The 72,089-nt window shown below is 40.7% G+C and overlaps 1 protein-coding gene and 1 long non-coding RNA gene across 2 annotated transcripts in view; both read left to right on the forward strand.

The window, feature by feature from the left end:
- CCDC34 (coiled-coil domain containing 34) overlaps nt 1-5,428 on the forward strand; it is a 20,774-nt gene extending 15,346 nt beyond the window's left edge. The window contains exons 4-6 of the mRNA XM_026850823.1: nt 1,407-1,565; nt 3,245-3,386; nt 4,936-5,428. Of these exons, the coding sequence (XP_026706624.1) occupies nt 1,407-1,565; nt 3,245-3,386; nt 4,936-5,150 (516 nt within the window). The 3' untranslated portion in view covers nt 5,151-5,428. The remainder of the gene's footprint in view (nt 1-1,406; nt 1,566-3,244; nt 3,387-4,935) is intronic.
- Nucleotides 5,429-28,418: 22,990 nt separating this feature from the next.
- Nucleotides 28,419-55,230, forward strand: LOC113481299. The gene is made up of 5 exons (XR_003398644.1): nt 28,419-29,773; nt 38,675-38,754; nt 38,871-39,036; nt 39,583-39,802; nt 55,158-55,230. It is a non-coding gene; the product is annotated as an uncharacterized LOC113481299 (long non-coding RNA).
- The last annotated feature ends 16,859 nt before the right edge of the window (nt 55,231-72,089 follow it).

The following is a 72,089-nucleotide window of genomic DNA, read 5'->3' on the forward strand; positions in this document are numbered from 1 at the left end:
ATTTTCCAAAAGTGCAATAAATCTGGAAGAAAGGTGTGAGAGGGGCCCACAGGGGGAGCAGGGTGGAGCTCTAGCTTTCTGCCACTTTGTGCTTATAAAAGGTAAAATGGGAAGGGACGTCGATTCCTGCTCTTCTTGTAAATGTGTTTTTCCTCTTTTCCACGAAGAAGACATGTTAAACCCAGTTTATTGTACTTTGCAGTTGCGGTTCTAGGCATTTGACATCCATATTGCCTACTATAATAATTCTGAGTTAGCATTAAGTTTCTGCTAAACTACACATCTCCTTTGTTCAAGAGGAGTATAGAGGGGAGCATACAAGAAAAAGACTTCTTAAAAAGAAACCCAACGTTTTTATTTAGCAGTTCTTTTCTATGAAGTGGAAACTGATTTCAAGTCTTCTGCCTCTCCTCCAGGTCATGTGCACTGCTTGTCTGGTAAGGATTTTTGCCTCTATGTGTGTGTATGCAGGTTCTTCTGAGCTAAGCAAGCTGATGAGAGGTAGTACTGAATCAGTAGAATCAGGCATTTCATAAAGGTTGCAGAAGAGGGAAGTGAAAGCTATTGTTAGTCTTCGGATGAAAATACCTCCCTCTCCAGATCAAGAAGCTGTCACTATGTGCTTGTTAGAGAATGGTCCCCTGAACTTTGCAGTGTACCGTTAAATTCATACACACTGAAAAGACGTAGCAGTGAATGACACCTCGGAGTATTCTATCTTCCAAATTATGCAGGTGGCAATTTCACTTCACACTCAATTACCACTTTTTGCCTACTTTAGAACGTGCTTTCTCATTTTCCCTTTATTTGAAGAGATGTGTAGATTGATTCATAGAAGTCTGTATACAAATAAAGTCAAGAATATAAAAACTGTAGAGAATGCCACAAAACATGAACTGGATTCTCATGTGAACTTCTTGTTTTCGCATCAGTTTATGCTTAAGTGTGGTGAACAATCTGCATATCTATCTCCATGACTGTTAGAAGGGGGCGGTTTGCCTGACTTCCATTTGGAATTGTAGTTTGCTCTAGATTCACTGAAAACACACACACCATTGTCAAGAATTACAACATATATTTCTTTCCCAGAAATTGAGAAGTGTCTGAACTGTTTTAAAAACAGGAGTGAATAAATAAAACAGAGTATTAAACATAAGAGCATAAGGAGTGCTGAAAGTAATTTTTATCATGTTTTCTGAGAAGTTTATATGTTTAAACCTATTTTATCTGGAACCTAGTGATGAATAGGTTTTGTCTTCAAAGAGCTTGCAATATGATATTTTTTTCAGGGTTACGATAATTTTATTTGTAATTATGTAATAAAATTAACTGTATCCCTCAAAAGAATTGCCCGTTGAAATATACTGAAAAGTTTCTATTTTGTTTCTTTGGTCTGTTTCATGCAGGAAAGAAGGGAAAGGGAACGAAAGCTGAGCAAAGAAATGTCAGAAAAAGCCACAAAGGAACTAGAAAAAATGCAGTTACAAGAAAAGGCCGAAGTAAAGTATAAAGAATGGTTAAAGAAGAAGAGAGCTGAAGAGGCAGAAAAAAAGAAGAAAGAGAAGGTACTAATCAACTACCCATTTATTTGGATGGCGTTGCCTAATCTGTAATTTATAATAAATGTATTGATTTATTGAATTGGTTAGAATTTATCGAATGGCAGTGTTGTACATAAAGAAAACTTTCAAAAGTTGCAGTGTTAGTGAACTGAAGACAGTGAGGTGTGGTCAGCAAAGCAAGGTGCATATTAATGCATTTTTGTTAATAGTCTTTGCAAACCCACTGCGAGTGTGATATGATAAGGGAAAGAAAAATGCCAACCACACAGTGTACCTTTATTACTCAGTCTGTTGCAGGGTGACCCAGACAGAAAATGGGCATTTTTCTCCCAGCACCACTATTACCATTATAGTTGCACATATTTCTAGTTAAAAGCATTTTTTTTCATATCTCTCTGTACCAATCTGATGCTGAGAGTTCTAATTTTAATGTTATTTCATATTAATTAATCACCTATATATTTTTATAGTGAGTTTCAGAACACCTCTTACTTGTTTTAAGCTCCCTAAAGTACGGGCTTTGAGGTCCTCTAGTTCACTAGAACAAATGCTTTCAGGACTCATCCTGAATTGCTGTGAACTATCACATATTGGTAATGATTATGCCTGAAAACGATGAAATATGTGACCAGATGTCCTATCTGTGAAGTTGATTGGTTTTATTTTAATGTAATTAACATTACAGTATAATTTTTCAGTAGAATATGACATATTCTAGTGCTACACTACCATTGTAGCTAAGTGTATGAGAGGATTGTGGTGAGAAGAGTTTACGTATATTCCCCTTGTAATTACAGCAGTTGTTCTTCAAGTGCAGAACACATTTGTAAGTATTTCACAAGTACATATAATAATTTATTTGGATTAACTTGAAAATACCGTCAGCTCTATCAGATCAATTTTCAGGCCTTAATGACCTTAATTTTGCAGTCTTTCAAAATTTGCCATTTAATTAAAACATGCTTAAATATTCCGTACTGATGATGTTGATTTCCTGTTTAACAAACTGATTCGGTGTCTCTGCCGAGCCTCCAAAATGCACAGCACAAAGACATTGAAACCCAAGAAGACAGAAGTCATCAGACAGATTTAAACCACGTGCATTCTTTTAGTTATGCCTTCATTACGTCCGTTCTTACAAGCCACGTTCACAGTATCAATTAAACTTAGTTTAAATCCAAATGCCGTGCCTAAACACACTGTTTTTACTCTTACTTCTGATTGATGGTTCCCTAAGCCTGCTCCAGGCTTGGAAGCAAGCCAGTCATTTGCTGATACAGGTGTATGAATAGGGGTATATGAGAAGAGGGGGTGGCTGTCCCAGATGCAGCCTCCTTAGGCTAACTGCAGCACAGTGGGCCTTGCTCATCTGCTCATTATATTCAGAGTATCTTCTACATGTAGTCTTCCAAAAGGTTTTGGAGAGTTTTTCTCAGATAAATACTGAATTAATGTGGAGGTTGATTTTTTTTATTATTTTATTTCCCCCCCCCCCAGACTTAAAGGAAAAAAAAAAAATCACCTTTTCTATTGTCAGGAAAGCATATTTGTGTTTGAAAACCTATTTGAAATATATTCAGCAGTCCAGGAATCTGCAAAAGATTTATTTGCCATTTTATGATGTATATTGTACAGGGCTTTGTGTATCAGTTTCTTAAATTATTTTTTAAAATTATTTTTAGGAAAAAGAAAAAGAAAGGGAAGCTGAGCTACAGGAGAAGAAAGAAAGAGCAGAGAAGATCTTTAAGGAATGGCTCCATGATGCTAGAAATAAACCACGTCCTGTTTTAAACGGTTATGGCTTTCCACGTGGGAAGTCTACAGGTTTGTACTTCTACTACACATAGGTAGTGACTTAGCTCTGTGGTTCCTTCCCGCTAATCTTTTAATGTAAAATGAGGCCTGTTAAAGATTTTAATCCAGTAGCTAATTTTGGCACACGGGAATGAATATCTCATATGGTATAAGTCAGAGAAGCTGTTACTCTGAGACCCTTTGTGCATTTTTTGTAGACCCTCATGTTATTTGGGAGGAAAACGATATAATTTGAGAGAATAATGTGGCATACCAAATAATAACTGATTTTGATCTCATTTTCCTTATCAGGCATAGGAATCACTGGCACCCATTACTGGTTCCTATGAAGCAAATGGGTTACGTTAGCATCCCTGTAAAGTTCGTGTTTGTGTTACAGAAGGTGTGTGCCACCTTACGGCACCTGAATCCCCCTTAGAAAAGAGATGGAGTTTTGAGAGGCAAAGATTAATAGGAGGCTGACAGAAGTTGTGTCTGAAAAAGGAGTTGTGGGAATCAACCTGTGTTCTGAGCTAAGATTTCTGTTTAGCTTCATACCTGCACTGCACCTTCTTGGGTTCTCTAATTCTATTCCTTTTTTATTTTAAAGAGAATGCTGTTGATAGTGCGGTGCTTTGTTTTTGTATTTTTTGTCATCCCACAAGGTACAAAAGCAGAAGAGCTTTAACAAATAGTATTACATTATATGCTTGAGTATTTAATTAAATTTTCTTTTAAAAAATATATACTTTTGCCTTTATTTTTTCATAGAATTAAAATAATTGTTATTATTTGAATTCACAACAGAAAATATTTTAGGACCTATATTCCAGGCTCTGACTGTTTAAGAAAATGTACAAAGCAAGTGAACAACCTTTTGCTTATGTCTGTTGCAAAAGATGGTGATACACTTTGCCTTCATGTTTTGTTTTGGAACTTCATTACTTCCCTACAGCTGCAATCACTTGTTTAAGTGATTTGTGAAAAATATTTCTGTACTTGCTTGTGTTCGTTCAGTACAATGTATTACAGATGTTGTTTCACCCATCTATGGGATGTATGCACTGAAATTTCACTACAGCCAGATGACTGATAGGGCAACATGTTCCTCCTGTTACATTTTAGGTTTTCTGATACTGCTTTATGGGCCTTAGATTATTAATTAGGTTATTAGTGGATATGTGGATAACTAGTGTATTTTTCTCCTCAATAAAATGAGTAACAAGCAAAAATGGAAAGAATATGTGAGCTTTGCATGCGTGGTGACAGGAAGTTTTATGCTTTGAAATAATGCAAAGTAGCCACTTCATAGACATTTAACAGCTTTTAAGTATACAACGCACTTGAGCATTCTGAATGATACACAGCATTCGACCTGCTTATTATTTTAAACAAAGATGAAAAAGGGGGGGGGGGGGAAGTGGAAGTCTTATTACTTTGAAACATTTAAATTATGTGATGTGCCCCTGCCATCTATGCCTCTGATAACACTGTTGTTCTGGATGATTATTAGAACTGCTTGCATTGTAAAGCTTGTAGTTACTCCTTTTTAGTTATCTGTATTTTCTAAATGTTTTAGGGTGTGCTGATGGAAGCTTGTATCCAGTTCCAGCATATTGTAACCCCATTCCTTGGAAACCTGTACATGTGCCTCCTCCAAAGGAAGACAATGTTCTTACCATGAAGAAGAGTAAGAGACCTGTATCTAGCAGGTCACATGTGTCTTCGCCTGTGGTAATTTATAAGCCCAAGAACAACCTTTGTATTGGATCCTTGTGCAGAAAGCAGTTCTAGTACAGAAAACAAAACCACTCACATGATCTTGAGTGAACTGGGCCATAAATATGAAGGTATATGTAGTTATATGTCCAAAACGGGATGCTACTTTTTAAAATTTTTGTGAAAAGGTTTTGTATTTACAACTAACTGACCAATGAGCTTTTTATATTTTTAGTTTTTTACTTTGCATTTTAGTAAAAGAGAAAAAAGGGAAAAAAAAAAGTCATATTTAGTCAATTGTAATGAGACTGTACCTCAATAAAACACACAGGTTTGTTTCTTCTTTTCCTCTTTTGTGTATGTGATTTATTCTTTTGGGCAACGGTATTACTGGGTTATTTTAAAGGTGCTAATTATAACAGACTTTAAAACAATTCTTGACTTAATGCAGAAGGAATTCAAGGCCTGTGTGCAGTTGCAGGGCTGTGATGACACTGGGATTGCAGAGGTGTAGATGGCTGGAGTGCTGCCATGGATGGATGCAGGCTCTTTGGGAAGCACAGGCTGGGGCAGAGAGGAGGAGAGAGCGGGAGGAACTCATAAAGTTTTGCCCAAGGATCAATGATTAGCCAGCTGAGACCTAATGAGTTAAGATTCAAAAGGGAGACCAAGGTGGGTGATGTGCTACAGAGCGCCTGATCAGGAAGAAGTGTGTGACTTCCTTCAGGCAGTTGGAAGAAGTGTTATGCTTGCAACCCCTGGTCTATAGGGTTACTTGAACCACCCTGAAATCTGCTGGGAGAGCAACACCTCAGGGCACAAGCAGTCAGGGGGGTTTCTGGAGAGCACTGATAATTTCTTGACACAGAAATTTTCCCCTGACACAGCTGGTACAGGAGCTGCCAAGGGGAGGCTCTTTGCTGGACCTGATATGGACAAACAAGGGAGAACTGGTCAGGGATGTGAAGGTTGGGGGCAGCTTTGCCTGCAGTGACCATGCAACAGTGGATAATCGACCTGAAACAGAATAATCGAACTGAATTCTCACTGGAATTCCAGTTTAGAGATTTTAGAAAATACTAATAAATATCTAAAGTAATTATTCTTTTTTTTTTTTCTGCCAACCAAAGATAGCATTATTTTTCTTCCACCAAATTTTCTGTGGAAAGGTTTATACTGTCTTCAGAATCAGAATGTTTCGTTCGGAGACCACCAACTTTAAGTGGATTTACAACCCCTAAAATAGCAACTTTAAGATGAGGCTGTTGCTGTAGCTTATCTATAACACTGTAAATGCAGTTCTGTTCTAACTAAATTACAAATAAGGTTAAGGCAAGATAGCTCATGAGTGTACATATTTGCTCTGATTCAATCAACATAATGGTTTTGCTGATCAACAAAGAGAAATATTGTTTGGATTTTTTCCAACAGGATTTCAACCACACAATAGAATGATCTCGCCTTGTCGCATAATTTAAGAATGTATGCTACAGAAAGCTATAATTTCATGCTGTTTGGGCCAAATAATTAATTTATACCATTCTTTCTCAGATGTTAGAAAGATAAAATCTTAACACTTTGTGGTAGCTTAAATAGCATTTTGTACTCTCTTACAAAGTTCTCTCCTGGATTTCTCTGCTCATGAAATTTCACAGTAGATCAAGTTGCAGAATCTCAAATTACTTACTAGAAACAATCCAAAATCTTGCATCCTGATGTCTATGTTGCTAAAATAATATGACTCAGCCTCATCTTATTTTCATCCCCTTGTTTTTGCAGAATTTCTGGTTGTAAGAATTCATAAACCACTTCAAAATCCTGGCTGCATCCTTCTAGGATTCACAACCTTTCCTCCTGTCCATTTGTCAGTCATAAACAGACTGCCACATTCACCCTCACTGTGAAGGATTACATCTTCTATGAGCTTTTACTGGTTTGGAAAATTGCTGTGTAGGTGCTCTGTAAAGTAGCATGACTTCCCAGTAATTGACGGTGGATATTCACACAGATGCTTCAAGGCTGAAAGTCTACAAGTAGTAAAGCGGATCAAAAGAAGTCATAGAAGAACATATGATGAGTAAGAGGTCGCTGTTACTGCAGGCAGCCTTACATTCTTAGGAAGTAGTCTGGTTGATGTAGCACAGTGCAGCTTCACTGTTGGAAGTTTTTGTTACTGGTTCTAGTGTGGGGCCAAGGTTTCACCTGAACCCAGTAATTGCATCAGATTCTAATAATGTTCTTGCCAGTGTAATGTTTAATTGTAAATTAATTTCTTAATTTATCCTTTTGAAGACCAGATTGAAGAGCGGTCAATAGTCCTGATACCACTTTCACTGGAAAATTTTTGTGAGTAAATATGAAAGATTTCACACTTTATTGCTGTGGTCAAAAGGTGAGTGTTCCAGACTGCTGTCCCCTGGGCAACATCGTAAGCTGTTTAAACTCAGTAATGAATAGGAAATCTGAGCACCCTGATCTAGTAAAGCGTATAAACACTTGATTAACTTGAAATATGTTAGGGAGATCACTGATAAAGCAGGGCTAAAGCAGTCATACTTTCCTGGATTAGAGGCCTAGCACCTAAAGCCTATTCAGTTAGCGTAGCCTTCATTTCATATATAATGTTTTGTCCATGTTTTTACATGTGTAACTCATTTTATAATGACCTATTAGGCAATTAAAACTGTAGTTAAGGGAGAGTAAATTTTTGCAAGACTTCTGCTTAATATATTAACTCAAACATTTGCTTGGTCTAATTTAGTGACTCAAGCAGGGATTGCAAATATTTAATTCACAGGAAAATTTGAATTTACAGAAAACTGGCGGAGTGGGTGATTTGAAAAGTGAGATATTTGAAGCTCTTAATATCAAAATCTGTTGAACCGTGCTATGGCCAGATGCAAGGTTGGATTCAATTATGTCAATGATAACGATATTTTTACAAAGGACTCAGACTTTGGTTTCTTTTACTGAAGTCAACTGCAATTATTTCAGTATTATTGACACTTAACAATGAGAAGTGGTTAACTCAGCTAGATAAATATCATAATAGGTGCTTTTGTGTATAGGCTCTGTGGAAGATGGGTCTTTGACTTTCACAGGTAATTTGTTCAAAAAATGCAAGGTGGTTTGTTTGGGGATTAAGGCAACAAGTTGTTAATAAGTAATCCAGCAACGCCAAAATGTTAATAGATGCTAGAATGTTTTCTCAGTAACTTGAGTCTGACTAAAACCAAAAAACCCCTACAAGTTTTATTATACAGTCTCACAGTATATGATCGTACACAGGTATGAAACCCATAAAGTATAAGTACTTTTTGTTAAGATGCTGATCAGGGTAAGAAGCAACTCTTCAGCTTCCCTTTTACATTGACACATGTGCATCCATCTTGAATTAACAGTTAGTGAAAGCTATGTAGAATATTTATCAGTATCCAGGAGGAAAGTGAGATGTCTGAGTTCAAAGAGCCCTTCAAAGCTACCGATATCAACCCACACTTCAGCCTTTGCTAACAAATTTGTGATCAAGTTATAGAGGATGGGTCCCAGGAATTCCTGTGTTGTTCTTGTTAAGCGAGTGTGCTAGTTTAAAGGGCTAACACCCATGGTTTTATTTCCCCTGTCCGACAGGGATTTCTCTCTCTGTTTGTTAGGATGTCTGTTCCAGTTGAGCATAGCTCACAGCAACGCTGAGTTAAGCACTGACAAATGTATAAAAGGACATGTGAAATTTGCAAAAACATTTTCCATCCCAGATGTTAACAGCCAAGGATGCAGGAAACAAAGATGAAAGACAGATGGCAACTGAGGCTGCAGCTGTGAACGGGCAGAATATGGTACCTGCGTTGCATTTATTTATTTCCCGTGACGTAGAAATGTATGCAGTGTTGAACAAGGGAGTTATTGTGCTTATCCAGCACTTTTTTCTGTGTCACCCTATGCACAGTTTATCAGAGGTGTATCAAAAATTCCCCAAACCAAGTGTGAATGACAAAAGCTTGAAGTACCCTCACCAGTAGAGTATGGACAATGTGATATTTATAAAGATAAGTGCCAAAGCTGCTGCATTGATGCAGGCTTGAACATGAAAGCTTTTGGCTAACACTTGTTTATAAAGTTCCAGGCTATTGCAGCTGACAAACTGTACAAAACTTACTTATTTCCTTGTGTGTACTTCAAGGTCAAATGGCTTTCCAGAACTTAGTGCTGTTTCATATCCAAATTCTTGTACTCCTCAGCAAAGAAAATGGGAGGGTAAGTCTGTTCAACTGTACTAAGATTCTTGGTGTAGGGGAAGTGGGTAATATGAGCCCAATGAATTTAGCAAGGAAAGTATTTTCATACTGATTTAATCTGCTAGTAATAGAAGAAATTACAGGCATTATAATTTGAAGAAACTCTAAGATCCAGGTGCTGCTGCTGGTTTTTTCTTTTTCCTCTTTTTTTTTTTTTCTTGTTTTTTAGGTGGAAGTTTTTAGTGAACTATTTGTAAAGTCAATGCCTAAATGTTGACCGTGGAACTATTTCCACTCCCATATTGGTTAAGCTGAATAGCTTTGAAAATTGGTAAGATTTTGTGTAATCTCCTGAATGTAGTGGATGTGCTGGTCATGTTTCATGGGATTCCAACACAAACAAATCTTTGAAAAAAACCTCCCTACTTATTTGTTATTTCAGGTGGTCTGGGTGTGTTGCTCATACATAAAATTGTTAGGGTTCTTCTAAGGCTGCTTCAGAGGTATAATATTTCAGGATTTAAATGCTTAAACAGGAGTAAGGCAACTAAGCTTCAACATTATGCCTTTTAAAACTATTGAAAAGTGTCATTTCACCTTTCAACTTACCCTTAAGCCTTTGATACTTTTAAAGCATAATCTTCTTGTAAAGCAGTTCAAATGTTTGGTCTAGTCACTTGAATTATTAATCTACTTCATGCCTCGTTCAGAGATTTGAGTGGTGATTTATCATTAATTTACTGTCCTTGCCAATAAATTTATAGAATTTGACCTCCCTCAGACATTGCTGTTGAAAATGTTGTGTTTTTTATAGAATAATTTACAAGTAATAATGATTCCAGAGCTTCTGGCCTAGAAAATAAGAGATGTGAGTTTCAGTCCATGATCCATGGACTTTTACTTACATATGCAAAGTAAAATACTTCCAGCAGAAGGGTTTAAACATCTCCACATAATATATTCTCATTTGGCCACTAGGTCACTCACCTGAATACCCATGGGAGAAACGAATGGGAATCACTGGTAAGTTCTGATTACTGGTAAATAAAGCGCTTTGATTTTTTTTTTTTACTGTAGTTCTGGGATAAATTTTTTTAAATCTTCTTCTATATTATTTATAGTAACAGATAAAAATTGGTTTATGTCAAAAGTCTAATGGTGAATGGACAATGCTTTAGGCTTTTGATCTTGATAAGGACAGTTTTAGCTTGGATGCAGTTTGAATGATGTTTTGAGGAAAGGATTGAGGTGAGAAAATGTAATTCCTCTATTGATGCTAAAATCTTAATTATTTTTACAACTGTGTCCCTTAGCATCTAAGTTACAGTGAAGGTTTTGCTGCATGCAGCTGGTTGGCAGGATACAAATGCACGGATGATGACTCATGTTTGTGCACTGCAACTTGTGTTTCCCTGTGTGGTCAGCAGAGAGGCTAGCTGGGAAGAGAAAGAGGATTAATTAGCATTTTGACTTTATTCGTAATACAGGTATTGCAATACTGTGCTACTCTTTCCTTTTAATTTTGCACATATTCAATTGTAAATTATGTTTAAGTCCTAGATAAAAAAGAGTTTGCAATCTAGACTTTCTAGACCAAATCACTGGTAAACAAAAGACACACCTCACAAGTTAATGATATGATCTACAAAGTGTATCCAGGGCTTGGTTTGTTTTCTCCTTCCTTCTAATACTATGAAGCATTTTTCTTCTGTTTTATCTCGGGACTTTTTTAAGAGTAGAAACATGTATGAAATTATATTTTTATTTGCATAAAGATTTCAAATGTACTTCTCTTGGAGTCTTAATATATATAATATGTGTATTTTTATATATATGAAAAACATTTGGCTAAGTTGTAGTGTTGCTTCAGTTTCTTAAGACAAAAGGGAAGCAAAATGAATAAGCATAAGCTTTTGAATCATGATCTCAAAAAATAATTCTTGTCTAGCTGTGTATAGTTTGTAGAATTACACAGTATACACTTTAATTAACATTGAGACAAAATATAGTGGGTAAAGAATGATGTCTTGTGATGAAATCAAAGAACTCGATTTAAAGCTCCCAAGTTAGATATCTGACTCTGCTTCTGACTTTGTTAGATCTAGGACAAGCTAAGTAACCTCTCACCAAAGTTAGAGCGTGTCTGAAAGCTACCAGCTTTCATAAATTAGCACTTTTGATTGCTAGGTAAAAACACATCTATGAAACAGGGTGTAGGAGGCTGGGTTACACTGAATAGCTGAGTGACAAGGGAGACTTTAAATTGTCTGGCTTTTTTTGTAATAGCCAACATGTACAGTATTACTTTTGACCGCACCGATGATCCATTGCTATAAGAGGCACTGTCTCAAAACAGATGCAATTAAATGTTATCTAGAAACCAGATCACTAAATGTTTTCCATGACTTCGCTTTAATTTTGTTTCTATCTTCGTTGCCACGTTGTTGTTCTTGATTATGAGTTAAAGGCATGCTCTGCTAGGCAACTAAATGCGCTTTGGCAATAAGAACATTTTAAAAAGCTAAAAAATATAATAAAAGCTTACTGGTAGAGCATAAACCAAGCTCAAAGAATGTCTGGAACTAACATTATAATCCAGAAGTGCTTGCCCTTTCAAAGGAAAAAAAAAAAATAAAATCTTTGGCAATAAAGGAAATTATAACCAATTGTAATACCCAACACTGCACAAATAAATACTATCTACAGAGCAGTTATTACTAAGTAAAAGTTTTCCACTCTTTTACCAGTTATAAAACATGGTAACTTTTCAACACTTTAAGCCTACCCCAAATCCCTTTGGTAGTTTTTTAGGGGAATAAAAACAAAAACCACAAGGCAAAAAAGAAACAACTGCTCAACCAATCCCATATGAAACCTTGACTCACTGCAGCCTGAGGCATAGTTTAGAATCCAGCTTTTTGGAAAGACGAGTTCTTCCTGTTGCTGGAGAAGGGAGGGGAGGGATGAAAGTCTGTGTCATGGATTTCAAACGCAACTTGATTTGCAACATCAAGAATTGGTCACAGTGTACTTTCAAGAGTGGTTTTAAGTGCTTTTTATTTTTTCCTTAGGTGAACCATTTTTGATATGCCTCAGTGTGGGTCAATTTTAAGAAATTGCTTGTAAGTTTAAATTAGATATACCTTTCCTAAAATTTCTCTCAAATAATTGGAGACAAAGGAAGAGCAAAACTCGCTTGAGTTCAGGTTCATCTCACCTAACTTTAGATAGCTACCTCGTACACTACTCCCGCTACGTTCTTTTATACCAGTGAATACATAAGGGTATGCTTAGGGTGCAACAATGGTCTTTGAGAAAGGCAAATTAAACTCTAGAAGTGTGTGTTTCTTTCCATTATATATAACTACTATCTTGGAGGGTATCAACCTTTCAGGTCTCTGCTGCTTGGTCAGGTTTGTCCTCTCTGTGCCACTTCAGTTGACAGCTTTTGTAGCATGAGCTGTATCTTGAGATAAACTGCCTCTATTATTATTGTCATGGTCACAGTTTTATTCTGAGTCTTGTATTTATTTTTTTCATTAAAATCCTGGATTGAATGATAATCTCATTAAAAACCCACCTCAAAAATACTATGAAAACAGAGAAAATTTAGCGTTGTGATTTGTAAGCTAATGCTCCAATAATGTACTGAGAATCAGCTCATGCTTTTTGCACTTTTTGGTGAGCAACCTTTCTAGTCAATCCAAACTAAATTTCTGCTTGTTTGGGTTCCAGTTCTTTCTGTACATAAATTGCACCTCGCTATCAGATTTTAGCTGTTACCGTGTCTCATAGCTAATTGAGAAATTTGCTTTGGGATGGAGAAAACTGAGAAGCAGGTCTTGGAAGTATAAAGACATAATTTGCCTGTATGGTTGTATAGGTTTCTGGTAGGACAGAAGAATTACTAGTAGCCTGTATTATCCTCAGTCCTTACGGAGTTTCCAGCATTGCTTTGAGCAGGACCCAAATGTATCATAAATAAGAGTATGGGTTGTGCATCGGGTGCCCAGCAGCACTTTATGTCACAAGAAAAACAACACAACAAAGAAAAGGAAAAAATAATGCTCCTATTTACTCCGTAAAATTGAACACCCTGCAAATTGTCTGTAAGGTGAGTCTGGGAGATTGTTTTGGTGAAGAAACCAGTATGAGACTTCTGAAGGTTGTGCAGTTGTGATGAGGTAGTTAGCTGGTGATATGCGTAAATTCCCAGCGTGCAGTTTAATAATGATATTGCCGTATTGAAAATTGTGATATGTGAAAAAATAGGGGTTTTATGAAACCTAATTAACCTACCTTCAAAAAAATTCTCTGAGAGCAGCAGTATATCACTAGGACTGTTCCTCTCCAATCCTTCTCGATTCCCTAACTACCCATTTCCTAGTGCTTTCCAGCAGGTGTGTGAACACCTTTAAAAATCCAGACATGCAGCAACTACTGAAATAATTGGAAATTTCTGAGAAACCCTGGTTTAGGAGCCTCTGGTTGGATTCTGATACAAGGTATCTGACAAAATTAATTTGATAGTTAACCATAGGTAATGAGTCAGTCCTAATCAATGTGAAGAAGAAACTCTCATAGATAGCTGAAGTCAGTCTGAACTCAAGATTTATGGGATTCCCTTTTCTTTCAATCCAAAATTTTCTCACAATGTCACAAAAACCAAAGTTCGCATAGCAAAAAATCTGGAAATACTGGGTCAAATATAAGCAATTAAACCTAAGCAATTAAAACCTAAGTAGTTTAGTAGGTCAAGGATGTCTGACCCAGCAAGAAGGCCGGCCAATGGGTAATACGTCTGGCTCGTCTCAGCAGACCGCTGCATAAAATGTAGGAGTGAAGACTGAGGGGTCTGTTTGCAAGGGGGTCTGACAAACAGAAATTCTCTCCGAGTTTTTCTTGCCCTACTAATATTGTCTCAAATAGAACGGAGATTGTAATAGTGTGGTTGGAAAATACTTTTTTTTTTTCCTTAAGTTCTTGAAGGGAAAAAGTAAAAAACATCCTCTTACTGCTCCTTTTTTAAAGAATATTTTTTCTTAATGGAAGATACATAGGGAAACAAATATAGCTGCAGTGTATACCCAATATATACTATTTATTATTTGTAAAGGTGAATAGGAATCTGTTTAGATTAAAAAAAAAAATGGTAAAGACAATAATGTAAATAAGAGAATTTGAGCTAATTTTCATTTTCATGGAATCTGAATGCTTCTCATCATTATCAACCCTTGCAATTATAGTAAACCTGTCAAAATACATAGATTTAAAAAAAAAATAAAAATAAAACCTCCATTTTTGGTTATGATTATTTGATAATTTGAACCTCGGTTTGGAAGAGTACATTTCTGTTTCTCAAATGTGATTCATGTGTTGGTGTTACATCTTTCCTACATATCCTTCCACACATGTTTTCCTGGCAGAATGTCAGGGGTTCTGCTCTCTGAACTAATTTGCTTGCTCTTTATTTTATGAGCCCCAAGAAGCAGTTCTGATGTATTTGAAGCCAATTGCTTGAACTGTGTTTGCCAGGCCCACAGGGATAATAATTAACTTGATCTTTTTATTGATTCAGGAGTTAAGTCATTCCAGGTTTTTGTCATACTACTTTATGTCAATACAGTTGTGGAAAACTTGTGTCCCCTTGAAACAGAAAGGAGGGGTCATACACCCTGTGCCATGTGCTTCATCACAGTTTCTAAATTTTAATTGAAATAAATGTGGTCGACAGTGATAAATATGCCAGGTATCTGTTCAATGGGTAGGATTTAATGCCAGACCTGCACTGTTGGCAAAACCAGTAAACGTTATTTCTCTGAGTTCTTACAGTTCCAGGTCTTCAGTAAAGCAAAAACCTGATAAAAGAGCAGAGCATTGCAATGCTGAAAGCCCCCAAGATAAGAAAAAATACTGAATAAAACTTTAAACAACACCCAGAGACACAGATTTGCCTCAGCCATTTTAGGGGAAGGGGGAAATGACAGTTGCAAAAGCACCGGCTGAGATATTCCTTTCCTGGTGGAACTTGGGTTTTTCTTTTCATTGCTGGGAGTGGAATGCCGTATATGAATGCAGTTGGGTATCAGAGATCCCACACAGGTAGGTTTTGATGGAACGTCTTTCTTTTCCTGGGAACTTTAAGAATCGTAAATGTACAGTGAAAAAAAATCATATGGTAATGATACTCCTCTAGCGGGGATCCCGTAGACTTCTTATCACTAAACCCAACACTTCAGCTTACATAATGTAACGTCATTTTACTTGCAGTATATTTTTCACTCACTAGATGTCTTGGTGCTCTGTAATATTCTGGACGTGGTATGATTCTTGGTAAACTGAGTCTTGAAAAAGTATCTGAGACGTAACTGGATTCTTGAATTTTTTGGAATCAAACTTGGTTAGCCCAAGTCCCATCTGAGAACCTTTTCTGGATTTTAGTATCTAGAATGTATGTTCATCCTTGCCTGCTACGTGATGAGGATGTGATTACACAATTATATAGCACTAATTTTGCTTTTCAAGAAGGAATGGGTACTTTGGGAATCTGAAAACAATTCTGTCAAACCAAACAGTCCTTGTATCAATGAAAGGTTTTCCAAGTTTGACCAGTTCTTAACCTGGTGGAAAATTAATATTACTGCTCCCATTAGCTTTAGGTTTTTTTTTTTTTATAATATGTAATCGTTCGACTTGATTTAAATAATAAAAAGATTGCAAAGCAAATAATTTAAAATATCAGTTAATCAGTGCATTAGGCAAATGGCGAGGCGTTTGACACCAAAGACACTTTCAATCTGTTCTGTTTAGATGGAAATGCTGATAGAAATGAGTGGGATTTTTCTTTCATGTAGTTGAACTCTACGTCCTAATGGATCTCTAGGTCCTCTTGTCCTTGTTAGAAGCTCATTCTCCTCAACTGCTTTGAAAAGCAAATGTTTCATCTGTAGGATGCGGCACACTGCATGCCTTCCAGGCCTTCTCTTGGGGAATTGACTTCTTAACCCCCTAATCGTATTTTCTTTATCTCTTATTTCTCCTCCTCCAAGTAAGTCTTGATAGCACAGGCAGGTTACAGGAAGGTAAGGGAATATGAGGACTTACCTTTTCTCCTTGTGCCAGTGTAAGGGAGGGGTGCAGCAATTAATGTACAGTCAGTCATGAGATATGAACTAGTTTGGCATGGTCTTAGCTACATATATAGCTAATACAGTTATGGGTTTCCTTTTGATTTATTCAGTAAGGTAGCATGCTTCTTGGAGATATTACGTATAAAGTTTTATGTTGGTATATGTGCTTTCAACAAAACTTTTCCAAACTTCTTCAGACTAAGGAGGCAACTCTTCCAACATTGCATGAAGTTCCTTCATCGCTTGCATAAACCTTAATCTGTGTGTTTTAATCTAACAAAAACAAATCGTTGATATTTAATTACTTTGTCCGGTGCTTGATTTTCACTAAATATTTCATAAAATCTTGTGGAAAGAGTAAACTGTTATGGAAAGCAAGAATTTGACCTCACTGTTCTTTATAGTTCTGAATATTTATGACTGGCTAAAGTATTTATAAAAGAGCTAATCAGCACATTTTAAAGAGGTTCCCAAAATTAAAAACAACTGAGGAGAGCAGTTCAATATCTGGCAAAGGATCTGTCTGTATTTTCCCAAGTATATCTCACATATATCATATACATGTGAAAAACAAGAACTTCTATACATTAGATCTATATGATGAAGATAAAAGGTCAAATTCCATGTCTAAATTTTTTACATTTGTCATTAGATTACAAATATTCAGGGCCCATCTTGTAAAAACTTGAACATGTTGATATAAGCATTAATTGTTCGTCCTGTTCAAAAAATGTACATCGTCATCTTACGCTGGCATCACTTGGGAAGATGCTCACTGTCTCTAAGAATGAAAACCGTGCTGTAGATTTAGGTATCTAACCCCTGGCACACACATTCAGGTGACAGAGGGCATGGGACTCTTACGCCTCTCATCATTTCAGGGTTAGCCAATGCCCTGTGGCATCCCCTCTTACTGTAGCTGTACGTTGTAGCTTCCTGGAAGAGCTCAACGGCTGCAAAGCTCAGAAAACCCAGCTTAATGGAAACTTTAACAAATGTTCTTTGGGTGCTCGTTTACTTGATAGAACAAGCAAGAGGAAGCTACAAACATGCAACCCTTTATTCTGCTCCCCAAATTCTTGGGACACTGTTAGCCATCAGCATTTCTTGACGCTTGCTTTGTGCATTTCTCACTCTGTTTTCCGGCTGCTGCCATGAACTTGCCACAAAAATCCATAAAAGAACATGCTATTACTAAAAAGATTAAGCGTCTCAATGAATGAAAGGAAGGCTTTTCAACTTTGACATCTATATTGTCAGCACATCTTTCTACATCTTTGTAGGAAGAAGTAACATGCATGTGACTTCTGGATTTCTGAGATCCAAGTCCCTCAGCAAAAGAGAAATTCATGTAAGAGTCTGCAGGAGTCTGTTTTGACATTTTACGTCTTAAGGTCACCAGATGCTCTGCAACAGGCTCTTTCACTGCAGTTCTGCATTGCAGGTTCCCACTTGGGCCCTTTCTTGACTAACTAAGAAGCTACAGGGAGAAAAAGCCTCCTTCCAGGTGATTTGGGCCTGAAAGTCCGACAGTTCTACCAAGCCACATAAAACCAGGCACGCTAGTAGGGCAAGAGAAAGGCAGCTGCGGAAGGAGAGGACTGAGATACTGTTGTACATATGAGACAATATTATTCCAGGATAGTTTCTGTAATCACAAAGCTGTCTTCAAATGCGGTTAACAAAGCCAAATGTTGACACAGTATCCTGCATTTCTGCTCTGAGGAGGGCTGTATCTATCAGGAAAAAGCATAACTGTGCCAAATTTCAGTACGAATTTCTTGACCAGGCTCAATCTGAGTTGTTTTTCCTCCCCTGACCCATCTTGTTTAGCTATGTCCCCTCCTGGACATGTGCAAAAGTGCCGTGTTTTGTTTGTTAATAGGGTACAACTCTGATCTGCATTATTGGTAGTTTTTAGTTCACAGGATACTGATATAATCAAAATTATGATGAAGAATGGCATTATTATTTGTTGCCCTCTAGCACTTATGAAGGTATCAGATGGATAGAGCAAAATTTTTCCAAATCATTCTCTTTCTGTGACTGAAGACAGACAGATTTGTAAGAGAGGAAACTAAGATTATTTTTAGGAGGAGAGCACAGTATACAGAACAACTAAAATATTTGACTGAAATCAGCAATTACAGCTTTTAAAATCTTGTGCAGATAACAATTCAAAGTTCTTAAGACCCCTTTGCTCAAGCTGGGAATTAAACCTGTTAAGAATTAAGGTTAATCAGAGCTTTTGTGTGGTGTTTTGTACTTCATCAGGACTCCAAAGGGAGGAAATAATAGAGCACAAGGGAGCTACCTCATTTCTGAAGATGAGGATGTTAGTATCGGTTCAGTTTCCTCTTCCTGTTTGTACAAGTGTTTGAGAATAGCTCGGTGGTTTGATGGGATGGGAGAGGAGGCAGATGAAGAAATGTTTTTAGAAAGATCAGGATCATCCCTCATGTCATAGGACTGAGTCAATGTCGGAGCTGCAGGATTTCTGTCCTGATCATATTAAATAATTGGACTTGCCATTTTAGTTACTGACTTTAGCAGCAAGACATTGCAACAACTGTTTGTTTTTTCGTTTTTGTTTTTTGTTTTCCCTACAGAGTCACATTTCTGCAAAATGACATTTTGCAGTGTTATACTGAACGCATTAGGAACTTTGCCAGCAGAAGATATAGTGCAAAATGGTGGAACAGTGTACTGGTACTAGCTGTCATCATCTATAGGGTCAGCTGCTCTAAGTCCTGCGCCTCGTGTGAGCCACTGTTTGCTCTGTGTATTCACCTTCTTTCTGAAGACTGTAACCAACAGGGAAGAAAGGAATCAGTGTGCGGGGTGGATGACACTAAAACCCAAACCCAAACCACAGATCTATCCCTATTAAGTCAGAAGCATCCAGTTTACTAACTTTCATGGATTTTAAATAAGGTCTTAAAAGAAGGTATGTTTTTATGGTGATCCTGTTTTCTAAGACCTGTAGGGAGTGATGGTTTTAACTTTTTAACCCCTTCTCTATGGTTCAGTTTGAATGGTCTCTGCTTTGTGCTCAGTGATTGTGGTCAGATGAAAGTTTGGATTCTGCCCAACAATATTTCTGGCAGGAGTTCACCTGAAGGAAGTTGTACAGTGAAGTATGCTTCTGTGCCAGAATCAACTGTTCTAACAGTTCATCCTCTGGCCACTCTACCCTATCTGTGTACAAGTGCTTCCACTTCTATGCTTGAATTCTTCATGCATTGAGACATTTTACTCCTCTTTCCTCTACCCCGTCTCACCTTTATCGTCAAAACTATTTCAGATAACTACCTATCAAGCAGAGCATGGCAGATTGCACACAGTTTCAGTATCTTTTACCTCTTGATTTGCCCACCTCTACCAGGATCTTTGGTAGCTTCTGCTGCAAGAGTCCTGCAAGCGTGGGTATGCAGATATGTGTATACCCAAGACCTAGAAGGAGGGAAGGACAAAACTGTGTTTCATAGTTCTTGTAATGCTTTTCATTCATACATAACTTTTTTTTATTTAATTAGTAAATGTATGCTTAAAAAGAAAATCCTGTCTGTGTTGCTGCCAGTAGTAGAAGGACTTTCAGCTAGGACAGGATCAGGGTGTCACTGTATGGGTGTAGCATAAAGGCTGTAGGTAGCACGAGTGGTGTTAGTTAGCAACAAAGTTTATTTTTCTGACTCTGTGCCTGTCTGGAAGGCCAAGGGCGTTGTAAGTTTTTTCTGCAGAGAAGAAAGCATGGCTGTGGATTGAGGAGTCTCTAAAAAGATCCTGTTCATTTACAAAGAAAGCAGGACAATTGGTTTCACTGAAAACAGGATAGGAGTAATAACAAAAGATTTCCCTCCTTTCAGCTAGACCCGCCAACTTGTTCAGTTTTTCCCCTTTTATTCACACCACTAAGACTTCAGCAACCACCTAGATGTCATCATCTTTAACACATCTGTCCTTTTCCCCCAATGCTTTGTCTTTCCTGGTGTCACAGTTGCAAATCCTATTAGAAATATTTCCCAGGAAACACCTCTATTAATTTGAGCCAACCAGAATAAGCTTGCTTTGGAGCGTAGGTGACACGTCTGCAGTTTGGGTTTGTGTCTGACCATCTCCAACGTTTGGGTTGGACAGAGGGTAGCCTTTACACTCACAGTTCTGTAGCTCAGTGCATAGCAGTAACAGCTACTGAGCATCCTGACCCACTGTATATACAATTTAGATAGCCGTGGCCCTTCTTGCCACACTGCCATAGCTTTGTTGCCTGAAGTTACTGGGTTTTGATGTATCATGGCTTCTTTGTTTATCTTAGTTAGTCTTTCTTGTCTGCGTGTGGAATATACGAACAGTGCTGGGCATCTTTGTCAGCAGCAACATAATCTACATTTTAGGTTACTGGGATTACATGTGCTCAGTTTCTACGGGGGTGATCTGAGTGTAATCGATAGACATTATCACCTGAGTTAAGGGCTGGGTGCAGACTCAAATACCATCTCTATGAGAAACTTCTTCTTGAAGTTGTGTTGCCTGTACACTTTAAATAAAAGCTTTTGAACTGCTAGTTTTAGGCCAGACAGAATAACTCTGTATTTCAAAGATATTTAGAACAGAAAATCTGCTAGAGCACCTTCCTTTTTGAGGTGGTAACATGATCGGAGAAAGAAGGAATGTCTGCAGCCATTGAAACTGCCTGCTGAACTGATTTTGACCATATAAGCTAATAAAGTTCAACTGTGACCTTGTTTAAGCTTATTCCAAAAGTGAAATCATTTCTGGCTTCTAAAGCAAGCCCTTGAAGCTTTAAAATCATGGCTCTGTAAACTGGGTTCTTCTGCATTACAAATAAACTATTAGTATGCACCATTTAAGACGTGAATATGGGCTGTTTTGCTTCAACCCATATGCACAGTTCAGAAGGTCAGGCATTACCACAGTATCTCTCCTGTTATTTTAGGGCTCTTATGTGTTATGGTTGGCCCTAATCACATGGCATTTGGTTTCAGTTATTTTTCCATGGTTTTGGCTTTTAAGAATAGACACATTTCAAGAAAAATCCAACAAGTTGTAAAGTTCACGAAGGCTGAGGACTCTGATCACTTTTAGACTGAAGCAGTTGAAAAGAGATAAGCATCTTGTTCTAAGGACTGTGACTGTTTAACGAAAATATAGTGTATCTAAGTTACGGGAAACGGAGAGAGCAAAACCTTGTGTGCGTTATGGAGTAGGGAAGAGGCAAAAAAGAAAATAGAGGCAGTTAGTGTTGTAGTAGCCCTTAGCAGCTTTCTTACTTAGACCAACTGTTGCTAAATTACTCCACATTTACAGGCAAACAGAGCCAAAAGTGGAGAAACAGTGCTCTTTGTTGAAGTAAGGTCCAGTAATTAGTTTGATAAATAAGACAAGGAGTGGAAGAGGGATTCCCTTCTGGTGAAAATGTTGACCCTTTGATCCCCAGCTGTGGCTCATCATTTGAACTGGTGTTTTTCTTGTTTCTGTGGTTTTTACTGTGAGAAGTTTTTCCTACCCTCGGTGTAAAGACCTGTACAGCAAATGTAGGCACCCTTTGTTTAAAGGGTGTCTGGGGAGTAGAGTAAAAGTTCCAAGGACCGCGTTTCAAAATGTATGTGGCTGTTTAAGCGATCAAATACTAGTAGTATTGAAAGGAGTGTGTGTCTCCTCTGTTGTCCCAGTACTGAAAATTTGCTTTTGGGCTTATAGACTGGCCGTTTAAACTATGTGGTCAGATTTTCAAAACCAGGGACTGCTTAATACTTTAGACAAGTTGTTTGCCTCAGACTCATTCCTAAACACGCTTTTGAAAATAGAACGAAATGCCAGCATGAAAGAAGTTTGTGTTGCTGCGGATTGGTAGAGATTCTGGCTGCTGATGTAGAAATGCTAGAAGGCGAGGGAGACCTGGAGGAATGTGTGCTTAGGTCTTTCAGTCATAAAGAACGGTGTTATATATACATAAATCCAGAGAACGCGCAATTGTGTAAGGAGCTGTGGATGTGGAGTCCTGAAAAGACTGGTGGATGAGGCAGGGTTTATTTAAGCTTTTCAGACTCTGCAAAAAAAAAAAAACACCCAACAGAAGCTTGTTGCTGCAGTCGTAACCCTAGTGGTTGGTTTGTATCTCACAGGAGTGCGCCCGAAGGTTGATGAAAGACTAAAACGCTTCATGAGAAGCTACAGAGTAAGACGATAGGAAGGATCTGTCTCTCCACTATCTCCTACACCTCCTAGCGTACTTGTTACTCATGCTACGGAAAAGGTGTGTTCTTAACTTACTTTGACTGTTTCGGCGTAATTAATTTTGCTTAAATACACGTGACAATGTCAAGAGCTGAGATTTGGGTTTGTGGCAAAGTTTGCCTCTTTTGTTACTGTTACTCTAATCCAAACTGAAACTTGATTCAAAGATTTAAACTTTATTCAAGAATGCACTATTTTGGTAACGTAGGTTTCTCATACTTGCAGGAGTTTGGATGTGTGAAGATTGCGGTTTGCGGTACTAATAACATAGGTTTTTGAAGACATCTGATGCCTTTGGTATTTTTTTTTTTTTCTATGCACTTGTCTTAAAATTACTAGAGTAGCCATAATTAAACATAACATAACTGCTGATCCAGAGAAGAGCGCAGCAGAGATAAAGCAATAGCGCTAGTGTAGTATCTCTGGCTTCTCTCATTGCAGCATCAGACTGAAATGAGAGATTAAAAAGTAGATGTTCTGGTGGAATACAAAGACATATTCTTACTTTCTTTTTCCATTGAAAACAACTTTGATGTTTTCCTTTCCAGTTCTCAGTTCTGACTGGTGCTCACTGGACTTGTGTCACCATCAGAGTGAATTGTTGAGTGAAAATCAGAACCGTGTTGAATACTTTAGTGGAGTAACAGGACCTCATCTGCTTTGGCACTGGAGAAGTACTGCCAGAAAACCAAACGCACCACTGTTTAATGAACAGCAGTGGCACTATTTGATTAATGCTGGTTAGCTCTACAGTGATGATTAAAACTGGGAGCGTAACTATTTCCTTGCTGTCTAAGGAAAGGAAAGTAAGAACCAAGACTCCAAAAAGAAACAAGAACGCCTTTTTCTAATTATTTTTTTATTTCTGCATCGTGTTGCCTAGTTCAACAAGGACTCAGTTGACTGATTTAACCGAGGCCCCATTAAAATGGATTTTACTCTGGGTCACCTAGAGTTTAAGAAGTTCAGGAAGAGAGCAGAAGAAATATTTTTCTGTGTGCTTTCAGTATGCCTCTGCAGGGGCTCTGCAGCTAGTGAGCTATTGTGTGCGAAGGGCCAGATCTCTTGGACAGACCCGGTTAACCTGGGAGGGGAGAGGGGAATCTTGTCATTAGTGGCAGGAAACCTATTATTTATTATCAGTCAAAACTAAAAAGTGCAAGTCTCCAGAGGGAACAGGGATGTAAAAGTAGCATCATGTTCATTAAAAAGTATCTATCCTCTGCTTCTTTCCTGCTTAACAGTATGAAAGTATTAAGACCCTTTCTCTTGTTTTCTCAAGTGTATTTTCCTAACCTGCACAGCTTCCAAATGGTTTTTATCCTCTCTCCTCATGATTCTTCTTCATCTCAAGAAAACTTCACCAAAAATTGAACGTAGAAAGACAAAAGGAGAAAAAACAATGCCATCCTATCTTCTCACAGCCTTCTTGAATTTCTGGAATAACACGTACCTGTGTAACTAGTTTCCCTAAATTGAAGGGAACTTTTATTTTTTTAGTGTATATTTGCAGTGGATGAGTATTCTGTGCCTGCTGGTCTCCAGAACGAAATATAAGGAATAAAAGCAACTTGAATTCATAGAAGTCACTGAGTTTTGGACTTTGTTCTTAACTGGGAATCACTTGGAATTTGTCCCTTTTGTAAAACTGTTGAGGCATGAGGGTTTTTTTTTGCTGGAGGTTTTATTTAATCCTCAGTAATGTAGTGAGTTTATTCAGGCTGAAATAAGCGTTCGTCACAAGTATACATCACCAGCTCTCACAGTGTGATCTTGGAAAATCTGGAATTTGGATAACTAATAGATATTCTCAAGTCTGGTCTCCTTCAAGATGGTGGTTGTACGTATTGCCATAGAGACAGAATGTTTGACATACCTGAATATCGGAGATTTTAAAGGTCAGTTGTGCCATAAGCATCAAATCTTTATCTAAAGATTCAGGTTTTTAAGTGTTTAAGTTTGTAGGTATTTTAAGATTTAGTGCGAAGTGTTCTGTAGACACAATCATCTTTTGAGTTGTTTTCAGAAAATAAGGGAATTTTTCCTTCTTTTTTCAGTACGAGAGAGAAAATACTAGGGCTAAATATAACTGACCAGATTTAGAACAGGTCTAAACTTCTGGTGTCTTGGGATTCTTGGATTAACAAGGGACCAAGCAGGCACCAGTGCATTTCAGAGCCGTCCTCAGATGCCTCTGAAATGTGCTGGAAAAAGTACAAATTCGGTGTTAAAATTCGAAATGATTCATTTAATTTGTAGAATTTGTGTTGTGCAGCTGCTCAGCCTGGGTAACTTTAAGGCTTCATCTAACATGGGAATCGGTGCTCAGAGCAAGTGCCTTCTGTGATTCGGGCTTTGTTTAGATCTGGTGTGGCAAGGGGTGTAGAAATGCGACCACAGTGCACGGTGCCTGCCATGCCAGGCCTGAACAGAGTCCTCTGTGCTAGAAATAGTCATGGGAATGGCACTGTTATTTTATTCTTTTGTCTTGTATGAACCACCAACTGTTGCTGGTCAGAAATTTTCTGACAAAATGAGTCAATTCACTGAACTGGAATTGTTGCCAAGAAAGATTCAGCTAGCTGAGTCTCCTGCTTAGAGGCTTTTGGGGTTAAAAAAAACACAACTAAGCCCTTTGACATTCCCATTCTGATATTTTCTCTTTTTTTTTCTTTTCTTTTTTTTTTTTTTTCCTATTCCAGTGTTGAAATGCTGCTTTTGCTCAGATAAAGGAGGTCAAAATCTGAAGGAAACGTTTCAGAAGTGTGGAAAGCGAAGCTGCTCTCTCCAGCCGTTCTGTTCTGCCTATGCTTAGTCTGTGGACATTTTTTCCCTCCAAATTTCCAACTCCTTTTGTGGTAAGGAAAAATGTTTGAGTTCTTAAACGCTGACAGGTTAGGAAAACTGTTTCCCTTGCTTCTCCCCAGTAACTGTGCAGCCCTTGTTCGAGGGCTGATAGCGCCGGGACCGCAGCCAGGGCTCAGCGATTCGGGGGGGCTCCGGCCCGCAGCAGCGCTGACAAAGGAGCTGCTCTGAGATGCCTTTGTTTTGCTGTCATCAATGTCCCATTGTTTGCCAGGATAATTGCCCAGTTAATCCTAACTGGTAGGATAATTATATAAAGCTCATGTCCAGTGTAAACAGGAAACAATATACTTCCCTTGTCTTTGCTAGGCATGAAGTTCCCTTGGCTCCTATCAGCCTTCCAGGATTGGCACTTAATTGTTTACTGCCAGGCAATATGGGGTGACAAATTAGCATCAGGGACATGGGATCAAAGCCTAATCTCCCTTATTATTCGGGTAAAATCCCTGGTTTTAGGGCTTAATTTTACTGGACCTAAGGATTACTCCTAGTTAGGTTGTATCCTATATCTATAGCCATCTATCTGTTTTTCTAACTTTGAAACAAATAGTTCCAAAAGTCCATGCTTTAATGAGCCTTTTCTCAGTTTGAATAGTAGTTCTGCTAGTGTGAAAAGGTAAAGTGTATTTTTTTTATACCCACAGTAAAGAGGACAGTTACTAAGTCTAAAAATCTTACTGTGGCAAATTCTTGAACACCTGGTTTAATAATGATTTTAAACCCAATCACTTAACCGTTTACGAGAACAAGTTCTAAAAGTGTCTCATAGTAACTGATCGTGTTTAGGTTTTCTCCTGTTTTAACAGTTGAGATTTAGGAACAGGTTTTGCTTTACATTCTCACGTTGAGTATCGGTGCCTTGCAGCATGAGTGGGGGCTGTTTGCTTCAGTGGGACTGTTTTGCACTGCTCAGCCTATCAACGTTTGGCTCATAACAACTGTTTCAATAGTTATTGTGTACAAACTGGTAAAATATTGGTGGAAAAATGGACTGGGAAGACAAAAAAAAAGTCTCACTTCTGATTTCAAAGTCACGAGTAGCACAGAACCGTGTGAATACATATTGTACGGTCAGGTATTGGCCTAAATCTCACGAGCTAAGGGGATGTGGTGAATGCTGCCTCTGTACCTTTCCTGCTGCCAGTTGCGTTGCTCAATAAGATCTCTTGTATTTCCTAGGCTTGCTAACCCCCAGGGAGCCATGCTGGAAGTACTAGTGATAAATCAGGCTCTGAATAATAACATTTCACCATTGAGCGCTCTAGCCGTGAGCAGCAGACCCATGCACGTTCTGGTTTAGGTGCTTGTAGTGTGTACAAAGTCACTGATGCTTTCTTTACTCCAGGTCTCCCACTACAGGTTTTGTGGTGGGTGGAGTTGAGCCAAGGGTGGAAGTGACAGGACCGTTCCCTGTGATAGCTCGAGGGGACTATTTTAATTTGCCTGCATTTCCCACTTATGCTAATGGGAAAGGCATGTCAAAAATTGCTGAAGAAAAGACATTTTAAAGGGTTATGTAAAACTCCCTAAATGACCTGGTATGTTAGGAAAGACTTTTTCAAGTGTCCTTTTGTCCTCAAACACCCTTTCCTTTCCCTTCCATGTAACATCTTGTAGGGCCACAGAGAGGACTCCCATATTTTAACATTTAGTTAAATTTTAAATAGATAAATCAATTTAACATTGATTTGTTAACTATGTTATCCCCTGTTCCATCTGAATTTCCAGCTGGAAGCTCTGTATGATGCTTCATACAGTGCAGCTTGTTTGTCCCTGTAAACCTTTCTGCCACCTTTTAATCATCAAAATTTTGGTTTTTCAAGTCACTTTGCAAAATTCCAGAAGCTCGTCCGGGAGAATCAGTGAATATATGTTCCTCTTGTCCATCTTTTTGAGGATTTTGCTTCACATGACAAACAGCTTTTGAAATCTGTAGTACCGGGCAGATCAACAAATCAGATCAACACCTTTTGTCATTCGACTCATTCCCAATCACTGTTGAGAATATGAGTGTAGACTGCTACCTGTTTGGTAACTTTCTGGAATAAGATGGATTTTGGAAGAATGAAGGGGTTTTTTAACCACCAGCGCAACTCCAGTGAAACACCACCTGTCAGGCAGGTTTCTAACGGACTGTGGCCTCGCTCTCTTTATCTGGCCAGCTTCTCCATCACCAGGCCACTCTGAGCGGTGACCTTCCCCAAGCTGTAGAAGATGCATCTCCAGGGATTTCCAGGAGACACGGAGCTCAAAAGCCCATGGCCTGTGCTGGGCCAAGGGTCCCAGCTGAAGCAGTGAGGGAATGGGGTGTCCAGAAACCTCTTAACAACCACTGAACAGCTCTGAAATGCCATTTTGTTAAAGCATCTGGGTTCCTAAGGCCGGCAGACAACAAAGCTGCGTGTGTAGTAACAATTTTGTTTCTGAAAACAAATGGTATTTCACCATTTGTATGTCCTTTATCAGGTTTCTGGAAAATTTTTTAAAAAGTGTAAATTGGAAGTCTTGAATTTCAGAGACAGGCAGTAATAACTACGTGGTGAAAAATAGTACAAGATGCAGTTTAACTTAAATTTCTGAAGCGGAATTTGCTACGCTAGTTTACAGTTAACACTGGGATTTGTTGTATTAGTCAGCCCACATTTTCGTATTCAAACCTGTGAATCAATGAAATTAAATGTTTCGCTACCATAACGTCTGAGAAGGATACACATTCAATTAAAGGCTATCAGTTTCACGATATCTGCTGCTATCAATTTCCTTGCTTTTCCCTTTCTGCTCTTTGTCTTTTCTGTTACTCTGCTTGTTCTGTGAACTGGCACCTTGCTCTGTACAAGCTCAACACCACTCAAAAGACATTAGCTCTGACAATGCTATAGCTGCAAACCTTCCCCCAGATGAATGTGACTGTCGTGGTGCTCTGGAGAAGAACAAGTAATTTTTGAAGACCTTATCTAGGGCTCCTCGATGAAAACAAAGATACTACATTGAACAGGCAACCGGTAGATATTGAACGTTAGCCTGAACTATGTCCAGCTCTTCCTGCCTGTAGGGATAGGTCTGAATTTGCATCCCTTGGCACCGTGGTCACGCCTACACAGCGCAATGATGCAACGATGCAGCAGGAAAACAAGCTTTTTTTGCCTCATGGCTTTCAAACTTGGCTCAGAAAGTTGCCTCCTAGAACATGCAGTGTGGAGCCTTATAAATAGAGTCGGGTTGCATCTGAATGCAGTCACTGGTGGAACAACTGCTCTCTCCTGATCTGCAGGCGTGGTTGGAATTTTCGACTGCTGATTGCTGATGGAGTTGCTTTATCGATGTGACTGTTAAAGGCTTGTTTTCCATCCTGATGGTCTTGGGTTCAAGCCTTCAGCTAGAAGTCAAACAACAAATGTCTGAGAGGAAGGAAGGACCTGTTGTGCTAGTGCTGTAATTGCATGCAGAAGATGTAGGTTCAAATTCTGGCTTTGCTACAGATTTCCTATGTGACCCTGCACAAACATCCCGGCGCATCTGTTGCCATAGCAAAACAGAGATAGCGTTTCCTTCCTTCCACTGCCTGTCTCCCATAGAAGCTTTTGAGGACAAACATTTTTACTTATGACTTTAGAGAACAACATTCGATGCAGTACAGCCCTGACTTTTGGCTGGGGCCACTAGCTGCCTTCATATTACCAGTAATAAATAAAAAACAAAGCAGCCTTGTTCTGCAACAATGACAGCCCTGGACTGCTGTCCAGGCAAGCCTGATCAGAAGCATATGCACTGTCTAAAAAGTATTTTATCTTTTACTACCAATTCCCTGGTTCATCTAGCCTCCCAGTTACTCTTGTGTAAAGAAACAGCCAGTGCCAAAAGTCAACAAATGAAGTTGTAGCTTCCTCCCTTCACTTCTTGAATGGGACATGGAGAAGTAGCAGCTGCTCCTCGCGTTCTGGCATCACATTAATGCCGAAGTCCCCCTGGTGAGAGCGGTCCCCAAGGGGTGGAAGTGGGACCAGCAGCCAGACTAGTGTCTCTTCCTTCAGCGTGTGCTAACAGACCTGACAGGAGCTTCGCCCTAACCTGTGTTTCTGGTGGAGGATGCACGGAATCAGCCACGTGCTGGGCAGTTATCTGCGAGGTGGGGACTACGAGCAGGATCATCCCTTGTGGCGCTGCCCTGAACGCTGCTTCGGGCGTCAGCTGCGGGTGCGTTTCCCATGAGGTAGGTGTCAGACTCTGTAATGTTTTAAACCGCTACAGAAAAACAGCCTTAAAAAGATGATCATACATTTATCCAGAAAAGAGCTTTAAAAAAAGGGTATCATGGCTAAGTCTTTCCAGCCACCAGCCTCTTAAGAGTGGAAAATGTCAGCTGTCTGCTTAGTCCACATAAGCAACTCTGGCCTGGAGGTGGATGAAAATGCCCTGCACTCTGAGGAGCCTATGTAGGAAAAACCTGGCTTAAGGAACACGTTAGCTACGCTGGACAAGGGTGCTCTTGTTAAACTGCTCGCTTCTATGGAAGATTACAGGGGTCTCTGGGACTTTTGTGGTGCATAATGCAAAGCAGTGAGAGATTTATAGTAGCTGGGGAGTAGAAAGGGAGTAGTTATGTTGGCGTGGTGATGCCTTAGCAAATATGCTTCGTTGTAAACAAGGCCTAGGACAGCTACCACTAGGATCTGAGTGGTGTCTCCTAATGGCATGGTGGGATGCTAACAGAACAGTAATTCACAGGGAGGAGTGCCCTCTCCAAAATTACAATGTCTCCCTTTCAAACTCCTGGTATGTTGCTGGAGGTTTTCATCAGCCAAACACTGGCACAACGTTGTTTATCCTAACTGAGGAGACCACAGCTTGAAGTGATTGTAGGCCGTTAGAGTTATAGCAAGGGGGGGAATATTTTAGGCACGTTTGGGGACTTTAAGATATATTGACTAAGGAGACAACACTTTGGTCAGGTTCTAAGAAGAGCATATAAAAACCCCTTTTTGATTAAAATGAATTTCAATTCTGCAGTAAGGTGAGAGAGGGAGGGAAAAATCCTTGCTAAAGTAATTCCTGTCAAATACCTCTGTTTCCTTTCTGACCTGCCCATTTCCTTGTGTTTTCCAGTGAGTAAAAGATCTCTTGTCCCTGCCGCCTGCCTGTGAACTCATCACACCAGTGATGTTCCCTCTCAACCTTCACCCATTTTCCTCCATTTTCAGTCCTTGTCCTCCTTTTTCTTTCTGGTTGCTCAGTTTGATGCCCCTTCCTTGCCTCACCCTCTGTATCTGTCATCACGGATTTTATTTTTAATTTTCCCTCCCCAAATGCAGGGGAATTCTTTCCACTTTGGTCATTTTGAATCTACCTATGAGTACTCTCATAAAAGAGTAGCATTCTGAAGTGTTTGCTGTGCTGTCATGTTCCTGTTAATTAGAGTTTCTGTAAAGGTTGTTGAAGGATCAGTTCAAGTGCTTGAACATTTGTGACTTATTTACAAAAGGTTCTCAACTGGTCAAGCTCATATGACGCTAAAAATCATGTTGTTAAAGGTCTTTGTAGGATCTGTGTGGACTCCATGCCGAATGCACACTTGCCATAGTCAGATCCTTTAGCTCTGTGGTTGTCAAAACTGTCGAAGAACTCAAGGCCAGGTTTCTCAAGGTCTATTTAGTTGACTAACCACCTCTGAACTGGGAGCTTGCCCTCGGTTCTTGCTGAGTTTGGTTAATTGGTTTTTCCAAGATCTATTGAGAACCTCTGCTTCTGTGTTTGTTGTAAAATCCAAGCTTCACTATGTATTAATGTGGAGGTCAGAAACTGCAGAAAAATAAGTATGTAGTCGCATGATAGCAAAGAAGAAAGGCAGTATATGCAACCACCTTCTTAGCCGATCTTGACAGTCAGCCAAACACATAGGTTTTCTGCGGCTATTCCTTCATCTTTCACAAGCAGAAGCTAAGTTTGTGTTTAAACGCTGGATAAATACTTATAGGAGGGTATGTGCCTTTGTTTGTGTTGACAAATATTAACCAGCTTCCTGGCGAAGAGTTCTTACTACCAAACAAACACCAAGGACAACTTTCCTTAGTTCCAAAAAGAGACATTTAACAATAAATTAATATTTACAAGATGGGAATCGCTCAGAAGTGAGAAGAATTAAATTTGTTGCCCATCCATGGGAGGATATTTTCCAACTTTTAATGTGTTTTTCTGTAAGATAAAAATATATGACTTTTGAATAAGGAAAATTGTCGGTTAACAGTGGATCACTGGTAATTTTATTAGCCTCAGAACCATCCAGTGTTACTTGGAAGAATCCGCTTCATTTTCTATCTGCACATCTGCGTAGCAGCTGCAGGCACATACTTCCCAGGGGCTCAGTCTAATTTGTAGAATTATAGGGGTTGTGCCTGGCTATAGAAAAGGTCTATTAGTGTTGCTCATGTTGAAAATTTAGGCTTGATGCCTTCCACATGTTTTGTTTTGTTTTGTTAGTCTGTTTCCGTGTCTGTAATTAACCCTTTGCAGAAATTTGTCTTAAAGCAAGGTTAACTATTGTGTTGTCTAATTCCGGATTAACTGTTTTCAGAAGGCCACAGTTTCATACCGCGTCCTCTCTGAGTTTCTAACAACAGATGAACCGTGAACTCAGTTGGATTTTTTTTTCTCTCTCCCTCTTTCTCTCTCTTTTAATTGCATACAGAAATCAAATTCTCCATTCCTGGAAAGCAGCCACTCTCACAGAAATAGCAGTTGACAGAAGTGTGTTATGATGCACACAGAGATGAATATATCAGCCAAATTAAACCCTGAAAATACTTTTGGATGGCAGAGTGACGTTGACCAGATTTAAATCTGGTCAAAACACCAAACACCAGGCTTCACTACAATATTTACCAGCCTCCAGCAGCAGCCTGCACCTCCTGCTGCAGCGAGGCACAAGGCTCTATTCTTTGACCACGGTAAATCAGGAGTGGCAGGGTCAGTCCTGCAGGCAGCTCTGTGCAGATGGACTTCTCGCCTGTCTTATTTTAGTCCAACTGAATCTACCATGTGTTTATGTTCTGCAAGTGAAAAGCATCAGAGAGGAAAAAAAAAAAACAACCAAAAAAACAACCAAAAAACCCAACCACCCAACATTTTTCCATTTCTGAACCTTTGGACAATATATCCGTTGTCTGGGGTCTGACTGACCAGGGCTTCTTGCCAGACTGGAACCTCATAGAGAAAAGTGCCACCTACTGAATAACCACTACCACATCCTGCCCTCTTCCCTTTCTGTCCGCTGTCTAAACACTGAGAGCTCGGCTCTTCCACTCCAACAAAAGCTGACAGCTTCATGTCAGACCCGTTCTGTGTTTGGAGGAGCCCTCAAGCTGAATTTTCAAGTGGGAAAAACATTGCCCTTTTGTGTGAGCTGGGGGGGTATTGCTCTGTCATCTTGTGGAAAGTGAAATGAGGTGTTTTAAAAAGTATTTGCTGAAGTTTTGGATTTGCTACTGGAAAAAAAAAAAATTGCAGCTGAGAAGAAAACAATTTTTGTCAAGCTAGCTCTAAAAACATCAGTTCGTAAACCGAAGCCAATTCTTTTCCTTTTAGATCTGCTTCTTATTAATCTGTGTTCATCCCTGTTGGATGATACCTTCACAGTGCCTTATTTCACTCCTGCTGCAGGTCCTGGGTTCACGGGAAGAGCCAGGTCTTTCATACCAGATCATGGCCGCACAACACACTTTGCATTGCAGAAATCCTATTGCAGTGGAAAGCGTGGTCCGCGGAGAAGTTTGGTACAAAGGACAGAAATGGGATTCGGGTGGACTTCATGAGATGCTGAGAAAGCTCAACAGAAAATAGTCCAATGAAAAGATGTTAACATTTCCCAGTATTTTGGGTGGTAAATGTCTTTGAGGGGGAATAAACCTCAGTATTTTAATTGTTCCTCCTTTATTTGAAAAGTTAAAAGAATTATATAGATCCATGAGATCAGATTTATAGCTTCTGAAGGCCATCTTTATGGACAGGTTTTTGAATGGAGCCTTGTAAGGAGACTATTTCAAAAGAAAGTACACTGTCCGTAGGTGTTATGCTGTTGAAGGGAGAGGTGTTAAGATATTATCTGTAGGACCAGCAGCTATGCATCATTGAACTTCTTACTACATGCAGACCTTCTGTGACCGTTCCCCATATAGAATCACCTCCTGTGAGGAATATAGAGAATTTTTGTATTTTGTAGTTAAAAGGGGCTTAATAATCTTTCTCTCTCTCCAACCTGACTATTGCGCCATATTTTCATAACCTCTTCATTACTTTCTGTTCCGTTCTTGAACCATATATATAAAAGAATTAACGTTTTAATTTTTATTTCATTGATATCGTGGCAAGAATTTGTAGAGGTAACTACTCAATCACAGCAATTGGTTTCTGGAATGGTCATCAAAACTTTTAATGAAAAAGGAGCGAATTATTTGATTTGTTTTCATCACAAAATTCATTATTATCCAGTCGGCTTTCTGCTCAGTGTGCTAGAGCTAGTGAATTGTTCAGAAGGTGTTTTGGTTTACCTACTTTTTTTTTTTTATGGGAACAGGGTTTATAATTTGATAATCTAAGCTATTTGGTAATTAATTTCAAGTACAAAGGCAGTTTCAAGAAAATATTGTTCATTAACTGTATGTGGACTAATGATACCTGACATTCCTCTGAAATATGTTGCACAAGATCCAAGTGCACTTTACCCACGATTGCCATACTGATCCTGCTGAAATAATTGATTAAACTTCCATAATCTTCAGCGGAGCCAAGAATTCATCCTCACTTGAGGTCTTTAAGCCCTCTTGCTCTTTCTCTCCTTAACATCTGCCCTCTGCCTTTCTCTCTCTCACCCCAAATTCCTCAATCTCTGTTTATGGGCTTACTACATCTATCATTAAAATGCAGCTATTCCTGTTCGGCAGCTTGCAGCAGTGTTACATAAACAAATGAAGCGAAACGTAGGGATGGGCTATCAAATATCACAGATGGCCTTAAAACTTTGGTTTTAACATTTAAAATATTATTGAACTGTATTTTGACATTTTAAATTACGCCACCTTGTCTTTGCATGTGCTCTTTCTTCAAACCCATAGGTTGTTTTTTTTTCTGACAGACCGTGCTAATTCTGTAAGAATTGCTCAAGTACTTGAAAGCACATCTTGGCAGGTGCAGCTAGAAGCTTGCCACAACATAAGCAGGCACATGCAATGGATTCAAGACTCTTTCACCTACAGTTAAGGGTAGTTTTATCATTGATTTAGGTAAAAAAAAAAAATCAGGCCCAGTGAAATAAATTAAAGATGACTAATCACATTTTCCTCTTCATGTGTCCTTTAACTATGAGCTCATTATTTTATATTCCTTCAGCTGAATTTGTGCAAAAGAAATACATTCTCGCATGCTGCGTAACCATCTGTTTGCTCTGGCAACGTATATATTTTTGCCTTTCAGGAGGCTGCCATGATATTATGCAAACATGTCTGTTCATTTGCTACACCATCTTGGTTGCCACTTCAGCCACGTTCTCTGTTCCAGCTTTCACATCTGTATTTCTAACTGTGTTATGAAAAAAAAAAAAAAAAAAAAAAAAAAAAAAAAGGAAAAGATTAATGGTCATTTAATAACCTGTGAGCAAAACTCTCTGCTTTGGTTGTCTTCATTGTTTAACATTAGTTGATGTATGTGCAAAAGTAAAAATGAAGTAATGGGAACAAACTCAACTAAGTCAGGAGATATTTGGAAGTCAGATGCATTTTTTGGTTTAGTGAGAGCCTGAAAAAGTAGCAGATCTGTGGGAAACATGAAAACATGTGCACGAAAGCAAAAGGAGTCACCGTTGGTCAGCTTTACTAAAACACACTGGTAGATGGTGCAGTACTGCTTTTGTGGTCTGAAAAACAAATAAACATTGGGTCACATTCTTGGTACACGCCTGTAAGCATAGGCCCTTGAAATCAATGAGGTTAGGCCAATAAATTTTAGCTAAAATCTGTCCCTGTATACAAATAAAAATGGTGATGATAGGCCGTTTTTTACGACTGCGTAGGTCAAATTCAGGTTTCTGAAACGCTCTGCTGTCACTAGTAAATACCCATTGCCATTCAACCAAATGAATAAAGGCATACAGGTTGCATATATTACGATGTTATGGATCTTTTTTCCTACTATCACACTAATTGCTTGGCTTTTACTTTCTTTTTGTTTTCCCCCTTTTTTTTTTTTTTTTTTTTTTTTTTTTTTTTTTGGTCTGCTAACAGCAAACTACACAAATGGATGGCTTCTGCTAAACCCACGCTTCTGCAAAACTCAGCTCCTGGAATGGACTGCCCCGACCCCTGTCCTGAGTGTGAGAACTGTTTCTAGGGAGCTCTCCAGTGATGGGTGCCTGTCAAATTGTTGGCTAGGAAAAGCGATACCGCTCTTAGGCACACAGCACAAATAGAAGAAAAGTTTGCTGTTCGGCTTTGTGCAGAGGCAGTGCTAAGTACTGTGGTGCTTCGAAACATTTTTTTAAAGAAGTGTCTTTTTCTAGGTGATTTTGAAAAATGGAGAACTTGAAGGAGCTTAAGACTTGTTGGGGCAAATTTTGATATTGGCCACGTGGTACAGTTTAAATCAGGGATAACTTGACTGAAGAAAATCGGGCTATAGTAGATGGTGCCTTGTGTTTTGTTTCTGCAGTATCGTATTTACTAAATTTTACAGTAGCTTTATTCCCGTTAAGAAGCATTGGAACATGAATTTTCCGGGTTTTATTTTTCGGTTTTTTGAGTACTTCACTGTGGGACAGTCCATAAAATTTCTCAAAGTGAAAAAGCACTCAGGGCATCCTAACAAGCCCCACTGGATAGTTACACCAAGGGGCAAGAAGCATTTGCGTTCGAGGTAAACATTTACGACATCAGGAAACATTAGTTCAAAATCCAGTCAAATATTTAAGCTGTATGGCCTCATGAACTAAAATTAGTTGAAGAAATGAAACGTTTAGGACTAAATAGGAGAATATAGCATTCTGGGGAAAATATGCGTTTGGTTTGTTCTAATATTGGATCGAGAGATTCCCTTTTTTTCTTGTCACTGCTGAGTCCAGATCTGGAATGCTGTTGTCACATCAGTGGGCTTCAGAAAAATGCTAGTAATTTGAAGGAAATACAGGCAGAAGCAACACATTTTGTTTAAAGGCAGGGAAGAGTCCTTCTTTTGTAAAGGCAATAGAAAGTCTGGATTCATAATTTGGCTAAAACACAGTTAATACTTTCCAGGTATCTGTGCACACAGATATATTTCAAGGAGTGACTATTTTTGTCTTGTAGTTAATTATTTCCCTCTATGCTTTCCCAGACAGAGGACAACTTTTGCAAACTGTCAAGAAATGAATATTAAAATTTCTTTCTTACCGTGATCTTTCTCTCCAAGGAGTTAGCTGTGGTCAGCCTTGTGCTCCTTGCAGTTGTATTGAGACCGTTGTCGGGCAAGTGTTGCCCTCCACTGGGAGAGGGATAGATGACTTCAGCAAAAGGCCCTCGAGTTCTCTGCTCTGCATGTCCTAAAGCGGTTCCTCTCTTCCAAGGAGTTTTTGGGAAGCAGATGGCTTTACACCCCTCAGAGGACATCTCCACGTTGTCCCTGGGAGGTTTTGTCCTCATTAGGTACAAAAGGGGCCATGGGTCTGCTCTTAAAAACAAAGCAGGCTCTCAATTGCTGCATGCCACATGTTGGCAAATTGCTAAGCCACCAGGACAAATTTGCTGGCATCGGTGTGCGAACGTCCACGGCAAATCTCCAGACTTACTGAAACTTTCCTTCTCGTGGAATTCACAGCAATTCTTGAAAGCTTCCCAACTTTTTTCCTATGTTACTATTTTTATTTTGAATGGGAAAGGGGGAAGGAGCATATGTACAGTACCAGATGTAGACACCTTTTATGTAAAATTATACCCTGCTCTTCTAATAGCACCCAGAGATGAATTCATGATATGCGTTGGCACCGATCTATGGTCCTCATTCACAAGCACATTGTGAAATTGATTCCAAACCAAACGTTAGTATTTCATCTGGGAGAAAATGCCTTGGTTAGCTGCCTATGTGCAGACTGCACTTTTAGAATAATGATGGCAATGCCTTGCCTGCCATCTTCACTTCCAAAACCCAACATCAGTTCCAATTTTTCCTAAGCCTGTTTTGAGAAACAGCAGTTCTTGGCTCTACGAGAATTCGCACTAGCGAGGAACTTAATTGGCTCATTAGAAAGACTAATTTGGCAAATCGTAATTTTTTTATCCAAGCTTTATAGTTTAATTTAATTTTGAGTAATTTTCAAGACATATGGGAAGCCAGCTGCGATCAAGGATGTTGTGAATGGCAGCTCCAGACGAGCTGGGTTCCTCCCCAGTGGAACAGCAAGTGGGATCCAAAGCGTAACCCCCAGCCCTCTCCAGTGGCTGATGGATAAGTTCTTCTCTAGAGAAAGACCTCTAAATGGCAAAAACCATATGGCAACTCCTTTGTGATATCTGGATACAAGGGCTCTCCAAATAGCACAACAACGCTTGAGACGAAGGCGATTTCTTGATAGTTTGTCGACAACAAATGCTTTCCTTTCCCTTTGACAGCTCGCCCTGAGTTGAGAGTGGGTGTTTTGTAATGCAAATTGCACCTATTTATTGACCATAACCACACTGTATTTTTGAGGAGTGTTCAGTGAACCCAACTGTCTCAGACATTTACAACTATCAGTTTCTAAAACACTTAAAGTCACTTGATTGAGACTTCACCATTTTTAATGGAGAGTAGAGTTGCGTTTAACGAATATGTCTGGTTTGAGTGGTTTCCAAATATGCCATTTAGCTTGATATATCACTGCATTCATCACTTCTCATCACTTTCTTAGATTGTAACTACCTTTGTACCTGTTACGTTTGTGCACACATATACACACTGTGTGAGCAGTTCTCTGGAGGGGATGTTACTGTGTAAGTCAAGAGCTTGCATGCTTCTATCTGTGACTCTTACGAGTCTAAAGCACTTTTTAGTTAAAAGATATGTAGAAATTCTTGGATCTCGGGAACGATGAGTCTTTCTCTCTCCCTGCACTTTCTAGGAGGGGTATTTCTACGTGACCTGTCATGTTGGCCTGTGAGTGCTCCGGTGATTGAAATGATCTGGGAAATCTGTTTCAAGGTAAATCTGTTATAGTTTAGTTAATATTGGAGTTTTAGTAACAGGCAAACTAATGAAAGAATGGTAGTCACACAGAGGAAAAGAAGTAATTTTTTTTTTTTCTTTTTTTACTTGAGGAAGAAGTTCCTAAACCAGAGCTGGCAGCTGAAGAGCAGGAGTTGCAAAGCACACGTGCCAGCTCCAGAAGACTATGCTGTGAATACTTGTTTCCGTCTGGGGATGATGGGAGGAGGGAGGCACACTCCACCTCAGCTTTACAAGGCACAGGAACACATGATGGAGGTCTGTGTCATTTTTCCACTCCCGATTTCTCACTCGATGGTGACAGTGCTATGCGACTATGGCCTCAAGACTTTTGCTGTATTTACCAAGTGTGAGGAGTCGTTCCCAAGACTAGACGGATATTTTAATTAGAAGAAATGTGTCCACATGCACGTGGCTTTTCAGCTAATTCCTGCTCAGTCATGCAGTTCTCAAGAGCTTTTCTTCACTTGCTGTGTGATATCTCCTATGTGAGCAGTCAGGCATGGTAGAGCATGGTATCGCAGTGACCCCGTTATATTGTCAAAACCAAACATAGGCAATGGCAATTATATTGCCACGGAATGAACAAAGGACCTATGCATACAAAAACACATCGTTCAGCTTTATGAGGAGCAGTGTCAGACATGGGGAACGCAGCAGACTCCGTTTACTGGCCATTGCAATGCGTCTAGCTCCTGATTGCACAAACTGTACAACTGACTTATTTGCTTTAATCAGCATAGGATTTTGTGGGAGTATAGATCTAAGTGCACTCAAGGCGTTCGGCATTCTTCTGTAAGCCAGATAACATGGCTGATGGGAGGGCTGCAGCAATAAAAGAAGCTATTTGAGATGCAAGGTCACTCAGACGGAGGGAGATGGAGTGCAGGTACTGCAGAGCTCTGGGCGAGTTTCATCAATCAGAAGAGTTTACCCCAACGCGCAGAAGGAGGCATTCATTCCTGAAGTTCTTCAGCCCATGCATTAGAAAGAACAACGCAGTAAGATCTAACTGAGGAAAACGGTGAGTGTTTTCCCTGAACATGGCAAGTTCATGGCCTGATACTGATTCCTGCCTAAGGTCAATATTTAATCCGATGAATGGAGCATTTGTATAAAGGCAGCTTCCTGAGCATCCCAAATGCTACATCTGTTTCTAAAGTGCTGGCAAAAGGCATTTAAAGTGCTGATAATTATTCAGTGATACAAGTCCCTGCAAATAAGTTATTTGCATCTACAATTACCATGTGGAGTTGAACCAAAGACTAAGCAAGGCTTTCCATGCCTGTAAAAGCTTATGATTGTACTTCTTTCTTATTTTAACAGAATTTTATATAGTAGATGATGTGTGCACTGTCTATTTTGGGAAATGAAAACAGTTACTGCTTTAATAAACATTTAGCAGAATGTGATTACTTCAGCCCACCTGCGGGTGACTTTTTTTAATCCATAATGCAAGCAGTTGCAAAGATACTCTAATCACCTGCAGGAAAAGCAAACCAAACAAAAACGCAGCAGGAAAAGCCTATTTCTGATTAAACCCGTGGAGCTGAGACTAGCCAAAGCAAGCTGTGTGACATAACAGGAATGGAAAGGCCTGATGCTAGTTAGCATCGGGAAAATTACTGAAGTTTGTAAGTGAATTTGGATCCAATATGCTCTTTGTTAACAATCCCTTTCAGGATTCTCAGAGCTAAGAAAAGTAACCTCCTAATTACAGATGGGATTAGATGCTGTGCTATCTGTTTTTTTACCCAGGTCTACAATGGTACCCACCATACTGCTAATGGTGGCGTTTACATTCAGGACTATGTGATTAACTTGTGTCATAAAATAGTATTGCTAGAACGACCTGAGTCATACTCATAGCTAACAAAAGCCTTATTTTACTCCTCCTTCGTGGTTTTGTTTCTTCTTTCAATTGTATGTTGCAATTCCTGTATCTTTCATTGTGATGTTGTCAAAGTTTAGAATAGGTATTTACGCACTGATTTAGTCTGTTCTCACAAAAGGTCTGCAATGAATTTTGACTCATCATTTGTTAGATTTTATGCAGGCTATTGTCTAAACACCACTGAAAGTTTAAATAATTGTAAAATAAAAAAAGAAGAATTTTCCAGAACATGCTCAGTTTATACAAAACAGGAGCTAGATTTGATCCACCTTTTCGTATTAAAAAAAAAACCCTAGTTTCAATGTGATTTTAAGTCATAAAACAAAGTTTATCAATCACATTCTGAGTGGTAGTTGCCTGCTCAAATGTCTGTGCTTGCTTGTAGTCAGCAGTCTCTCACCTGGAAACACAGGTTGCAGTTTCACTCACGATTATAGAGAGCAACTCCTCACGCTTTATGACCTAACTAGCAGTGTTGCTGTATTTTTCTTAGAGTATTTGTGATGTTTTGTTGTTCTGTTAAACATGTGGGAAGCTGTCATGCTTCTTCCTTTCCAGACTGCCCAAACATGCTGCGATGCAACCTCCCTTGCTGTAGCAGCAGCTCAGGGGTTCAGAAGACCTAGGGGTTTACATATTGCTACCCTGTTATTGTCTGTTAAGAACTCTGCTGTTCCTACATGCATTGTGTTCAATGATTTTTATGAGAAAAGAGAACGCAGCCCTTTTATCGGTGTTGTGAGGCGGGTTCATTCATGCTGCCTTTACTTCTCCTATCTCATGGAGACTGTAATTCAGCTGGAAGCCACCTCTGTGTATCTGCAGGCAGGGAGAGAATCTTCCCTTCCTCTGAGCAGGGAAAGCAGCCAGTGTTGGAGAGCAGTGCTGTTCAGGCAGGCACAGACCCAAGCTGTCCTGAGTGATAGGAGGCCCAATGACAGGCTCAGATGTTGTCGGACCAAAAACTTGGTTTTCCTGTTTTCCCTCACATGACTTTGCAAAATCCACCGCGCCAGCGTGTCCCATTCAAATATCGAAGTGCCAAGCCACTGCTCTCTAGATGGCAATATCACTTCGCACCTTTGTTCTAGCCACAGGCATAAAATTAAGACCCCTGGTAGATCCCAGTACCTGATCACCTGAATCTGTGAGCTGCCATAGCATGTGTGTAATCCATCAAACTTCTTTTCTGTGTCTCCCAGTGCCTCACACACCACAGAAATTTCACTGATCACTTGATCCCTAAAGCAAGGGTTGTAGCAAAAGACAGGAAGCCCTAACTGTGAAGAGTCACAAGAAGAGTGCAGGAGAGACTGAAAAGCATTTTTATTTTTTTTTTCTGAGACCAAGAGCATCTTAGGTCCATGGGTATTTATTTGGCAGGTCTGACAGTGGGAGTTGGAACTTGCCTTATGCCATCTCTGAGAGGAAAAATTTTACGTGAGCCCAGATTCAGTGCTCGGTAAAGCTTTGCACTCTTCAGTAAAACACACTAAAAACCATTTAAGTGCCCCAGGACGATACTGGCTGTGTGTGTTTTAAGCAAAGAAAAATTACTGAGCTTAGTTAACAAGCAAGAAGGGGTTAAAACTTAGTAGCACACATTCTTTGGAAAAAAAAGAAAAAAGTAAGGGTGGAGGGTTGTGGTACCTGATTTGTTTATTTTTGCAGCTGAGGTTTTTTCCTCTTAGGACGCCAACTTGCCGGAGCAGTGCTCCGTATACAGAAGGTTCATTTACAGTGGCAGGCAGGCAGCTGTGCTCTGAGCTCTATTTAGTTTATGTTGTGATGGATGACTTGAGTGGGAGACGTGAAGAGTGAATTAACAGCTTTAGTAAAAACACATTGTTTGTCTTCCCATAGACTTCCCACTCTGCGTTACCTTGCTGTCCTACCTCCCTCGGGTCGCCGTTCTTGTCTGTCTTGCTCTTTCCTTGTGTCTCCTGTCTTTCAGGACTGCTTTTCTGTCATGTTTTTGTTGCCGGGTTTCTTTTTTTTTTCTTCTTTTTTTTTTTTTCTTTTTTTTTTTTTTTTCCTTTTCCCCAAGCTAGTTCTCTGAAGAAATTAGAAATCGTTACTTCTGCTGCCTGTGGTCTGGGTGGAGGCCTGCTTCCCAGCCAGGACACTGTGCTCAGCCTGAAGACCTCAAGCATCCAGTAATGCCCCTGACGGTGAAAAATTCCTGTCTGGAGGGAAAGGTGCCTTCAAACACCTTTTCCAGCTGTGTTTGTCCTAAAAGGTGACTGAAGGAGATCGCCAATACCTTCTGCTTTCTTTCCCACGATAACTGGGTTAGCTCATCTCCCACAGAAATGGTTTGGGTTGCCTGTTAGCAAGCCCCACTCTGGCCTACAGCCAGCCACTGAGCTATGCCGGTGGAGTCGGAGCAAGTCAGACCTATCTCTGTAGAAGATGCTTCTGGAGGAGAATTGAGGTAGGGCATATTCGAAGGGTAGGCAAGCTGTTAGGATTTTCACTAGAAATTTGAGAGGCTGATGTGCAGACTTTTTATTCTTCTGTAGGCTTTTTGGTGCCTTACCCCTGAAACAGAAAAATGTCACCGTTCTGCAGAGAAATGTCCTATTGGTTTTTGTTTCTTCTTTTCCTTGTAGAACCCAGACATGCACTGTACAGGATGACTAGGATGACTCTGAGTATGAAAAAGTTAATTATATCACCCCTAATTTGAGATCTACGATTTTTTTTTTTTTTTTTTTTTTTTTTTTAAATGTTGAATGCCACAAAAACATAGGGCTAAATGGGATCTCGACACATCCTGTAATTTCTTCCCCAGCGTAAGGCCAGGCAGCCCATATTTATGAGAGTCCTCACAGATGTTCTCCTGCTTATTAGACATCTACAATGAGAACACACTGTAGTCTGATGCATTCTTGACTTCTACTATCCTAAATATGAGAATTTTTTCTTAATTTTTAAGACTTCTGTGATGAAATTTAATCCTCATTACTTTAATTTATCACACATCTTGAAAACAGTTTCCCTTTCCTTTCTGCAACATCCTTTTATTTAGTTATTCTACCTACCTCCAGTACTCTCACCTCCAGGCTAAACAGCCCAAGTTACATCCTGGGTTTTGTCCAACTTTCACTTCCAATAGCTCCTCTTCTTTCCTGAAAAGCAGCACCCTGAAATTAGGCTTTGAGCTCTGTCTAAGTAGGCTGGAAGTGACACCTCTCACCTGCTCCCGACAGACTGTGTGCTGGCTACACATCCCAGCGTGACATTTGCCTGTTCCAGGGGACAGCCTGCTCACCCAGGCTGACAACATCACCGCATCCCGTTACCCAAACCTGCCAGCCAGCCCGTAGTTCCCTGACTGGTATTCGTAGGGCTGTTCATTCCTGTGTACTTGTAGCACCTTGCACTTGTCCTTATGGAACAGCATCCTCTTCTTTACAGGCCGTTACTCATATTTGTTTAGAATCAAGTCTGGCCTCCAAATCCCTGGTTGTCCCCCTCATCTTTATGCCATTCGTCAATTAATAATGTCATTCTTCCACTCTTTACTACTGGTCATACAGTTATAGTAAAAATCCTGTGGCAATCCGTGGCAGAATCCTAGATTCCATTTGCATTAAACATTGATAACCTCTTTTCCCAATGGTTTTGTACCCGACCTATTACATTTTAATCTAGGACATGGTTGTTGCGATTCAAAGAAAATAGGAAAAGCTTTTCGAGAGTAAAACTATGTGATATATTTGCTTCTGCATACCCATGAGACCTGATACCATATCAGAGATGGAAACTAGACTAGTTTGACATTATTTGCCCTTAGCACAGGTTCACACCGACTGCCACTCAAGGAGCTCATTTCTTTTCAGTGCTTACAAATAGATTGTTTAATTATGTCTGCCAGTATTGTCTGATAAATGAAGTATGCTCTCAGGCCTGCAAATTCCCAGCTGCTGTGTTTTTTACTCCTTTGTGAGAATAATCACCATTTTCACTCTTCTGCAGTTTTCCGGTATGTTCTTAATCCTCCATAGATTTCCACAGATAAGCAGTTGCCAGGAGGCTCTGAGATTTCACCAGTCTGTCTCAGGTTTTTGTATATCTTAGCCTGAATTGAAGGTATTTAACTTACCTAAGCACCCTCTATCCGTTCTTGCCTCTTGGTATTATCTAAGATTGCTATTTAGTTGTGATTTACCTTCTGCATTTTAGTGTATAAAAAAGCTTTAAATACTTTGGTCTTTTCAGTGTTGTCAATGGATCCTTATTGGCTTAGCGGACAAGCCTTTTCCTTAGAATTTCTCAGGCTACTACTGTACTTAATACAACATGAGATGTTGTTTTATAGGTATTCCTTTGCAACTTTTAGGATGGGAAAAATATTATTTTTTTAAATGAAAGCTGAACAAACAAATTATTTAGGAGCCAACCCTTAAAATACATCAATATTCATGGAAAAAAATGAGAGGATTTGTAAAGTTTTCTGCATAATGTAGGAATGTAGCTAAATACAGGTAGACTAACTTAATATCTGGGAAACCATTGTGTAGCTGGCACACTATTTGCTTACTCTTCTTCATCCAGTGATAGTGGATCGCTGTGTCAAATCGCAATTCTGTCTGGTGTGTCAGTTTTGAGATCTGATGGGATTCAATTCCCCTAAGTCAGATACACACTGAAGCAGAGGTGGGCTCTGATATTTTTAATTCATTGAGTAGACATTGACATGCAGTGCAGAATCCTAAAAAATGAGAATTGAAGTCAATCCCATCCTTTGCTGCCAGGCACAAGGGTTTATCTGAGGCTACAACAAATGAAACATTGGTTAAATTTTACTGTTGCCTAGTGGGGCTTTGGTCTCGATTTAATAACGAATGACTAAACTAAATAGAAACTACCCTGTGAGGGCAAAGTAGTACAGCCATTGAAATTTTCCATTAAAAACATGACTGCTCTTCTGGTTTATTGAATCATTTTTCCTTCAGTTAGGGGGTGTGCTTCTACATGCACATGAAGTTAGGCTGGAAAGACACAGCATTAACGGACCTGAACGGAGAAGGTAACTTCTGGCAGTAGCTTATGAAGTGACCAATTCTGATGACAGCGTCACCTGCATATATGAGTCTAAATAGTAGTTGAAATATATCTGTATTAGGAATGAACTGGTTTTCTTTTCATTTTCATAATGATAAATCTCACGTGATACAGCAGTCAAATGAATTCAGAGTTACAGTCCTACCATTTTCAAATTAAATGAGGTTAAAGCAGAAAGATATTCAAAGTTTTGGGTCTTGCTTTTTTTTTTTTTTTTTTTTTTTTTTTTTTTTTTTTAGTCTTCAAGAAGCAGCATAGATAGTTTAGATTTATTTTTGGTTTTTCCTCTTACACCACAGGAGAACATGTGAAAATGAAGAAGTCCTTATCCGCAAAGCGGTAGTGGTCTCCCTTCCCGCTATCAGTGAAAGCTGTATGAATTGATTTTGTAAATGCGGCATTGAAAAATAAACAGATGCTCCTAACGGTGAGTCTAGTACAGTTGAGAAGTGGGTGAAGTGGTCTTTTTTTGAAATTGTAGTTTGGATAATATATATGTGGCATTAACCTGTGTGTTTTGAAATACAATGATTATACAATACAGCTAATTACAGTTACTAATTACTTTTTGTCTTTCAGGAAGAAATTAAAAAGCCTCTGATGGGCAAGGTGCTGAACAAACATGGCATTTGCACGGATATTGTACAGAACCACAGGCTGAATGGGTTTTGAAAGGTAAGAGTTTATCGTGCTGCCCAAGGCAAGACGAGCTATCCCTGTGTTGTGCCTGAAAGGTGTTTGTCCGACTTGTTCTTGGAGGCCTCCAAGGATGGACACCCCACAGCGTCCCAAGGGTGGAGTACTTTAGGGGGTGGAGTGCCTTACTACCCTTCCTGTTAGAGAACATCTTTCCATCATCTTTAACATAAATTTCTCTTGTTGCAGTTTAAGGTCTTGATTTCTTTTCCTGTCCACCACAAATATTGGAAATTATTTGCGCTCTCTTGCAGCAGCCTTGAACACTGTTATTTCAGCCCTCCCTTCTTCAGTCTCCTTTTTCTTTTTGGCTGGATGAGAGAAATTAATGTAGGCTCTTCTTGTGTCTCAGCACTCTGGGCCTCTGGTCTCCCTCTCTTGTCTTTCTCAGAAGTCTGGTGGGTGGTTTGCCTTCCCTAAGGCGCACCCAAAGCAGGATGCTGTTCTTCAGCTGGGGCGCTACCAGCAGGTGAAGGGCTCCTGCACGACCCGTAGGCTCCGCTCCTGTTTGCATCCCAGTGAGGTGTTTGCTTTTTTCATAACAGATTACATGGTTGATTCGTGCTCAGCTGGTGATCCATCATATCCTCCAAGACCTGTTATTTTTCATAACAGGTCTAACCCTGCCTAATCACTCCCTATTTTGAATTTGTGTAGCTGATTAATCCTACCTAAGTGCAGTACTTTTGTTTTGCCAAGAGAGACTGGGGGTGCATTTTCCAGCTAGACAGAGAGTTGAGGTAGGGAAGAATAAACTCGCTTAGACAAGATCGCACAGGGAGTTTGGGGAAGAGCCAGGAATCCTTTCTGACTGACCTCTGAAGCCCTCATCTGCAGTCTCCTCCCTGACTTTAGTGGAAAATCATTGAATTGAACACTGAAAATATGGCAAGCTCGTTTTCAATCTGAGTAATTTTCACTCATTGCTGTTTTTATGGCCTTCACTAATGAGACCCAACAAGATGAGTCTTTGCCAGCTGTCTATCAGAATTTCCTGCATGTTTGCTCTACACATGGCATTATTTATAACTGCGTACTAAAAGCAAAAATTGTTAACATTGCAACACTTAAAATGTTGTATGAATTAGTAGCTTTTGCAGGCAGGCAGACCGCCAGCCTGTCGGACAGCAACAACTTTGAATCTCATGTTCTCCTGAGATTAACAGCCTCTCAACAATGTTTTTCTTAATGAGAAAAACAGATGGGCACGGTAGAGCCAGTCACTGGTATCCGTCATGCTCCTCTCCAGCCATATACCGAAGAAAAGAGAAGAAGGGTGGGAATACCATGAAATTACTAAACTGCCTCTTCTGTAAGAAGAAGGTTAGGTACAGAGTTGTCAGATTGACTTTCCCCAAATGATACTTCAGAGGGAGTTATTTGGTGTTAAACACTCCAGAATAATTGGCTGTTTTCACCGAGTTCTCTAACGGGAGTAGAATCCTTTAGGAAATCTGAGCACTTCTCTAAATGTGAGTTGCTGAGTGATTTTAAAAATACAGTGTTCACGATAAAAGGTGCAAACAAGCTAGAGGGGCTGGTAACAAGTAAGAAAGTCGGTGTGACAATGGACGAGGTGGGCATAAAGCACTAACACAGTTTGCTGGACAGGACACATCAGCATGTGCAGTTTTATTGTCTTTGGTGGTGTGGTTTGAAATGTTTAGCTTGAATCTGATGCTGGTGGTTAGAAACATGCTGTTTGTTATGAAAAGACCCAAATGCACTCTATTGTATTCTATTCTGGTTTTTAAACTGCGCCCATCATTGTGGTCACCAGATTTTTAAACATTTAGATTATTATTTTTTTTCCAGCACGATATTTTTCTAAGTGTTTTCTAGCTTTACCTGTTCAGTTACAAGTGGTTCACATTATACCTTCCATCAAGTTGCTGCTGTCTTTTTCCAGAATACACGGATACTGGGTTTACGAGGTTTTATTTTGTTTCTGGTCTGGAAAAGAGCTTCCCTTGCAAATAAACCATTATTTTAAACGCTGTCAGGTTTGCATGTGGCCTTTGGGGTAGGTGTGCTTGTCTGTCTTGGAGTGCAAGTGGAAATGGCCACGGAGGCACTTTGTAGTTTCATTTCTTCTGTGTTGAGATGAGGTTTAGCCTTGGCCCTTGTTATGAATTCGTGTTTGCGTTTAGGATGCTAAAACAAGTCCCTGGTGTATTACATGCAGTTGGGTAAATGAGAAGATCTGTCCCAGAATCAGAAGGATGAATCTTGATATTGTTTCCTTCTTCCAACAAAAAAAATAATGTATGTTTGTGCTGTATTTATCCTCACTGACCATCAAAATTATTACTAGGCATTATTCTCTCCATGCATACTCAGATAGAAGCCTGGCCAGTGTAAATTTATCACTGATGTTTTAGCTGTAGCTCTTCCATTACTATGGCTGTCCTAGCTACGGGTATTGCTTCTGTCCCCTTGGACTAGGCAGCCTCCACAGTGCTATTTAAACAAGCAAAAGGAAGGAGGAAAGGGAAATCCATTTAAATCAGTTGTGTGCTACTTAATGACGCTTGCCGTGTTACTGCATTCTGCACTTGTGTATATTAATTAATGCCCCAGTGTGCTTATGTGATTTACCCTTGAAGTCAATGAGAAAAATCCCCTCGATTTTAGGAATCTCAAAATAAAGCTCACCGGGTAACAAAAGCAGTTCTTGATGTTCCCGATTCACAGTGTGACTGTAAAACTTGCATAAAAAAGAACCAGAACCTCTAACCACAACATGCCCTTCTAATTAACTATTTTTAGATTCTATTTAATTCCTTCCTGGTTGAGCACTCTCAGCACCAGAAAATAATTTTAGCACTACAAAATAATTTTTTTTTTTTCTTTCTTTTTTTTCAGTTAGAGGTCCCATTTAGGATAAAAGAAATACCCTGCAATTTTGTACTTGCAATCTACTTGAGGGTGCAAGTAAGAGAATTTAGATTTCTTTATCCTTGACGATGCGCTCGTGCTCTCCTTTTGATACCTCAAGATTTACTGCTAAAATAACTGTGAAGATAATGAGAGGCATGGTTTGGTGCCAGTGCTTTTGCCTGTTAATGAGGGAGGAATTAAGCTTTTTGTCATTTTGCAATTTTCTAGTTTGTCTTTGGCCCTGGCAATTGGCATACGTGAAGCAGATAAACCCTCAGCATTCCCTGTGCTGCCGTGCCTCCAGGCTGGGCACACCATACACCCTTGGAGCTCCTCGATCCTTCTTTTATCCTTATGTGCTCCCTCCACAGCTCTCACATCTGCCACACTCCAGAGGACCTGAGTGACGTTTATTTTGTTCTCCCTTATCCTCTTTTTCTTTGTTCTCCCTTCTTTCTCCTCATGAATACCAAACCATGAACCTTCATTTTCCACCTCACCTTGACTTCACCTCCTCTTCTCCATACGAACCTCTGTCCTTCCTTTCCCACATTAGTGCCTGCTGTAGCCTTCTCCAAAAGGCATCTGTGTGAACCTACTCCTCCCTCCTTTGGTCACCTGGGTATTTCTTGCTCTCTGCAAAACATGTCACTCAGCGTGTTATCAGGTTACTCTTGTGTTATAAGGACAGGAAGAGCACACGTGGTAGATGAGAATAAGGTGGAAGTTCACCTTAGTGCTGTCTGAATTTTCTCTGAATCCTTCTTCCCGATTGTGAGCACATCCTGACTTTTTGACAGGGATTGTATGCCATGTTCAAAAACCAAAACCAGATTGCTGACTACCAGGCTATCTACCTAGCTGTTTGTAGAGATTGGGCTGGTAGGTGCACGGTCATTAGCAGACTGCTCCTTTGCTGTGGAAATCTAGCTTTAGTAGCGTAATTTAACCCAACTCATGTCTTCTGCACATTTAGACCTAGAACATTCCCAGGTTTTTTCAGTTTGTTATTTTTGAGAGAGACAATGCAAGAGAGAAATTTAAACTGTTGCCTTGCTTGACCAGTTTCTAAACTGTAAAGAAAACAAGCATCTGACTTTCAGAATAATAATTTTTTTAAGAGTAGGAAAGTAAAGAAAACCCAACAAACCAAAAACCCGCAGTCTTTTCAGTGCAAGATAATCCTATGTTCTCTATAGAAACACATATAAACTTCTGACCTCTAATCTTTTTTTTTTCCCCTCCACCACTCACTCACTGTTTGCCAAATTGTTTCCAAATATGATCAGAACTTCTAAAGGCTTCACAGTAGTCTTATTGCAAGAATATTCACACTTGGATCTAAAAGAGTCAAAGCTTAAAATAAATGTTAAAGGTTGATCCACTGGAAATCAGTAAAACCCTTACATGCGTTTGCACTTAGGTGTTGAAGGCATTAGTGTGTGTCTTATTGATGGGTATATCTTTCATCGTGCTGATCACAAAAGAAGGTATACAACATGGCAAGATGTCATTGCGCGAATAAGCACTTGAAAACAGCTTAACGGGGATATGAGGTCTGTAAACAGGAAAGGGGTTGTCTAATGGAGCACCCTGCAGCTGACCTGGTCTCATGAAGAGGCCGGGATCCGACCCGCGGGGCTGCAGCAAGTGGTTTGCAAGACCCTGAGACTTTGGACCTCCTCCTCGTGCCCCCTCTTTCACTGGGAGCAGAAGCACAGCGGCTCTGCTGGGGAAAGCAAGCTATGGTGCTTTTGGGTCATGGCGAGAAGGTGAGAGTTTCTAATGCCCTGCTACTTTACTTCTAAAGCTGAAAGACTCTCTGAGTAACATTGCCCACTTTTGTGGGGAGAAAGGGCAGAGAAGGTTAGAGGTGAGGCTGCTCAGATGGGATGGGGCACAGGTTAGTGCTGCAGACGCTGTATTTCCTGAGTGAGGGTACTGGAACTGGCTGTTTCACTAGTGCTTGAGTGTCTTACACGCTTGGTGTTACAGTCATACTGTAATGTCATCATGCTGCCCAGCTAGGGTTGGTTTGTGTGTGTGTAAAGGGTAAAGAGAAAATTATTTAGAAATGTGTTAGTGTTAGGGAGCTTCCCAGATTCAGGTCTGAGCTGCTGCTGTTACAAGGGTGGAAACTAACTAAATCTGCTAAAAATTCTGCTATCTTCACTACAAGTCCAGTGAGACCACTTAATCTTGAGAGCCTGCCATCACCCTGTGATTATATCTTACATACTTGGCTGCTCCCACATGGAAGAAATGCCTCCTCTTAGATTTGGGTTCGGTTCAGATGCCAGTTCTCACGAGGGCTAAATTTACATTCGGGTCTGAACATGCATGCAGTGGGACAGAAACCCCACCCATCCTTCATGCTTTTGCTGTGCATGGGGTGACGAGGACAGGGCTCTTTTTCCGCTTCCTCCTGCTTTTAGTTCCCTGGCTGCTCACTCCTTTAAGTGGATCACAGGCATTTGGTGTGTCCTTGGTTTTCACTGTGGGGCTTGCAGTCAGGTCACATCCAGAATGACTGGACAGCTCGGCCAAGCTCTTTAAAGGCTGATGACAAAGCAGCCACAGAAATCAGCTGTAATAATGCTGTCGTGTTGTTCATGCAGTTTTCCAACATGTAAGCACTACCAATTATTTCTGCCGGTGTTGTCCCTCAAGCAGCGACAGAGAGCACTGATTCAAAAGCAGGCTACAAACCACATTTAGTAAGGGCTTTGAGATCCCCTCACAGCCAGAAAGTAGAAAGGAGAAAGGAATAGCAATAAGGAAAAAAAAAATGCTAGTAAAAAAATAAAGCAAGCCGTTTCTGCCTTGGAATATTTTATAGTTGATTGTAACGAAGACAAAGTGATACCGGTGAGAAGATCATTTGCACCTCCTGGTGGCAAAAAAAAAAAAATAATAAAAAAAAATCTTAAAGTATCCAGATCAGACATTCATACATTTACTGTGCTATAAGAAGCCTGGTCGGAATAACCTGTAATAAGATAGCAGCAAGTTCCTGAAATCTATGTCTTGGAGGAAAGAAAAATAGATGCAACAAAAGCAACATAGAGCTCTGCGTATCACTTCTGAATCAAAAACAGAGCCATAAGAAGTGGGACATTCTTTTTAAAAGTCGGCTTTCCAATTAAACCATCCGAATAATCATATTTTCGATGCATATATTGCAAAGGAGCACACTGATCCAAAGCAAAAGCAGGAAAGTGCCTGTATAAATGTGCAAGACAGTGGTCGGCGTATATCGTCCACCATTTCGCCCATGCTGAGGCAATATACCTGCAATACAGGGCAGCAGGAAAACGCTGGTTGCACTAGAAAAGACTCCTGCCCACCAGGCTTGACATCCAGACTCCAGGGATGGTGTTTTGCTCTCTGGGTAGCTGCAGGATTCCTGTGTGTCTCTGGCTCCTGTGACTCCGTTTGTCATTTGTCATATTTTCCCAGACCCTATTTGAAGCTGGAAGATGCCATTGTAGAAAGTATCAAATAAGGTAATAAGTACCTGTGGAGGATGAATAGCTTTAGGGACTCACAGGAGTGTTTGTTCCTAGCCCACTTGTGTGGGTGGTCCGAATACTCACAGTAAAAGACTTCTCTAATTTTGAAATAATCAATCAGATAAAAATGAAGTACAGGACTCTTCAGATTTTTCAGATTTTGCAACAGCTGGACTTTTGAAACTCCCCCTGATGATGGTTCTACTGAAAAAAAAATGGTGTTTGGTTTGTTTTGGGTTTTTATTTTAAATCTCCTGCCAAATTGTTTTGATCTTAAACTTTTATGGGTCTCCAAGAAGCCAGAAGGGACCAGCAACTGTAATTTGGAAGTGTGACTTGGAAAACGTTCAATGTTCAATCCTAATTGTATAAAGCTAGGGCAGGGTGGAAAGGAGTAGACATTAGTTTTTCAATCGAATTATAACTCATCAGTCAACTCAGCAGTGACCTGTGTAGATTTCTCTCTGGATTTCACAGCTTGGGCTCACAATTGACCTGATCAGCACTGAAATGTTATCTGAATTATGCTAGTCATGGGGTACGACTCTTGGGATGTTGTAGCTATGCTTGTAAACACGGTTACATTGTTCAGAAAAAAGGTTTTCTTATTGTAAGTTTATTTTGGGTGCTGGTCTAAGCTCCATCTCATGTACAGTATTGCTTTATAGGTATATCTGTCAAGTAGAGACAAGGTCTTAAAAGTCACTAACAATGAAACAGGGTGAGGTGGTTGACTCATGCGGGCAAAATCTTGCATCTTATCTAATCCTGCCTGGAGAGTGTTGCTAAGGACTCCAGCAGTGCCACACACATAATGCTGGGCAGGGGCCGGGGAGTGTCTCTAAGTGCTCCGTAAAAGCCTGCTTAACTTCTGAGTGTTGGAGGGACAACCGAGCTGAAATTGTCATTTAGTGCAAGGTCACTTGGAATTTACTGAGAAGTAGTAGGTGAACAAACGCAGCGGCTCGGAACTGACTGCTGGAGCATGCGGTTTGTTTTAAGCTTGATAACCAGCTTTGGTTTGTGGAAGTTAAGTACAGCTCCTGCAGCTGGACACTCAGATGCTCAGAGGATATTCTCATAGGGAGGGAACATGCACACGTTTTTAAAAAAAAACCAAACGGTTCATGAATCTCCACTCCGTTGCTGAAGTCTGTCACAACAGCTAGGATGGCGACATCACTCACTAGAATGAGAAAACTTTGACATGTCTGTGTAGCTGTATACACGAGGAATAGATAGGGTTGTGTTCAGATAACCCAAACTGCTCAGTATCTCACAGCGCCCATTGCCGTTGGAACGGGTTAGCCAGTTTTGAGTTGGTCAGGACAGCGATACCAACACACAGCCTGCCTGCCCCAGGTTCGTGGCCGTACGGAGGGCTGCGCTCTCTACCCCCCGCTGTCCGCTCTAAATACGGGATTTGCTTGGACTGTTCCAGCCGCTGCAAACACAATTACTGCGAATGGCAGTCTTAAACACAGCATGTGCTGAAAACGTTTCTCTTTGCAGAATATTTAGCAGGAGAATTTCATTGCAAGTTTTGGTTTTTTTTCAGGTAAAAATCAGTTGCTGTGTTTACAGCTGATACCCAAATTTTCCAATTAAGAGCAATAACTTCTCTTATAATTAATGTGTTTAACACCATGCTAATTTCTCAAATAGTTGACGTGATCTTCTCTGAAACCTTACAAGCCAATCATGCTTATAACAAACAACGGAGATTGGCTGGTGTTTTATATAGTCTATTTAAGGTCATTGTTATGCTCTAATAGTTTGTTTTGTTTTTTAAAACAAATGACACAAGCTGGAAGGAAACATAGGGGCTCATTTCTATAATTGCTGACTGTTCCTTTCAACAGCATCACACTGGCACATAAGCCAGCTCTAGGAGTAAAATGTGCTTTAAATAATCAGTCAATTGGAAATTGCTAATTGATATCTGAAGTAACAGAATCTATCAAAGAAAAATTGCCTTTTGAGGTGGACAGCTGGGGTAAGTGGGACATAAAAAGGAGGGAGGGAACTGGGAAAGGTTTTCTTCTGGGAGTTGAATGAGTCAACAAAATCATACTCTTGTGAAAATGATGGAGTGCGATGCTGAATAACAAAATGCACTAGGAAGAATGTAGCCTGCTTGATACATACAGCAATCTTTCTGCTATTCTCAGCATTGGAAAAACCTCGGCTGAACTTCTCTGGTGTTGCAGTTCAAGAGGATGTGGATCAGTTGGAATGAGCCCAAAGAAGAGCATTGAGCCTAATTAGAGGTCTCGGACATGATCAAGGAGCTAAGAGCTAATCAAGTTATGTGGTTCAGCTTTCAGAATAGAAGACTGTGCAATGCAGGGATAATCCTCAAGTATGCAGGAGGTAAAATCAAGCTGTAAAAAGGACAGAAATAGTCTTTCCTAAAAGCCCATGTTTTATTTGATCAGAAGGTTTGATCTTATACTACAGGAGGCAAGATGTAGGTCAAACAATAGGGAAAAGCTCTCTAACTGTGAGGACAATGAAATAGTGGAGTTTATGTCTTCAGAGGTCTTTAAAAACACATTAGACACACATCTGTCAAATGACATAGGTATAGATGATCCTGCCTGGGGCAGGGGGATAAGTCAGATGACTTCATGAGGTATTTCTTTCCCTGTTTTTCCATGATTCCACATTGAGGCTTTGCTCATTATGCATGTTTGGATTTGATCCATTAGCCTAGTCTGAATGTCACATTCCAGGATAGGATTTTAAAAAGAACTTTGAAAAAATTTAGTGTGATTTGGGTGCCTACCTCCCTTTTTATCCTTCTGAAAATCCTAGCCTGTAAAAGTATTCTTCATCTAGACAAAGCCAGATAATTTTCTGCATGTTGATATTTAAATGTTCTGGCTAAATCTGTGTTTCCCTGAAATGTTTCTGCTTGCTCCAACATGCCCTTGTATGTTAAATTGCTATTTTTCTGGATGAATCATGCTGAGAACATTCAACATATCAAGCTGGGTATAAAAATGTGCAGTCAGAATGTGAACTAATCAACAGCAGCTTTTGTATTTCTTCTTTACATGCAAACCGGACCATTTCCAGATCTCTTCACTGGCTCTGGGTAACCCAAATATCTGACTGAACAATAAACTGACCCAACCAGCAGACAGCCCCATGGGAAGCAGAGGTTTGGCAAAGACTGACTGATCTAGCATAAAAACAGAACAGAACATATTTTAAATGAATAAACAACATTATGAAAGTCTACTGACTCTTTCGTATAAGCTGTGCATACCATCTGCCCTTTTTACTTCATCCATGCCCTCTATTATCTACATCTTTGCACCTCCCTGTTGGCTCCTACAACTGTTATTTTCTGGTGCCCTTTTATGTCCCATCATTACTTGTCTCATCCCTTGTTGCTCCCCCGATTTCTCCAAAGACTCTTTTCCATCACCCTTCTTGTTTTATGTCAAGAATGAAGAGCAAGTTATATTGGGGCTAAGTAGTCAAGAAACTACACCAGAATGTGAGCCAAAAAACTCCACAACTGAAATGTGCCTGTCCTCTGCATAACAACCAAGGAGTAGGGCATTAATCCAGGAGCCTGGTGTGTTACTTCTTAGACTAAGGGACTTAAATTCACATTACTCAAAAGTGTATTTTCTACACGAAAAAAAAAAAAAAAAAAAAGAGGACCTCAACCCTTCTCAAAATGGGTCACACTTTAGAGAGGACGTGCCTAGAGCCACAGAAGAAACAGGTACAAGCATGAGTCTGTTGGCCTGTGAGAAAAGGATGTTAAGGGAGGAGAGTGCTTGCTTGCAGCTCGGCCATTGAAGTACTTGCCAGGGAGCAGCAGGGTTGAACCACAGAGGACCCATAACTTTGCGTTTTCCACAACCTGAAGGAATATGAGAACCATCGGCCCATCATATGAACCACATTTTAAAAACAAAACAAAGCAAAAATTAATGGGTCAACTCCATGGGCATTTCAGTGCAGAAAGCCACTCTGAGCTTGTGATGATCTGGGTCTCACACCTAGATGACTTATGGCTTTCAGGCTGGGAAAGATTATTTCAGAGACGTTTCCCTCTTCTGCGTTTCCTGCTTGCTAGTTTAGCGCCCTCCACGTGCCTTTCTTGCCCTGTTTCAAGAGAATTTAATTGCAGGTATCTCTCTGCATTTACTGCATAAAGGAAATTTGGGGAATGCCTTAAGACCGTGTAGCCCTGGGGGTAGGTGTACTTTGCTAAGATCCGTCCTTCAGAAGATCCTTTGCAAACTGGTGCCCAAACTGTGACTTTCAGTGCTCTGTGCTGGTTTGCCTGCTTTTATCCAGTGCTTTGCAGACCTCCCTGTGCTATAAATGCTTCCCTTTCCTCTTTTATCATGCCTTACTCCTTGCTTGCAACAGCTTCCTGCTTCCTTATCAGTTATTATTCTTTTTCCTGTTCGTTGCTTATATATTCCCCTGTGGGGGGTTCTGGCAAAAGACGTTTTGAAGCTCAGAAACGGGCTTATCGGTGCCCATGTGGTGGTCAGGCACCTTGCCCCTCCCTTAGCCTTCACATCCAGAGAGCATGGGGCAGTGCCTCTCTTGCTCTTTCAGGGTTTGGGACGAGTCATTCCTCCATCCCTTGCCCACCGCTTCCTCCAGACCGGCCAGCCTCACACATGCTTGCTTTTGGCCCACTTGTTTTTTCCTTAAGCCTCTGCACTCTCGGGGCTCTATGTCAGCGTTGTTGGTATCTGTGACTAAGCGTCAGGCCCCGTTTGATCACGATGAGGCAAGCAGATATAACTAGCTGCCTAACCACAGCTGGTCTGCCCAAACACAAGGGCTGAGCTGGGAGCCTGGCCGGCTGCCCGTCGGTGACTGACCCGAACCCCACCAGCTGCTCGGGGCTGTTGGGTGGTGCTTTGAATCCTGACCGTGGAGGACTGCCCGGGTCCTGCTTCCTGACGGTTCTTGCTCCAGCTTGTCCTATGCACATAGCACAGGACCCCTGGCTTCAGACAGCACTCCTGTCTTCCACCAGCCTCCTGTCCTTCCTCCAGCCCTGGCCTGCCCTAACCTTAACATAGGTTCTGGTCACAGATGACACCCAACTACCTACAGTATGGTTAAGCTCTCTTGATGTTCAGCACGATGACATCATTTTAAAGAGTGAATGTCCCTGGCACTGTGACATGCCAGAAAACATTCTGGTGTGTGCTCCTCCTCTGCCAGCAACGCAGAAACAAAGCCCCTTGGGAGCTGTGATTGTCTTCATCTTTGCAGCACTCGGTATCGACATCAGAGGCATGACCTATGCTAAAGCTGGTATGAAAAATATTTGTCTGTCTTTTCAAATTAAGTGCCTTTGGCCTGTTTTCCATTGCAGCAGCAGTGGGTGGCACTGGCACAGACTTGGGAGTGGAGCCTTTGCCGTCACCCCAAAAGCAGCCACCACGCTGCCAGTGCTCCCACCCATGTGGTCTCCAGAACCCAGCTGAGGGACCACCAGGCTCTGCAAGGTTGTCAGCACTTGCCAGAACAGTCTCTTGGTAGCTGGTGTCTAGATGAGGGCACCTGTGACTGTGGCACATCCACAAGGTGACATCTCCAAGTCTTGAAGCCAAGGTCACTGTTTGGTCCCTGGGTAGTACTGGACTGCTACACTTAAAGACAGATCCTGGAGACACCAGTCTCACCCCTTAGCCTCAGTTCTCATGAATGAAAAGTCTGTTTAGCCTGCTACTAAATATTTCATTATCTTGTTAGCATAATTTTTCCTCTTTAAATTACTCTCATTTTAAAAATTTAAGTTCATTGATACATGCATTTTCGGAATGACATGTCCTAATGTTTCAGGACAAAATGTTGTGACTTCCGTGGTGAAATTATTTCTCAAAAATGGTGTGTTCATGAAGGATTTTCCTCCCTCAAAACTTGTTGTTAAACATCTTTCTGAACACTTCTCCCTCTATACTGCTGGGCACACAAGCTAGACAAGGTCAGGCGTTAAGTCTGGGTGGATTCTGGTGTCTTCACTTCTGCGGATGTTTGCCTAAATCAGGCTGCAAGCAATTCAAGAAAAGCAGCTGTCTTTGTGAAGCACAGTGTGTCTTCATCTGTTCCTTGACCCACAGCCTTTCAGAATATAGCTCCTTTCTCATATTTCTTTGGGTGTCTTCCAGCCCTACTGTATTTTCCATTTCATCTCCTTCAGCAGTGTGACTAAGCACCTCTTGAGGGTTAGTCTATGACATGGCCAGTTCATTTGAGTTGATGATTTCTGGGAGTTATACAGCTGGACTCGTCTTTTTAAGTTTCCCTTTACCCCATAATTTTTTTTTTTCCCTTGGAATGGCTCAAGGAAATGCACACAAACTAAAATCTGCATGTGGTTTTACTTGGAAGACTTTAACGAGAGATGTTGAGCTATGTGTTTCTAGTCTGTTTCTACAAAAAGAAAATTATTCTGAATTCTGTACAGAACCTCCCTTACATATGCAAAAGTGAAGATATTGGGCAATTGCTGTTTCAGCTAGACGGGAGTATGTTCTGAGCAGTTCCGAAGCATCACATTTATGAACTTTCCTCTTTCTGCCATCCAGATTCTCTTTTAATGAAGGAATGACCTTGGTGGTCATCCTTTCCTAAGGGGCATTTTCTCCCAGAAGCTACCCCTGTGTTCTGTTCCAGGCTTCCAAGGCACATTAAAAACATCTATTGCTGCGTAGACTGATGCAGCTGTTAGGATTTTTGCCACGATTAAAGTTGTTAAGATTGACATACTGGATTTAAGGGAAAGTGTCTGGGTTAAAGTTCAGGCCAGACTACTAGTAAAAAGGGAAAAAAAAAAACCAACAAAGCAGCAGAGTGAAGGCAGGTTGACTGCTGGAGGTTTAGTCCTCTGCTGCCTCAACTTGGGCTGGACAGTTCAGGCAAGTCTAACTTTGATCTTGGACTCTCATGGTTGCTAAGCTTTACTCACATACTGATGTCAATAGGATTATGTGTCAGGTTAAATTAGATTAGTAAGTGTTTGCTAAATTGTAGCTTTGGACTATACACACTGCTGGAGAGCACATGAACAATATTGTTGTGGGCAGCTGAAGTCACAACTCTGAGTCACAGCGCTCGATGCAATAGAGGGAGCATCTGTTGATAGAAGGTGCTCTAATGTGGAGTAAGATAAACACAGAAGTCTAGTTTCTCATCTCTTCAGCGTATCCAGGCCCATTTGCTTCTAATTAAACCGATTTTTCTTCACACAGCTGCAATGTCCAGTCACAGTTCCCCGGGTGCTAACGCCCCTCGTGTGTGCTGGCGTCTCCCTGACAAAGCTCAGGGCAGCGGCGTGGCCGTTTGGTAACTCTCAGCTCTGTGGCCGGGGAAATCCTTTCATCAGGAACTACTTTCCTTATCTGTATCTATAAATCTGAGAACTTTAAATGGTTGCTCCATGTGTTTCTTAATTGATCGAGTTTGTGCTGTGAATCTAAAGGAAAATTTGCCAAGTGCTTTTGGTTTTTGGTCTGCCAACAAAGACACTCAGAGAGCTTGGCTACTCCTGTCATAGTTAATGGAGAAAGATCCTGCTTGTTTAAAGTCATCATTAAATGCTTGTTGGCTTCAGCGAATGAAGCAAGCTTGTGTATTAAAGGGTTTTCCAGGTTGTTCAGGGCCTCCAGAAGCTTTGGTTATAGTATGTAACCGAGTTGGCTTTTAATATAGGCTGCTGTGAGATGAAGGAGAAGATTGAGCAATGGATGAAATGTGGTTTATTTGTTCTCCCAGAAAGGACTCAAAATAGTCATTTGTGGTTTGGATGTGAAGTGTGAAGAGGTTATCTGGCTGACCTGGGGTCACACGGGGTATCTGCAGTAGGACCAGGAATCACTTGCCTGTCTTCCAGTGCGATGCTGCCTCTAGTGATGCACGACACAGCAGTGAACCTTTAAGTGACCTTTGTTACAAAACCAAATTCTTATGTACTTTTCTCCTTTTCCTGAGTTTTTGTGTACTGTCACCATACCCAGGGGTTACTTACTGCCTCTTAAATTGTGATTGATTAAGGTGGTATTAACTAATTCAAGAACTACAGAGAACCTCTGCTCAAACTAGCAAATGCTTTTGTTTTGAGTGCAAGTTAACGGAAGTTGTGAGAGGCTGTGGTAACAATCTGAGGGTCTGTGGCTTAACCAGGGAAGAGTTGTACCGTCTCCTCCTAAGTCTGGTCATTCCTTATTGCTTAAAGGACTGGTAGGAAGCTGAGTTTCTAAAATGAATTGAAACGGCAGGATTGGATAATTGTTATGCACTGATCTGAATGTGACCCACGGGCAATGTCATTTCGTAATGGATGAGAAGCAAAGCTGGTGGAAAGGAAACTGTAGGACGGGTGCAAGAAAGTGGATAATCTTCAGCTGAGCCCGAGAACTGTGTGTCTGTGATACCAAGTCAAATTTCTTCCAAGTGAACTTTTAGTGTAACATGGGCTGAGAAACTTGGCTAAAGGTTCTGCAGTGCACTGTATTGTTGGTCTTGCCTTTGTAGTGCTTTTTTTTTTTTTTTTCCAGCTGGGAGGTTATAGCACCCTGAACTACAATCTCCACATGTTAGGACAGAACTTAGTGGTAAAAAACAAGTTTTCAGGTGATTTGCACTGATTTTTTTTTTTTTTTTTTTTTTTAAATAAGAGCTCATACACTCAAAATAGGATGCATTTAATTTTGAATGCTTGTTAATGCAAAAAGCAGACTTTTGAATCCCTGGTATAAAAGGTATCAAAGTGAGTGTATTCAACAAGAACCTGAGCACCTTTTTCCTCAGTATGCTTTTAAAATAGCCTAAAATCTTAAGAGAGGCCCCTGTAACTTCCCTACAGCAGTCTCGTGAGGATGCAGCCACAGCAGGGGCCGACTGAGGTGTGAGCCCCGAGTTCTTCTGTAATATAGTTATCAGGTTCTGTTTTACTTCATTAACCTTTGCCCTCCAAATACCTGGGTTGCAAGTCCCGCTGAGACATGGGAACGTTGCCTGATAACAGAAGAAAGCACAAGGGAAGTTAAAACTGCACTCTGGGTTGTCACCACCTTGTTTGCCAAAGGTGTGTGATGATGGTCAAGGGACAGACGTTGAAAACACCGTAAGGATTTTTTCCAGGGAAAAGCTGAGCATGAGAATAAGGGGGATGTGTCTCAAGATCAATTTTGCTTTGCATGTGTTAGCAGTGTCTTAGAGAGGATGGAAGTTGGAAATGAGACTCTTTGGCTGTCTAGATATCTGAGGAAATAGAAGCTACGCTATTTTTTTTGAGCTATGCTTTTGGTAAGATGTTGTTGTCGGGGAAAATTCAGACCTTTTTTTGTTGTTAAGTGAATGCAATGTTGAAACACACACAAAACTGCTGTTACGGTAAGCCAGCAAAGTAGCGGTATCTCCATCACGAATCTCAGTGCTCCAATAAGGTTCCCTTTTAGCTTTCTCTCTTCCCCTCCGTGTTTGGGGATGTGGTTACCCCTCACCTCTGCATTACTAGTTTTGTCCCACTGCACTGGGGCAGCTGGAGGGGGCAGTTCGGATGAGTTTACCACCTACCAGCACAACTGTCTCAGGTCAGGGGATCCCCAGGCAGGATGGAGCAGACATGGCAGCTCTGTGCTATATGATCTTGGTCACTTATTTTGGATAATGGGGACATGTCCAGTGCTCCACTTATTTTGGATAATTGTAGAGTCTCCTTGGGCCCTATGACACGTGGTATAGAGTGGATTGATCTGTGGACTGGCCTTTTTCATGCTGGCTGCTGAATCTGTGCCTGAAAGCAACCAAGACTGGGAATCTCAGTTGAAATCCAATATTTGGGTCGTTGGGAGATGCTGTCTTCGGGTTTTTATAAGCTTTGTTTAATAATTTGTATCCCTCCAATATGAGTGAAGTGAGAACATGGATCCGGGTAACCTATTTCCCAGGATTTTTCTTAAGTAGTCAGAACTGAAGTAATACTTTCCAGAAAGCATCAATACTCTGTAGTGGCTGTTTTGGAGAGGATGTGTCAAGCAGAAATCTTCAGAACTACTTTCATGTTACTACTCTTTCATCAAAGCTTCTCATTATCCTACTATTCAGATTAACATGCCATCGACCTAATTTTCTTCTATCGTTTTAAATGTTGTTGCATTTCAGCCTGGAATTAATGCACAGTGTCACTAAAACTCTCGTAATTTGTATTCTGTTTGACAGAGCAGCTCTGATTTTTGGGTGAAGATCTTCTTGCAGTTATGTCAAGCTCTGTGAATAGTTTATAGCAATCGCAAAAGCAGTGAGATTTGAGAGACCAGATTAAACCCCAGAAGCTGCAGCTAAAACTCACTGAAGTTAAGGGGAGGCTTTCTGGTAACCCTTTAATCTCTGCATCTGCCCCAGTGTACGTGGGAGTTTGGAGTTGGCAGAATGGTCCGTGCTCTATGTCAGGAATGAAGAGCATTCGGTCTTTACAATGTGTTTAACCTCCTCCACATGCAGGAATGAGAGCCGTAGTACCTTGTCCCCTATCTTATGTGTTTGTTCCTTACTTGTCACTGTGTCAATTGTCAGCGCTGGCTAGTCTGGCTCATGTTTTAGATGGCCTCTTGACCTTTGACTCTTTAGTTGACATATCTGCAAATATGATGCTTTTGGTAGAGTTTCTCATACTTGAAACAGAAGGAAAACTTGGGGACTGAATGCAAGGCATTGAGATTCGTTTCAATTTTTTTCTTAATCAAATGTTCTTTCTATAATATATGAAAATGAATAAAAATATATATTTAAGCTTTAGCTCTTAGATGAACCTGACCAGGAAACCTGTAGTAAAGATTCTGTGAGAATAAGTTGATGAAATTGTGTTCTTATGATCTTTCTTTAGGACTGAACTAATTTCTAGATTTTTGTTTGTCTGGGTAGGGATTGATAATTCCCTTTATTTAGAGGTGAGTGTGTAACGTTGCCTTTCAATTGTAACCACATCTGCAGCTCTGAGATAGCATGTTCTCCTCCAAGTCACAAGGAACGAATTGTTTAACAGCTGCTAGTTCTTCCCTTACTAACTGGAATATTTTAGATGAAGATCTTCAATATTTTGTTCTGGATTGCTTAGCTACATTTTTATACTTGGTCAAGCTCCTGTCCTGAAGTCAACTGTGTTCCATTCAGCATGGCAGTTTCTAGGACAGTGTTAGAAAAGAAAAAAACTTTAAAGGTATTGCTAACTTTTTTGAGGCATACAACATTGAGGTCTGTTGAGGGTATTTTAGCACTGAGAGTTGTCTTTCAGGGCTATAAAACATTTAAAAGGTCTTTATTTGGTGCTATGTACAGTAACCGATGTATTGCATTTAGAAGGCAGGAGGAGGGAATAAGCTCATTATGCTCTTATCGGGGATAGAAAAAATACAAGCTTTCACTCTTCCTTGGATGCACTGAAGCATTTGGGGTTAAAATGTTCTAGGCAGCTGCTAGAGAAGCTTTCTTCACCATGCCCCACCACTCTTTGTATATATGAGGCCGAATATAAAGCTGGTTATTCATAATAGGCATTCAGTCTCTTAAATATTTCCCTTTCAATCAAGACCAGAAAGTATTTATTACATTCACACACAGATGTAACAGTGAGGAGACCTGGCTAACTCTTTGAAATGAAGGAGCATTAATGCTATTGCGTGGTGAGATGGGAGATAGTCATGGTTTGGAATGATAGAGGCCAGATGGGAGATCAGCAAGGTATGTTTGATTTTAAAGGATGGGCAGAGCGATGGCAGTGGTACACAGCAGCCAGTGTAAGGAGAGGCACAGGCTGCTAACAAACACATGAAACTCAGTGCCGTGATGTGGAGCTGCACTGCTCATTTCACACGTCCTCGCTCTCACACCTAGCTGCAGAAAGTCCAGGCCCGCCTGAGGTGCCAACACACCAGTTTTATATCTTCAAATGATATGCAAGTGTCTTCCTTCTATATATACACTGGGTGAAACCATCTAAGTTTATTTATAGTGGATTTCCTTCCCCCTCCTAGCCCCACTTCATTTTTATCCTTACCAAACTTGCACCTTTTCAAGACTTCCATGAATCGTGCGTGCAAATAAAAAAATTGCTCGAGAAAGCAAACGCTTTGCCCTGCAACCCGTGGTCTTACTGTTAAGTGTACTTGGTTTGGTGAGATCCTTGGAGCAGGGACAGTCTCAATTTTTGACAATGCCACTAGTGTTTCTATCATGCTAAATGTAATCCTGGTATATTAAAGGACCCGCTTCTCTGCTTTGAGCCTGAAAAAAAAAATTCTAATAATAAGTCGGTCCTCAGAGAGGTGACACTGGCTTGAGTAACTCGTAGAAAAATCCAGTTTCTGCTGCTCCTTTAAATGTGGGAGCTCTGGTGTTCAGCCACCTTGGTGATGTGAACTGTACACAGGCTTATCTGAACTTTCCCCAGTGGAAAAAATGCACTAGTTTAATCCTGGTTAATAAAATGTATGATGTGAGATGTTCAACAGCACTAGTGACTTGGGTTGCATCTAAGGGAATAAAACTGCATTCGAGTGGTAGGATTGTGCAGCTGCTGGGCCAGAGCTTCAGGAATACAAATGCCAAAGGTCTGACCCCATCTCCCCCCAGGACAGGGCGAAATGCTTCTCCCCAGTTGGCGCTTGGCCCTGTGCCTCTTGAGCCCATGTCTAGTTTTAAGCTGTTGAATAAACCTCCCGACTTCAGCAATGTTTTTCTGAGCACGCAAGTGAAATGCATGCTCGGATACCTTGATGCAGAAGAGTCCTGCTATCCTTGGGAGCTCCCGTGGGGAGAATGCCGAAGAGCGCACGCACCTGTGCGTTCGCATTGCATGGGGGGAGGCAGACCAACACAGACCCACCATGCACTTTTCCTGCAGCAACTCTGCTGCTTGCAGACTGCAACAGGGATGTTTTGTAAGGGCGAGGAATGCCCTCCAGTGGCAGAAAATAGGGAAATAGATTGGCTCGGTTTGTTTTCCGTATTTGTGATGGGATCGGAATATGTAGTTCCATTTCAAGTTATAGATCGTGTCCACTTGCGGTGCAGCGGTGTGGTGTTAGTGGGCACCCTTGTCTCTGGTCTTGCAGCGTGCAACAAAAAGCTAAACCTCGCTTGAAATCTTTAGCAATAGTTACTTTTATTTAAAGCAATGGATCTTGGGGTACTCTTACTAATAAACCTGTGTTGGTGAAGGTCTTGGACTGTCCAGTGCCATGAGTTATCTGTTGATACACCTGTGCTTGATGTAACAGAAGGGGGGGGCATCCAGCATGCTGCAGCTGCCAGGTAGAGATGGGGAGAATGGGAAATGTGGGGTCTGAATGTGTGAATCTCATGCACAGAGAGGTTTTATGTGAGTGGTGAGGGGTTTTCTGTGCTGTTCCTGGTTTTGTTTTTTAAACAATGCTGTCGTCATGTGTCCAGATGTATTTGTGGGTGAGAGATTAAGCTATTTCCTACCGGTTTATAATGTGAAAGCATCCTTTAGAGAGCACAGATATGCTGTAGCATGTTTCCATGTTTGTCATGGTGTAATCCTCTCATAATAAAGAGGCAATACGGGATGGAAATGTGCTTGATCACTCTACTTTCAAAATTCAGAACAGGTTTATAAACAAACAAGAAGCTTTTATAACCGTAAGCCAAACCCCAAGAAGGGCTTGAATCCCATCACAGCTCTGCCCCCGATGCTCCTGTTGGCTGCAGTGGCTTCCCCAGCCTGCAGATCCCCGCTGGGGTCCCAGCACTGTGGAACTGCAGGGCCAAGAATCAGATTGACGTCAAAATGTCCCTAACGCTGCCGTGCCCTCTGAGGACAAACCATCATCTAGAGGTTCCTTAGAGAAAGCAAACCTATAATCTGTTAGCTCCGTTGTTCCCGTGTCCCATGTTCATGTATGGGAACATATCAATCTGATCACGCTGGGTTTTGGAGGTGTCTTTTTCTTGTTCCCGTTTTTAGCTTGTGTTTATAGCCAGGCATCCGGTGCACAGCCTACTCCCTGTATAGCCCAATAGCCTGGAGGCAGAAAATGGGCCTTGAGGACCGAGTCCTGCTCAGCATATTTTCACTCTGAGTTGCCCCGGAATTTAAACATCTGGAAATCACATTACCATGAGAATCTTTAAAAACAGAATTAAGCAGCGTGGTTTTTTAGTTTTGTGGGGTTTTTTTGTTTGTTTGTTTGGTGTTTTTTTGGGTTTTTTTTTTGTTTTTTTGTGTTTTTCTTTTTCTCTGTGGAGCGCAGTCCTTACAACTATTCTGGAAATATTGACCTCAGAAAGGGCTGATGCTGATGTGTCTTTTCTCTCTGGTTGCCCTCTGCCATGCCCGGTCTGGCCCCGTGCTTGATTGCTCTGTGGTGATCTTGACCAAGACCTTTTCAGTTGTCTTTGATAACTTTACCTTGTTATTTGCAACACAGACTAAGTCTTCACTCAAAACAAAAGATGATACCCTGACCTCTAAAGTAATATTTTTGGGTGATACGGTGGTTGCCCTTTTGGAAAAGAGATCAAGCTGCACTGTGTGTACTACGTGAATATCAGCACAGGTAAAAGAAGTAATTTGTACTCTAAATGACCCTCTATGTTGTTTCTGCAAATACTGCTTTTCCAGAAAGAATTTTCTGGATTCGTCATCGTTTGGTGATGGCCCAGGAAAGAATGAGATCAGAAACTGATGCAAGCGTTAGTGCAAGACACATGAGTCTATTGGAAGCTGTGGCTGGCTTGCTGTACAAGCTTAGCACATGTTATTTAGTGTTTCCCACGTCTCCTGGGGTGCCTCCCTACAACCAGCTACGTAGGGGTTTAGCATTTAACCGTGTGTCACTCTTGAGGATTACACTTAAAATATCTATAGGAAAGTGACTACTAGGGTTTGTATTATTTATGTTAGCTCTTAAGTGCACTAAGATGTCTGCTTTCCTTCCTGATTTTGGCAGATCATTGATTTTACACTTTGTATATTTTGCTCAGTTCAACAAGCAATATCAAAAGGCTTTTTTTTTTTTTTTATTCTAGGAAATGCACCAATTTATTGGATAACAGAATTACAAGAGATATTAATTAAAAGAACTTTTGATTTAAATGACAGCAACGTTGATAAAGATATTGAGCTGTATAGACTTAGAGTAAGAAGATTCTTTTGGTTTTCTAAAATAATATATTATTTTTTTTTCTTTGAGGCTAGTATTATGAATTTTTATAACACACGCATAAATGTATATGAAGACAAATAATATTACTAGCAATTCAAGAGCAGAAGAGATCCTCAGTTAAAGAAAAACATATTTTTCTGCTTGCTTCAGATTGGTTTCCAAAGGCAATTTCTACCTTGATCCAAATTATATTTGTCTTCTGTGGAAGGCTGTCACATTAGAAGTCATAAGCAATGATGTTCTTCACAGGATGCTCCGACGGAGCCAATTTCATGCTTCTGGGTTGCAGCTGAATGTTAAGTTTCCAGTTTTCAAACTCAAGTTATAACAGCATGTTCATTCTGCACAACTCAAATAATACAAGTGCCCAAGAAGTAATTTCTGTTGACTTTCCTGTTGAAAACTCATGTTCTCAAACTTCATCAGTCAATATTGCTTTGTGTGCTTGTGCACGTTGGTGTGTATTGACAGGGTGTCGGGCTAAGGGAAAAACGTGAGCTTGTGTTGACACAGTGTTACTGGGAGGAAAAGGTACATATCTGCTGGGAGAGTCATGTTTAACAAGAGGAGTGGTGTTCGACAGCATTACTCATTTGAAATCAAGCACTGCAGTTAATTTGTTCAAACAGCCTCATGTGAAGTCTTGCTGAGCCGTCAACTCTGGTCTGGCTTGGGTGAAGCAGTAGAAGTAGGAAAACCAGGAATCTTTGCCTTGTTTGGTCCCAGTAACCCTGTGAGGGCCTGGCTGTGGCGCAGACACGGTGCAAAGCTTTCAGGCAGTGGCATCCCTGGACGTTGCTTTGTTTTTCCTAGGGAGTGTTCGCACCGCTGCCTCTGCTCCTTGCAGCCCGAGAGGGAGGATGTGGGCTCTGAGCATCAGCTGGACCAAGAGCTGACCACCCTTTGGTTTAACCCTGCTGAGCGCCAGCTTCCTGAGCCAAGGGCTCCTCCTCTAGCACCAGCCTCCTGGTGAGAGGGGTGTTCTCTCACAGATACACCTATTGCTCCGACAGCAACACAGACTTGCTGCAGCTGCCCCTGGCCTCAAATATGTACTGTATGCTTGCATTTCCTGCAGTGGTGGTCACTGGGATTAGTAAAGTCTAAGCAATTTTTAGTGAGCACTTATCTGCATATCTAGCCAGCTTTTGGGGTCATACTAGTACCCTGATGCCAAAGGTTACGTTGACCCTGAAAGGAACCTGAGCACATCCAGACTCCTCTGTGCTCAGCTCACTGATGTGTTCAAATTAACAGGGCAGCGTCAACAACACTGAATTTTGAACGCAGGGTTTTTCATTCCTGGTTTAATGTCTGTGCTTAACACTGTGATAGCCATCTCTCGGCACAGTTTCATGGTTTAGAATGTTGCCCTTGCCCTTTACTGGGCAGTGTTGTGGCACAAGTCCTTGGGTCAGTGTCTGTGGGCAAGAGCGTGCAAGGGATCTTGAGTGGCAAGAGGAGACCTCGCTGTTTCAAATCTTTCTTGCTCTTTCTTTTTTTTTTAATGTTCTGAAACATGTTCTGTGAAGGAAGAGAACCCATGAGCTCATGTCACTTCTATATTCAACAACATTTTCAGAGAGTGCACTTTTCCCCTTCCAGAAGGAGCAGTGAGGGATGTGTTTATAAGTGAAAATGGTCGTGCATGGCAGCAAAAAGTCTGAGCTCATCCTGTCTCTCCTTTCCTAAACAAGAGCCTAAAAATATTGCCAAAATCACTCGCTGCAAAACACAGAATATAGCTCCTTGGCCACATAAAAGCTGACTGGAGCTATGCCTCTGTTCAAAATGCTTTCAGATTTATAGGCCGTGTGCGCTAAATGAAAATACTTGGACGGGAAAAGGAGGCTTTCAGGGATTATTGATTCTTTGCCTTAGTTTGGACAAATAAACCTACGGGTGAAAAGAGAATAGAAATGTGTTTACTCAGATGAGACATTTGATCTGATAGGGAGAGGCAGTTGCAGAGCCAAACTCGCCCTACATGCTGTCGAATCTCCAGGAGATTTGGGCCTCAGGTCACACCCATGAGTCAGTCCACAACTTCAGTGGAACCTCCTGTAAAAGGTAAAAATGTTAGAGAAGGAGGTGGCAACACTTGCTAATCCTTAGCCTGTGCTATGGTGATTTTTTTCAAGTTGGGTCCATGACTTAGAAACCCCTTTTCTAGCCTATGTAAGCCAATGCTAGTACATACCAGGTCAACAGCATCTTCAGCAGCTCTGGGCTTTTGTGTGCCCTGCAGTGGGGATGGGGGCTCTGCGTGGCTGAAAGGCAACGCCCAGATGGATGACAGAGCTCCCCCCCTTTTAATAAGAGACAGTACCTAACAGGGGTTGCTTCTCTCTGCTGGGGAGGGAGCGGCAGGCACGGATGGCACTTTGTCCTAATGCAGCAGGTATGACCAAAACAGACCCAAAGAGCTTGGCTCTGCAGCAGAAACTCCATCCTTCATCATGATGGGATTGGGTTGACTCCTTCCAACTATAGGTTTCTTAAAATATTAATGACAGATTGCCTGTGGTGGGGTAATGGAGTAAAGGAGTTTCTCAGCTTAAACACATCTTGGTTGCTGAGGCTGTGGGCTTTCCCTGGAGCTGCTTAGATGGAGGCCCCGTCTTGTCAGCTGCAGGCAAAACTGAGCAGGCTGCCTCAGCACGAGGGAAAAGAAACAAAACAAGTACCTGGTCTTTGGCACATGATCCAAACAGTACATAATTGTCACGGTGTAACCCCAGTCAGTAACTAAGACCCACACAGCCGCTCTCTCACTGCCACCCTTCCCCTCTGCAAGTTCGATGGGGAAGAGAATTGGAAGAGTAAAGGTGAGAAAACTCATGGGTTGAGACAAAGACAGTTTTACAAGTAAAGCAAAAGCCACGTGCACAAGCAAAACAAAACCAGGAATTCATTCACCACTTCCCATGGGCAGGCTCATCCATCTCCAGGACAGCAGGGCTCCATCACACGTAACGGTTACTTGGGAAGACAAACACCATCACTGTGAACATCCCCCCCTTCCTTCTTCTTCCTCCACGATCATATGCTGAGCATGATGTTGAATGGCACAGGATATCCCTGGGGTCATCTGGGGTCAGCTGTCCTGGCTGTGTCCCCTCTCAACTCTTTGTGCACCCCTGGCCTCCTTGCTGGGGTGGGTGGGGGATGTCAGAGGCAGAAAAGACCTTGGCTCTGTGTAAGTGCTGCTCAGCAGTAACTAAAACATCCCTGTATTATCAAGACTGTTTTTAGCACAAATCCAAAACACACCCCAGTACTAGCTATGACAAAGAAAAATCTCTATCCCAGCCAAAACCAGCACAATAATAATAATAATAATAATAATAATAATAATAATAATAATAATAATAATAATAATAATGATGATGATGATGAGTCTTGCCCACTGGCACTGGTGGCTTTGGCCCCATGCAGAGGAAGCCCAAGGGCACTGGTTTGCTCCTTCAGTTTTTTTATGTCTAATGCATTGGTCCTAGGAGGTCCTTCAGATGCCTGCTCTGGTGAAACAACTTTTGGCGCTGTGGAGAGTCCTCCTTATCAGCCAAAATAGACAACTCCACTGCATTTTTTCAGGAAAAACAACAAAGTCAAAGCTACTGCAAGCATGTATATGTCTGAGTGGCTATAGACTTTTTATTTTTCTCTATTTTAAAGCATTTTTTTCCCATGAGGTCATCAATAGCACTTCTTATTTTGGATTTCTACAGTAGGTCCGATAGGCTGCTTCTGGGCTGTAGGATAAGGGGGTGCTCCCACTGCAAGGAGAAGCTGCTGGGAGCCACAACCTTTAGCCTGTCATCCATGTCAGCAAGTGATCCCATGAAGAGCTGTTGGTGCTAATTTGATTAAATATCATAGTGTGATGATTAAATCAATCCGTATCCTTTCCTAACCTGGATCTCCGCTGTTTCTGGGCTCCTGCTGCTGCTGCAGTAGACCAGACATTGGGAAGATCCTAAACCCGAAACCCATCTGACTGCAAGGAGAGATGTGTGGGACAACCTGCTCCTAAGGTGCAGCTCCCTGGGAACGCTCTGGTCATCAATTATC

Source organism: Athene cunicularia, assembly GCF_003259725.1.
Source record: "Athene cunicularia isolate RWA chromosome 5 unlocalized genomic scaffold, athCun1 chr5_part3, whole genome shotgun sequence".
NCBI classification, from domain to species: domain Eukaryota; kingdom Metazoa; phylum Chordata; class Aves; order Strigiformes; family Strigidae; genus Athene; species Athene cunicularia.